This window comes from Panthera tigris, chromosome C1 (genome assembly GCF_018350195.1).
Source record: "Panthera tigris isolate Pti1 chromosome C1, P.tigris_Pti1_mat1.1, whole genome shotgun sequence".
NCBI lineage: Eukaryota > Metazoa > Chordata > Mammalia > Carnivora > Felidae > Panthera > Panthera tigris.
The window spans coordinates 14482105-14552459 of record NC_056667.1 but is presented as its reverse complement, the minus strand read 5'-3'; the positions used below and the strand labels follow the sequence as shown (position 1 = coordinate 14552459).

Here is a 70355-nt window from a genome sequence, read left to right as displayed (position 1 = left end):
AGAGGAACCCCATCAGACATCAGGGGCGATCACACATGGAGGGTGACGGTTCCTGGCTGAGCTGGCTCAGCAAGGTTCTTGCAGAGAACAGGACAGCGAAGAGATAGACGAGGAGTCCGAAAGCCCACGCCTCTTGAAAAAGAGCTCAAGTGAAGCCCGAGCAGGGTTTGGTCAAAGAGAAAGTCTTTGTCGGGAGCTCTCTGTGTGGATATGCCCAGGGCCTCCCAGAGCTGGAAGGACCATTGTCCAGAGTCTGCAGAGAACTCTCTACCCACATCTGCAAGCACGTCAGTGTCCACACCTGGCTAAGACTGGAGGAGGCGCCCAGCTCACATCTGAAAGGGCGAGCTCATCTGACCCGGGAGCAGGACCTCTCTGCCACAGCGCCACTGTGGCGTGCAGCCCGGCACCTCTCTGTGGCGGGGGTCGGGGTCCCCTCCCCACACTCCTCTCCCCTAACCTTGCCAAGGTGGAACAACCAGAAATGTCTCCAGACATTTCTAGACGTAACCTTGGGGCGCGTAGCCGTCTCTGGTTGAAAGTCTGGTGGCCTGCGAGTCGCTGCCATGTTCCTCTTGTGGGGGTGGCATTGGAGGGGGGTGGAGATGGACAGGAGAGAAGCGGATAGGGGCTGAGGCCCCTGAGCCCCTGGAGGTTTGGGCAGTTGTACCAATAGGGGGTCCCACCCCAGCACCCCTGCTTCTTGGCTCTGAGATCCCGGCTGGAGAGAGCCCTCGCCTGGCCTCAGAGTTCTCAGCTGTAGAATGGATACAACCAGGCTTCACGGAGCAAGGATCTTGCTAACAGATGACCCTGTTGAGTCATCTGGGCCCGTGGCAAGTGCCCAGTTAAAGATCTGACTGCTGCAGAGCAGAAGCCTGTTCTCTAGCCCTGAGGAGAAACAGGGAAGGGGAGAGAAGAGCACTCTTGGACATTAACCCCAAACAACACCCCACCTTCACATCTGCCCGGTGTCCCCAGACTTGCTGACAAGGGACAGAAGTAATCCCCTGAGGTTTCTCTTCCTACCCTGGACCCATCCAACTTCCTCTTCCCGCTCTACCAAACCAAGTGCCCGTCATTCCGCCTTCTCCCAGCCTCCACCTTTCCTGTCCCAACTTCCTCTCTATGGAACCAGGGCCTCCTCTTTCCCAAGAAGTTACCCTACAACCACCCCACCCCATCCCTGCACAGGAGGCACGAAGGGACACTTGCTTCTCCATTCCTTTGTAGGTATCTGCTTTTGTCAATCTTGATACTTCACTCAGACTGGGAATCCCAGAGAAAAAAAAACCCTATAATTTTATCCCAAAACCTGGGGGTTCCCTGTGGAGTGGAGGCTGTATCCACCCCAGCAGACAGGGAGCTCCTTGAGGACCAAGAGAGAAAGGAGGATGAGGCTGGTCTCTGTCTTCACACGTCTGCACAAAGCATGGCTTCAGTTGTTGCTTTGATTTGTGCCAACACCTCTTAATGATATCACTCAGTCCAAAAGAGGAAGAACCAAAAAGTAAGGTATAGTCCACACACGGAAGATACAGCCTCCACCCTGCCAATCTATGCCAAGAGGCCACAGCCAGGGTGGGGGACCCCTGAGACCCCCTGAACTGCCTTTTTGCCATTTTCTCATCTCATGCCCCACCGGCTGTGCTGGTCAGGCTGTTCTCCAGAGACTAGAGAACGGGGGGGGGGGGGGGGGGGAGGAGACAGGCTCTTCCCTCCCCCACCTCCCCTCCAGCACAGGTTGTTCAACACGAGAAGTCAATAATAAACTGGCAGACCCAGTAATTCCACTTCTAAGCCTGTAAACCAAGATGCACACCTGAGTTGTTCTCAGCGACAGATGCGAAAGGTGCTGACTACGGCATTCTCTGCGATGCTCCCTCCACAATCAGAGGCCACATAAGTTAGGGGATGAGTTAAGCAAATTATTAAGCATCCATCCATAATCATGTCTTCAAAGATCTGATGATATAAAAAACAAAACCCCTGGACATTAAGGGTAATAGCAATTTTGTAAAATATGGCAGTGGGGGACAGGGGGAAGTAAGGAAATTGGTGTGCACATGTATAAAAATCATCCGGAAAAGTAAATAGCAAAACAGGAGTAATGGCTAATTTTAGACAGTAGGGTCACTGGTAGTTATATTTTCTTGCATTTTTTTTATTAAGATGAATGTAAGACAATATATTCAATAACCAAGATGGAACAGCCAATTTCCTTGAAAGTCACAAGCTCATACAACTGGAAATAGTCCTATATCTATTAAAGAAAGTGAGTATGTAGATTAAAAACATTTTCATAAATAAACTCCAGATTCCGATGACTTCACTGGTAAATTTGACCAAATACTTAAGGAAATGATACCAGTTGTATTAGACTGATAGAGCTACCATAGCAAACTACTATGGGCTGAGTGGCTTAAATTTCTGAGAAACAGAAATTTACCTTCTCATAGCTCTGGAGGTTGAAATCCAAAATCAAGGCATTGGGAGGACTGGTTTCTTTCTGAGGGTCTCTCTCCTTGACTTACAGATAGCCATCTTCTTTCTGGGCCCTCACAAGGTCTTTCCTCTCTACATGTACATCCCTCTGGTCTCTTTGTGTGTCCAAATTTCCTCTTCTTACAAAGATGCCAGTCCAGTTGGATTAGGGACCACCCTAATGATCTCATCTTAACTTAATCACCCCTTCAAAGTCGTATCTCCAAATACAGCCCCTTTCTAAGATACTGGGGGTTAGCTTCAACATATGAATGGGAGGACACAATTCAGCTCATAACACCAATTATTAATAAATTCTTCCAGAAAATTAGAGTGGAGGAAATGCTTCTACTTAACTCACCATTATTCTGATATCAGAACCAGATAAAGACATTACAAGAAAATAAAACTACAGATTAATATCCTTCATAAACATAGATGCAGAAACTCTTAACAAAATGTTACATAAGATTGTAAACAACCGAGGCTCCCAAGAATGTGACGCAGTATTTCTTTACATTTATTTGAAAGAGATACTCTAAAATGTGTGAGATCCTCCAAATATTGAGGAAACTATGGGCAAGAAGATGGAGGTAACAGAAAAGGGTGTCTACAGCGGTCAATAACTGTTATGGGGACTCAGTAGCAACAATGAGAAAAAAATTTTTTTAAGTTTATTTATTTATTTTTGGAAGAGACAGAGAGAATGTGAGCAGGGGAAGGGCAGGGAGAGAGAGAGAGAGAGGGGGAGGGAGAATCCCAAACAGGCTCTGCAGTCAATGCATAGAGCCCAATGCAGGGCTTGAACTCACAAAACCATGAGATCATGACCTGAGCCAGAATTAAGAGTTGGATGCTCAACCTACTGAGCCACCCAGGTGCCTCAACAGTGAGAAATTTCTTGATGTAAAGGGAAGAATATAGCAGGAACAAAACTACACATTAATACCAGTTGTAATCAAGTTTAAACATGCTAATGAAAGGGCACCTGGATGACTCAGTTGGCTCAGTAAGTTAAGCGGTTAAGCATCCAACTTCAGCTCAGGCCATGATCTCCCAGTTCATGGGTTCAAGCCCCGTGTCGGGCTCTGTGCTGACAGCTCAGAGCCTGGAGCCTGCTTCAGATTCTTTGTCTCCCTCTCTTTCTGCCCCACTCACACTCTGTCTCTCTCTCTCAAAAATGAATAAACATTAAAAAAAATTTTTAACATGCTAATGAAAAAGAAAAAAATGTTAGCTAAGAGCCTAACATTATAAAAAAGGAAAATATAGCATGAGCAAGTGGGGTTTATCCCAGAAATGAAATGTTGATTTTACATTAAAAATCAACATAGTAGACCATATTAACAGACTAAAGAAGAAAAACTATATGATCTTTTTTTTTCAATTTTTTAAAATGTTTTTTTATTTATTATTTTTGAAGGAGAGAGAGACAGAGCATGAGTCGGGGAGGAGCAGAGAGAGAAGGAGACACAGAATTTGAAGCAGGCTCCAGGCTCTATGCTGGCAGCACAGAGCCTGACACAGGGCTCGAACCCATGAACCTCAAGATCATGACCTGAGCCAAAGTCAGACACTCAACCAACTGAGCCACCCAGGTGCCCCTATGATCTTCTTAATAAATGCAAAGAAATTGCCATTTGACAAAATCTGACATCCATTCCTGATTTAAAAAAAAAAAAAAAGCTGTCAACAAACTGAAATAGAAGAGAAATTTGTTAATTTGAAAGAGAACATCTACAAAAACCTTGCAGCTAACATCATAGTTAATAGTGAATAACTGCTTTTCCCCCTAAGATTAGGAACAAAGCAAGGATATCTACTGTCACCACTTCTACTCAACCATGTACTGGTGATTTTAGCCAGGCAAGAAAACAAATAAAAGGCATTCATATTGGAAAGGAAGAAGTAAGATTGTCTCTACTGGCATAAACATCGTCATCCACGTAAAAAATACCATAGAATTTTCAAAAAGGTACTAAAACTAATAAATGAGTTCAGCAGGTTACATAATAGAAGATGAAAATATAAGAAAATTAATTGTACTTCTATATATTAACAATGAATAACTGGAAATTAAAAAACATTTATGATAATATCCCCAAATATGAAATATTTAGGAATCATTTTGACAAAATGTATGGAAGACATGTATACAGAAAATGGTAAAACAATGTTCAGGGAAATCAAGGAAGACCAAAGTAAATGCAGGGATATACCATGTTCATGAACCAGAGGATTGCATGTTATTAAAGATGTCGGTTCTCCCCAGTTGCTCTATAGAGTCAATACACTCCCGATTAAAATCCTATAGACTTTTCTTATAGAAATTGACATGCTGTGGGGCACCTGGATAGCTCAGTCAGTTAAGCCTCTGACTTTGGCTCACATCATGATCTCACGTTGGTTTGAGCCCTGCATCAGGCTTTGTGCCAACAGCTCAGAGCCTGTAGCCTACTTCAGATTCTGTGTCTTCTCTCTCTCTGCCCATCCCCCTCTCATACTCTATCTCAAAATAAATAAACATTTAAAAAAATTTTTTTTAAAAAGCAATTGGTAGGCTGATCCTAAAATTCATATGGAAATGAAAAAAAAACTAGAATATCAAATCAACTTCAAAAAGAAGAACAAATTTGCTGGACTTACATTATCTGATTTTAAGGCTTATAGCATTACTATAATCAAGACAGTGTGCAGTGGTATAAAGATAGACAAAGAGACCAATGGAACAAAACAGATGATCCAGAATTAGACCTACATATTTATGGAAATTTTATTTTGACAAAGATGAAAAGGTAATTCCATGGAGGAAGAATAGACTTTCAACAATGATGCTAGAACAATTGACTATCAATGAGAGAAAGAAAGAAGAAAGGAAGGAAGGAAAAGAGGGAGAGTGGGAGGAAGAGAGGGAGGGAGAAGTAAAGAGAAAGGAAAAAAAAAGACCTTCCATCCATACCTCTCATCATATACAAAAACTTATTGGAATGGATCATAGTCCAATGAGGTGCCAAGACAATTCAATAAGGAAACTCTTCTGCAGATGGTGCTGAGACAACTGGATATTCACATGCAAAAGAATGGAGTTGGGTCCTTTCCTCACACCATACACAGAAGTTAACTCCAAATGGATAGATCTAAAAAGAATGGTTAAAACTATAAAACTCCTTAGAAGAAAACATAGGATTAAACCTTTGTGACTTCGGGTTATGTGGTGTTGTTTTAGATATTACAGCAAAAGCACAAGTGAAAAAAAAAAAAGATAAACTGAACTTAATTAACATTTAAAACTTTTTCCTGCAAACCATACCACAAAGAAGTAAAAGGACAACCCAAAGAATGGGAGAAAATATGTGCACATCATATGTCTAATAAGGGACTTGTGTCCAGAATATATAAAGAACTCTTACAACTCAACAATAAAAAGATAACAGCCAAATTTGAAAATAGGCAAAGGATTTGAATAGACATTTCTCCAGGGAAGATTAATAAACGGCCAATTATCCCATGAAAAGATGCTCAACATCATTAGTCAGTAGGGAAATGCAAATAAAAACCAGAATGTGACACTATTTCATGTCCACTAAGATGGCTATAATTAAAAAGACAAAGGGGCACCTGGGTGGCTCAGTTCTGCTCTTGATTTCAGCTCAGGTCGTGATCTCACAGGTTCATGGACGGAGGAGCCCTTAGAGCAGGGAGCCTGCTTGGGATTCTCTCTCTCCCTCCCTTTCTCTCTGCTCCTCCCCCACTCACTCATTCACTCTCACTCGCTCTCAAAATAAATAGACAAACTTAAAAAAAAAGACAAATAAAATGCATTGTTGAGGGTGTAGAGAAATTGGAACCCACGTACATTGCTTGTGGGAATGTGAAACCGTGCAGCCACTTTGGGAAATTCTTTGGTAGTTCCTCAGAGTACTAAACATGGAGTTCCCATGTGACCAAGCAGTCCCATTCCTTGGTATATACCCAGGAGAGATGACAACATACACCCACACACACAAAATGCACACAGATGTTCACAGCAGCATTATCTGTAATAACCAAAAAGTAGAAAAAAACCCCAAATGTCCGTCAGCTGATGAACAGACACATAAAATGTGGCATGTCTATATTATGGAATATTATTCAGCAATTAAAAGGAGTAAAATATTGATCCATGTTATAACATGGATGAACCTTGAAAACATTATGTGAAATTAAAGAAGCCAGTTACAAAAGGCCACATATGATATGATTCCAGTTACATGAAATGCCCAGAATAGGCCAATCTATAGAGACAGAAAGTAGATTAGTGTCTGCCTAGGGCTGGGGGGAGGGAGTGTGTGACAGGGTGGGTTGGGGAGTGACTGCAAAGGAGTAGAATTTCTTTGGAGGGTGTGGAAAATTAGGTAGCAGTGATGGCTGCATAACTGTGAATATACACACACAAAAAAAACCCACATTGAATTATACACTTGAAATAAATGAATGGTATGGTATGCAAATTATATTTCAATAAAGCTATTTTTTTTAGTGAATCATATTATTCAGCTTTTAAAAAGGGAAGGAAATTCTGATACATGCCATCTGAATAAACCTTGAGGACATGATGTTAGGTAAAATGAGGCAGTCCTAAAAACGACAAATACTGTATGATTCTACTTATACGGGGTACCTAGAGTAGTCAGATTCATAGAGACAGAGAGCAGGATGTTAGAGGCCAGGGACTGGGAAGAGGAAGGGACAGGGAGTTCAAAAATGGTATGAGGATAGTAAATGTCAGTTTTGTATATTTTACCAAAATTTAAAAAATAAATATTAAAAAAAATGCATCATAGACCTAGTTGTAAAACTTAAGCTTCTAAAATTGTTAGAAGAACATACAGGAGAAAATCTTTGTGTCAGATAAGTCAGAGTTCTTTGTACAGCACAAAAAAAAGCACAATAGATAGGAGAAAAACACAATAAATTGAACTTCATGAAAATTAAATTTCTGCTTTTTTTTTTTAAATTTTTTAACGTTTATTTATTTTTGAGACAGAGAGAGACAGAGCATGAACGGGGGAGGGTCAGAGAGAGGGAGATACAGAATCTGAAACAGGCTCCAGGCTCTGAGCTGTCAGCACAGAGCCTGACGCGGGGCTCGAACTCACGGACCGTGAAATCATGACCTGAGCCGAAGTCGGCCGCTTAACCGACTGAGCCACCCAGGCGCCCCTAAATTTCTGCTTTTTAAAAGAGTCTGTTAAGATAATGCAAAGACAAATCACAGACCAGAAGTAAATATTTGCAAATATCTGATAAGGGACTTGTATCCAAAATATGTAAAGAGCTCTCAAAACTCAATAATACAATTTTTTTTAACGAGTAGAAGATTTGTACAGACTTCACCAAGGAAGATATTGGTTGACAAATTAGCATATTGAAAAGGTGCTCAGTGGGGGGCCTGGGTGGCTCAGTCGGTTGAGCCTCTGACTTTGGCTCAGGTCATGATCTCATGCTTAGTGAGTTCAAGCCCCATATGGGCTCTGTGCTAACAGCTTGGAGCCTGGAGCCTGCTTCCGATTCAGTGTGTGTGTGTCTCTTTCTCTCTGCCTCTACCCCGCTCATACTTTGTGTTTCTCTGTCTCTTTCAAAAATATAGAAACATTAAGAAAAATTTTTTAAAAGCTCGCTGAACTTGAAACATTTTATTAGTACATTTTGTTTTATGTAAATCATACCTCGGTAAAGTTGATTTGAAGAGAAACAAAAGACGTTTATGAGAAAAACATATTGCTTCTACTTTTAGAACAAAAATGTTTATATATACATATCTGTAATGATTGGTTTGCCAAATCATTCCTAATCATTAAGCAGTTGACTGTGGAGTGAGGTGTCGAAGGGCATTGTTCCCATTTTATGGAGGCGGAAACGGAGGCCGGGAGCTGCATGCAAAGCCTTGTGTCTCAGCCTGGTGAGTCACGGAAGGCCCGTCTACAGACTGCGTCCCCCAGGACCAGGCCAGTCCCTCACATCGGATCCCTGTACTGCAAGCATGGTGTGTGTGAACACTGGGGGAGGCAAGCAGAAGAAAGAGGGCAGCTGCTCACCTCCTCCAGGGAGCCTGCCTGTGTACCTATTACTTTCTCTGGGCTCTCTCTCTCTCTCTCTCTCTTTTTTAAATTTATTTATTTATTTTGAGAGAGAGAGAGAAAGTGCGAGTCAGAGAGGGTCAAAGAGAGAGAATTCTAGAGAATTCCAAGCAGGCTCCGCACAGAGCCTGACCCAGGGCTTGAACCCACGAGCTGTGAGATCATGACCCGAGCGGAAGTCAGATGCTTAACCGACTGAGCCACCCAGGCGGCCCTCTCTGGGCCCTCCTAACACCTGTGTTATTTTGCTCAGGCTGCCGTAGCAAAGTACCACAGGTTGGGTGGCTTAAACAACACACATTTATTGTCTCACACTTCTGGAGGCTGGACATTGCAGATCAAGAGGTCAGCAGGGTGGTTTCCTTCTGGGGCCCTTCCTCTCGGCTTGCGGATGGCTGTCTTCTCCTTATGTCCTCATGTGGTTGTCCCTCTCTACCTGTCTATGTCCCAAGCTTCTCTTGTAAGGACGCAAGTCATACTGGATTAGGACCCACCCGAATGATTTCGTGTTAAGTGAATTACACCTTTAAAGACTCTCTCTCCAAATATGAGGACATTCTGAGGTACTGGGGGCTAGGGTTTCAACATATAAGTTGGAGGAGGGGGTACATAATTCAGCCCGTAACAACACCCATCGTCCACATGGCCCACGGCTACAGCCCATCAGGAAAAACCAGCCTTGGGGGTGACACCGGGTCTGGTCAGTCCTCTGCTTGAGAAGTGGTTTGACCTTTTGAAGCCCCACTAACTCCCTCTGTAAGCGGGGCAAATATTACCAGCTTATAAATTGTGCTTTGAGGAGGGAGTGAGAGCAGAGACTTTGCGCAAGGCAGAGTGGTGTTATTTCCCACGGAGTGAATGGTGTATCCCTTTCACCAGGTCTCACGGAGGCTGTGGGCCTGGCGGGTCATCTTAACGGTAAGAAATGGCTCTGGCTTGTTATCCGGCCTGTGTAAGTCAGAACATCCGTGAGCCCCCACTTCCCAAATAAGGCCTTGCTGTTAATTCTGGGAGTCTCTGTAGGAGCCTTGGGAGCCCCGGCATTTTCCTAGTCTCCTCTGCTCCCCCATGTGACCGCCACGGCTGTTCGTGGAGGCCTCAGCACCCCAAAGCTGCAGGCTCTCGGTTGCCCTGAGGGGCCGCCCTGCCTTCCAGCCTCAGGGCCACACTGTGCCCTGTGCAGAGCAGGGGCCATGCCTCCAGCCCCAAACTGTACCGTGTTTCTCCCCTGTGTCCCCTGTGCCCTGCCTGGGGACCATAACCTATGCCTGGAGCTTCCACATGGTCCTCTCCACGGGGCTTTGGCAAAATCCACCCTACATATATCTTGGTGTCCACGGTCATCTCCCCGTTCCAACTCTTCAGGCGGATCAACCCACCTCCCTGCAAATCAACTCATGCAGATTCATGCGAGGCCCCCACGCCCACCCGCCAGATGGGGGCCGCCCGCCAGGGGTCTATACAGCCTGGGTTCCAACCAGCTCAAAAGTGGCTGGTTGCTCTAGGCACATCATAAGTCCCTAGCGGGGACCTGCCTCACTCCTTCCTGTCTGCACACTACACAGTGCGCTGGGCCTGCTGGTGGCTGGCACATAGTAGGTGCTCAGCAAATGCCTGTTGTGTGGAATCATTTGCTGGCTTCCTGTGGGATTTCTTGGAAGTGTGGCATTTGCCTCCCATAAGCTAATGTTAATAACAACACTAACTACCACTATTGAGTGCTTAGAGTGTGCGAGCCAAGCACTGCATATATGCCCCGTGTCTGGGAATCCTCACTAAAACCCCGATGAGGGGCATTCTCATTTTCCTCATTCTCATTAACAGATGAGGAAGCAGACGGGATGTCCGGATCCACAGCAGGCCTGACTGACCCCGGTTCTTTCTGAACACCCAGACTCTGCCGCCTCCCAGCCTGATTGTGGCCCTTGAGGAAGTCAGCAGGTGCTGGGCCCAGTCTGAGAATGGAGGAACCTTCCAGCAATGACCACCACAAAGCTTCCTGGCTGTGGGGATTTTGAGTGATTCTGAAAGTACATTCTGCGGCCACTAGTCCAAGTGTAGGTCACTCTGAATGAACTGAGAGGCCAAAGTGGAAATCCCCCTCCCGTGTGTCACCAACTCTACATCATTTAGAGACAAGAGACTCTGGGCCTGAGTCTTGTGGGGAGGTCAGTTTGCCTAACCCCTCGCTTTGGTCAGAAGTTTAGACTCTTTCCTCCTGGGAGGAGGGGGCACTTGGTGCCATACATTTACTGATCACCAACTGTATGCCTGTGACCCCCATCATTCCATTTGTACTCATGACAGCAAGCCGGCAGGGGATGCGTCATTGGCCCCATTTTTCAGATTTGAAACCTGAGGCTCAGAGAGGTAAAGTAGTGGAATCAAGGTAATGCCATTGCTGAGACAGAATTTGAAGCCACGTCTGGCTGATACAAAACTGGGTTTTTTTTTATACTGCACAACCTCAGCCCATAATCTGGACGATACCTGATAATCTAGAAGATATTGGATAATCTAGAAGAATATCAGATAATCCAGAAGATAGCTGATACTCTAGAAGATACCTGATGATCTGGAAGATATCAAACAATCTAGAAGAATATTGGATAATCTAGAAGGTAGCTGATAATATAGGAGGTAGCTGATAATCTAGAAGGTATCTGATAATCTAAAGATACCTGATAATCTAGAGGACACCTGATAATCCAGAATATCAGATAATCTAGAAGAATACTGGATAATCTAGGAGATACCGGATTATCTAGAAGATACCTGATGTACTCCCTGCTGAAGTTTGAGGCCATTTAATTTTATCACCATCATCATCATCGTCTCTCAAATATATTGAAGCATAACATATATACAGGGAAATACACACATCGAAAGTGGATTGCTGTTGAATGAATGTTCACAATGTGAGCATACCAATATAACCCACACCCAGCCAAAGGAACAGCATAAGCACGACCCTCAGCCCTCTTGGGAATGGCTCCCAGTCTCCACGCCCCTCAGTCCTGGCTGGTGAAAGTGGTCACTCTCCCATGAAGGAAGCTCAGTCTCTCCCTCCCTTCTCACCCCCTGCCTGCGCAGAGTATCAGAGCCTCTGGGGAAGCCACCTTTGCTACTTCAGCCTCTGCCTGCAAACCTTCGGGGACTCTGAGCTTCCTAATATCCTGTGCAGGTCCCCATGCGTGGGATCCAGGCCACAGGACCGTCCCAGTGAATGGGGCTTTGCAGGGAGGGACGGGTAGGGGAGGACTCTATCACTGGCTGGAAGGACACGCTCTACCCCATGGGGATACCTCTTAGGAGATGGGGGTCCACTTTCTTCTCTTCTGCAGGGAGGTTGAGGCATCAGGTTTCCAGGCTCTGCTAGCTCTCCTCATTTCCACCTCCATCTGTATTCGGAGGGCAAGAAAGTATGGCCGAGCCCCTCGGCGCAATGACTCATCTGTACCATGGGGGTCAGGGCAGGACCTGCCTTACGTTACCATGTGTGAACCACTTAGAGCAGTGCCCGGCACAGAGTAAACGTGGCTCTGGCAGATCCGTGTTCAAACCCAAATTCTACCGCGTACCTGCTATGCGACCCTGGGCAAGTTTCTATCCTCTCTGAGCCCCCACTTTCTGCACCTGTAAAATGGGAATAGCAGGGCGGCACCTGGGTGGCTCAGTCGGTTAAGTGTCTGACTCTTGATTTTGGCTCAGGTCCTGATCTCGTGGTTTATGGGATTGAGACCCGAGCTGGGCTCTGCGCTAGCAGTAAGGAGCCTGCTTGGGATTCTCTGTTTCTCCCTCCCTCTCTCTCTCTCTCTGTCCCTCCCTGCCTCAAAATAAACATTTTAAAAAATAAATAAAATGGAAATAAAAGTATCTTCTTCATAGTGTGGTTGTGAAAATTAAGGGAGACAACAACTCAGTGTCTAGGTTGGTACAGGCTTAGCCAGGGGTAACTATTCCTAACAGAAACTGCCCTCCAGCATCTAAGCCCCTCGTGCTCCTTTGCACCCTCCACCTGGAGACCTCGATGGATTGTGGCCTAACATCAAATGTTTTTCTTGCCATTTCCAGGCAAGTAAAAAAGCACACAGGCTCGCTGACGAGTCCCAAAGAGTGACCAGGCCTAACGGGAACTCATATGTGCTGCTGGAAGCAGAGACCAGAGAGGTTCTAAATTCCTACAGACCTCACAGAGTGGAAGAGGCTTGAAACCTTTCTCTGTTCCAACCCAGCAATTTCACCTCTGGACATCTATTTTCAAGAAACCGCTCTTTAAACATAGACGAGGCTTTATCATCCCAGTGTTATCTATAATAATGAGCAGGAATGACCCAGAAGTCACCATCAGCAAAAAAGCAATCGATAGAAACAGCTCCAGAAATGACCCAAGTGATAGAATTAGTAGAGAAAGCCATTAAAACACGATAACTATATTCTGTGTGTTTAAGATAGAAGAAAGCTTGGGGCGTCTGGGTGGCTCAGTCGGTTAAGCATCCGGCTTCAGCTCAGGTCATGATCCCATGGTCTGTGAGTTTGAGCCCCGCGTCGGGGTCTGTGCTGACAGCTCAGAGCCTGGAGCCTGCTATGGATTCTGTGTCTCCCTCTCTCTCTGCTCCTCCCTGCTCATGCTCTGTCTCTCTCTGTCTCAAAAATAAATAAAAACATTAAAAAAAAAAGATAGAAGAAAGCTTGAGCAGGGTGAAGAGAAACATAGGAGATATTTTTTTAAAAACCAAAATTTCTAGAGAAAGAAAAAACCACTCCTATGGAAGGAACAGTAGATAGGACTACAGCAGGTTTGACAATACAGATGGAAAGTCTAGATATTTTCTTGTCCTCCTAAGCAGGGATCATGCCAGTGAAGACGATGATGGTGGGAATAACCATACCTACCGTCTGTTAATCTCTAGCTACAGACCAAGTCCTGTTCGCCCGCCATGTTGTTTAAAAATCCCCGCGACAGGCCTACGAAGTGGGGACTGTCATCGCCCCATTTACACATGAGGAAGTTGAAGACACGATGTTGAGCAACTTGCTCTAAGCGAAGAAGCAGCGGGAACACCAGGGAGGCCAGCCTTAGCCCGGGAGGTCTGGGTATGGACACCACCTCCCACCCTCTCCTCCTCCACGGAATGCAACACGGCCCTCACTGGGGTCGCTGTGGTGGCTTTCTTTCCATGGGTGGGACTTGGTACAGTGTGCTGAATGCATGCAGCCTCGAAACCCCACAACAGTCAGAGGGGGGAGGGACTCTCATCCCCATATTGTCCTTATCTGCAAATGAGGAAAGCAAGGCCCATGGAAGGGGAGTGATTGGCCCAGGGTCCCACAGCTAGTAAGAGAAGGGGCCAGAGTTTGAAGCAGGTCCTCTGGCCCCACACGTAGCCTTTCAGGTGTGCCCTGGGGCCTCAGGAGGCGTCTGGGACAGCCGGTTCTGAGGCCTTTTCATGGCATCAATAGTGTCTCTTCTCTCCTGTTAGGGAAAAAACCTTCTGGAATCAACAAAGGGCCTGTGGTCCTGGCTACTTTTGCTCCTGCCCAAATGATAACCAGATCAGGGGAAGCTGGGGCTCAGGGAGGTACCCACATGCCCCATCAGGAGCCCAGATCTGGAAGCCTGTACAGTGAGATCCCACATTGGGAAGAGCGTAAGGGAATGACCATTGCAACATGCACAAGGGAGGCATGTCAACGAATATGCCAGAGACGTACATAGCTTGCTTGCTGGCTAATTATTTTGCGTACAGATTGTTTTCTCCCAGACGAGGTGGTCAGTTGGTGACTGAGTCAAGGAACAAAGGAAAAAGTAGAGTTGAGAGAAAGAACTCTCAGCAGTGACTCTTGCTGGCACACTTTTTTGGGTGAACTGGTAGCAAAGAAGTCCATCTGTGCTCTGTGTCCTCAGACAGCCACCCAACGGGCATGGGAGAAGACCAATTTTTGCCACCATTGGACCCTCCCTTAAATCTTGAAAGGTTACCAGTGGAGCGTTTGTGGGAGATCGTCTCTATAATGCCTGTGTGTCCTGTCACCAAAACCTCCACCCTACTTAGGCTGGGTCCACACCATCTGCCTCAGTAGGATACTCATACACCAACTGGGGCAGACGTGCACAGTGAGTTGTCAACACACATCAGTTGCCTTCAAATCGTGCATGTGCTTTGGCTCTAGAGTTCACTTAAGGAATAGGTCGTACAGAAAGAATTCTGAACACAAACTGAGATTTAGCGTCAAGGATTTCTTTCACTGTACCACTACTGTATGGACTAGAATAATAAAAAATTGATTGGAAGCAACCTATATGCCCATCAAAAGGGGATTCGTTAAGTAAGCAGCATAAATGTATAAAAGAATGCGAAGTCGCCTTGCAAATTGTTACTGCAGAAAAATACTTAATGACATAGAAATATGTTCAAGTTATAGGGGTAAGTGAAAAGACAGACTACAAAGCATTACTTGTAACATTTTTCTAATTTGGTCAGTGAAAAGTGTGGAAAAGTGCATGCAGCAATAGAACCAGAAGAGGATACGCCAGAATGTTAAGGGTGGAAACAACCCAAGTCCCTCTCTGTGGATGAACAGATAAGGAAGATGTGGCGTATATGTTAAAATGGAATATTATTTAGCCACGAACAGGACATGCCTCTATTTATGACAACACAGATGGACATTATGCTAAGTGAGAGAAGTCAAAGACAAATACTGTATAATCTCACTTATATGGGGAGTTTAAAAAAGCCAAACTCGTAAAAACAGTAAAATGGTGGTCACCAGGGGACAGAGAAGAGTGGAAATAGGACAGATATCGTTTACAGGTCCTGGGGATTTAATGCACAGCCTAGCGAACACAGACAACAATATTGCATTGTAAGTATCAAACTTGTTAAGACATTAGACCTTCATTCCAGCCACTAAAAAGAAATCACAATTGTGTGATGTGCTCGATAGAGGTACTAATTGTGGCCACACTGGCAGTCATAGCATAATATATAAGTGTATCAACTCAACATGTTGCACACCTTCAATTTACACGATGATTTACGTCAAATGTATTTCAATCAAAAAAAGTGAATGGTGCTTAATGGATTCATAAATGATTTAAAAATTTTTTATTGTCTTTGATTTTCAAACCTCCTACACTGAATGTGTTCCTTTTGCAATCCAGATTTAAAAAAAAAAAAAAGAACAGATCTTAAAAATAAAAATAATATTCCCCATGGCCAGAAAGAGGAAACAGAAAGAGCATACACCAGAGCCAGAGCTGGGAGGGCCGCGGGTGGGCTCGGCTGGGGGGCGGGGGCAGGTACCCTGATTTGACTTCCAGTAGCTGCTTCCACTGCTCTGTGCGGGGACCATGAAACTTGCCCTGCTGTGCACGCTGCTGGTGTTTGCTGGTGAGTAGGGCAGGACCCACAGCTGGGAAGGGAAGGTGGGGTATGACTAGGTGATATCTCTTTCCTAGACTGGTCCTCTGCTCTGATCCCCACTGCCCTGGTCCCCCCCACAGTCCCCAACCCTTCCATCCCTGCCAGGAGCCAGCAGCAGCGGCTGGTCCCCTAGAATGCTGGCTTCGGCCAGGGAGCTCTGGGCTATCACGCTGTGCAGCGTGACTCTGGTCTGCTGTGAGGACAAGCAGCTGGGGACTCAGACACTGGGGCCAGGTGAGCGGACACCTGGGGCCCTTTGGACACAAATTATAGAAAGGGATCTCCCCAGGCCACCCTGCTTCCCTCTGTCTCTTTGACCAGATAATAGCAATGTTTCGCTTACGCACAGCACTCTGTGCCTGTCTTTCACGTTCATCGTCTCCCCTGAACCTGGGAAGAGGGCTCTGTTGACTGTGGTGGCAGATGGGGGGAGGTTTCCATTCGATCTTCAGCAGAGCAAATGTAAAAATGTGGCTGCCAGCAAATTGGGTGTATTTGTTTCTCGAACCATCTCAACGTATGTAGCGTTGGAGAGGATTTGTGCTTTAAAATGTGGATTTCTGTTATCCTGGGACTCCCAAAGTTTTTAGAGGAACACATCTCCAGGGTTACAGCGAAAACCGTTAGGAAAATTGCAATCAAGCTACAGAAACTCATCTGTCCGACATAAAGAAACAATGCACTGTAGAGGCAAAATGTACAGATGAACCCGCATTCAACTGTTGGCCCACTGTCTCCTGGCAGTCTGACCTTGGCCACGTCGCCTTACCTCTCTATGTCCTCACCTGCAAAATGGACATAACGGCACCCTCTTTGTAAGGTTGTTGGGTCTCTAATGAGAAAATGTATCCAAAATGTTTAGCAGGTGTAAGTAACAGCAAGCAAGCAACAGCTTAACACGCAGAGCGTGCATGATGAGGCGTTAGCCATGCTCACTCCTGGGGGAAAAGGGGCCAGCCCTCTTGGTGGCAGCTAAGGATAGAAAGAGCTACCAGGACAGGAATTCCTGACAAGCTAAGCCAGTTCGCCAAAGATCTCGTAACCGCAAATTGGGTCCCGCCATGTCTCCGGGCTGGGCCCGCCTCACTTACAGAAGCAATGAGACTACCATCCAAAAGCTTTCTGAATCAAAGCTAAATGTACTCCTGGCCCGGCTTGGGAGAAATGCAGCATTCCGGCATGAGTTTATTTGTGTATTCCTAAGCTGACGTGGAAAGGGCCAGGCTTAGGGCAGAAAGAGGGACGAGGGACACCAGAAAGGCAAGATTCTGAAGCCAGGTCCCTGCTGGCCCACAAGGTGGGTGGTCACTCACCTTGCAACGGTTTGCCTCCAGGTTCCTTAGCACGGCATCCGGGATTCCAGCGGGCCCGAGATCAGTCATTGGCTCCGCCAAAGCTTAACACGGTTTCTCTTAAACATTTGTACAGCCAGAGCCACCATGTCAGACAGGAGTGGCAACGTGGATTCCTGCGCATTGAGGGACACGCTGGGGACACAGCAGGCCTGCATGGACCAGATACCCACCAGTCACTTTGGCTGCAACCCAAGGCAGCTGGTTTGGGATCTCGCCCTTGGCCCACCGCGCCAGCCCCTCCCAAACCCCCTCTTCCCACCTCTACCTCCCCCAACTTAGGGTTTGCCCCCCCACTTTATTATTTACTTCATTTACACGCACAGCTTTCATTATAACACCATTTAGCAGGGAATGGAGGGGAGGTCCATAATGAGGTCGTTCGAAGGGGTGCACTGGGCCCGGTCCCCCTGAGACCCGGCCCCATCTGTCTTCTTGAATCGTCTCTCGAGGTTGCACACATGTATACCTCAGTCTCCTTAGCTCGTCTGTTCCCCAACCCCCCAGGCTCTCCCCTGAATCCTTTGACTTAATGTATTTCATTCCTCCTGTCTCAACATAATGCATTTGTCTCCCCCAGTAAAATAAAATCCCCTTGTGGTCAATTCTAACCAGCAGCAATTAGAACTAAAATGAAAAATATCCGTGAAAATCATTGATCTCTAAATCATACTGCCTTCCCAGGTGAGCCTTGAGAGGGCGTTAGTGTGCGGCTTTCTGGAAGGGACGTGCGGGGCAGGGGCGGGTGCGGAGAGGAGGGTGTCTTCCTGTTACAGAATGGGGAACTCAGGGCAGAGGCAGTGACTGGAACCAAACTGCCCTGGGTTTCAGTGCTGGCTCCTCCATGTACCGGCCACTGTGACCTGGGCAAGGTACTAAGCCTCAATCTGCTCATCTGTAAAATGGGCATTAAAGGTAGTTCTCATTGTACCAACGCCACTTTCTCAGTTCCTTATGTAAATCCACCATTATTATATAAGCTGATAATAACATCAGAGGAAACTGGGTGCTGGGTGAGGTGTGTGTACGAACGCTCTGTAGCTCTTTGCAACTTTTCTGTGCATCTAGAATATACCAAAATTATTTATTGAAAAAAACCAGTATTTATCTCATGGGTTGAACAGAGTCAATAAATTACTACATGAAAAGACCCATAATAAGCCCTCGTTATCACTATATTTTATATATATGTATATATATATATATATACATTATAAGTTTATTTGTTTATTTTGAGAGAGAGAGAGAGAGCACGAGCAGGGGAGGGGCAGAGAGAGGGGGAGAGAGAATCCCAAGCAGGCTTTGCACTGTTAGCGCAGAGCCCAACTCGGGGCTCAAACCCACAAACTGCGAGATCATGACCTGAGCCGAAACCGAGATTCGGACGCTAAACAGACTGAGCCACCCAGGCACCCCACCATCACCATATTTTTAATAAACCTAGTGGTTGTTGTCATTTTCTTTTTTCTTTTTCTTATTTTCTTTATTTTTTTTTTAAAGTTTCATTTATTTTTGAGACAGGGAGAGACAGAGCATGAACAGGGGAGGGTCAGAGAGAGGGAGACACAGAATCTGAAACAGGCTCCAGGCTCTGAGCCGTCAGCACAGAGCCCGACGGGGGGCTTGAATTCATGGACCGAGAGATCATGACCTGAGCCGAAGTCGGCCGCTTAACCGACTGAGCCGCCCAGGCGCCCCTGTCATTTTCTCATTCAACGTCACTGGTTCGGTCCAGCAGGGCAGAAGGGCCAGGCGTGTGTCCCACCGGCCTCCTCTGACGTTCATATCCTCTCCTTGTTACCGGGCTCTTTGGCAGGTGTGATTCCAACCCAGGGCGGGATCTTGAACCTGAACAAGATGATCAAACAAGTGACCAGAAAAACACCCATCTTCTCCTATTGGCCCTATGGCTGCCACTGCGGACCTGGTGGCAAAGGCCAACCCAAAGATGCCTCGGACTGGTAATCCCTTCCCAGACAGGACTGCGGGTGGCAATCCTGTCCTGCCCCCACCCCGGGACTCTCCCCTTTCCTGCTCCCTCACGCATTCATTCCGCGACTTCGTTTTATGCCGTGTGCTGGGAGCCCTGCTGAGGCCGGGTACGGCTCCAGCCTTCCTGGACCTTGCCGTCTAGCTGGTTCTGCAGAGTCTCTGAAGGCCCCCCTTGCACTTCTAAGCCCTGATCTAGTGATAACACCCATGCACACTCCCTGCTGGTTTTTTTTTTTTTTTTTTTTTTTTAATGCCTACCTCTTTTTGCCATTATCTCCTTCAAGCTTCACTACAACCCCAGGAATCAATTAGGAGAGACCAGAGCCATCCAGGCCGGGGGTCACTTCCCTGACCCACCACTTACAGACTGTGTGACCTTGGGCATGTGGCTTGACCTCCCTGAGTCTGATTCCTCATCTGTGAAATGGGCATTGTACCAGTGCCTCTGTCGTAGGGTGGTGGCGGAGATTAAGAGAATATTCATGGATAAAACAAATGCCTGGTGCCTAGAAAGCACCCACTAAGTGTCAGCTTGTGTGGTCATAAAGACTGGAGCCCTGCAGGCCTTGACTCTTCCCCGGTGGGCACTCGGTTTCTACTCTTGGGGCAGCTGTGTTCCCTGCCTGTCCCGTTCCCTGTCCTCTCCCTCCAGGTGCTGTCAGAACCATGACTGTTGCTACGCTCACCTGAGGCAGCACCGATGCCGTATCCACACAGACAACTATGACTACACCTTTTCCCAGGGGGACATCCAGTGCTGTGAGTGCCCGGGGCCTCGGGGCTGGAGTCAGAGGCTGAGGAAGGGAGTTCTGGCACTTAACTGCCTTCGTGTGCTGTGTGACAAGGCATAAGCTGCTCGCCCTCTCTGTTTTTCTCATGTGTCCAGTGATAGTAGCTGGGCTGTGGGGGAACGGGGGTGGGAGTATGGAGAGGTCCAATGAGGGCTTTGACCCCTTTAGGATTTGGAAGGCTGGCAGGTCTCAGCTGGGATCCCAGAGCCTCTATCAACCAGCTGTGTGACCTTGAACACATTGCGTGACCTCTCTGAACGTCAGTATTCGCCTCTGTAAACTCCGGATAACAGTGTGCTATCCCCTAAACTTAACTCAAGAACTAAAATGAGAGCAGACAGAATGAGCCTCGCACATGCCTGCTTCCCAGCACGTGCGCGATAAATCACGCGGACTACTGATGTCATTGTTACAAATGATGTTGTTATCGCGAGTTGACAGAGCGACCCGGCCAGGAGCTGCGCCACCCTGATGATCTCCATTTACACACAAGGAAAGTGAGACCAGAGCGAAGAGGTGCTGGCCCAGGGTCACCCTGCTGCAGGTGACAGAGCCTGGGCTAGGCCTCAGGTCCCCCCACCCCCACCCCTGGGTCCACGCCTGGAGGGAGGCGGCCGCTCTGAGCTGGGAATCACGTGGGCTCATCACACCAGAGTCCCCGCTCATTAAAGTCTTAATAATAACAACAACAATCATAGCCAACATTTATTGAGCACCTACTGTGTCCTGAGTGCTCTGCCTTCTCTAATACTCCCAGCAGCCCCAAGGCAGCTCCTACCCTCACCCCCACGCACAGATAATGACACTGGTGCGCCAAGGTCCCTTTGGCCTCTGTCTCGGCGGGTACAGTTCCATCGGCCTGGGACACGCCCCACCCCCCCACTCTCCGCCACCTTCCACCCTGGCTTTCCACAGGGAGCAGACCCTTCCGATCTCAGCTCAAATGGTTCCTGACACTGAGTCCGATCCCCCTACTTTGCCATCTTGGAGCCCCTGCAGCATTTCTTACTTCCGAGAGGAACAGTATGTATTATTCCTTTCTGTGGTCCTCTAATACCTGCTGCCGCCCCCTCCCCCAGGAGTGTGAACCCCTTGTGTCCATTCTGGTCAGTCCTGTCCCTCCAGGGCCCTGCCAGCCGGCTGGGCGCTCAATCGCTTATGAAAGGGATGAATGAATAACTAATGGAGTGACGGAGCTCAGGGAGGTCACGGTTTGTGCCCAAGGTCACGCGCCTAGGAAGCGGCTGGGAATGGGACTCTAAAGCTGAGCGACCCCTGCGCGGCCTCCTGAAACTCCCCGCAGGGACCCTAGACCCACGCCCGCCTCTGCCTCGGGAAGGGACGGACACTGAGCTCCCGTCTCCTCCACCCCACAGCCGACAAGGGCAGCTGGTGTGAGCAGCAGCTGTGTGCCTGCGACAAGGAGGTTGCCTTCTGCCTGAAGCGGAACCTGGAGACTTACAAGAGACACCTGCGTCACTACTGGCGGCCCCACTGCAGAGGCCAGACCCCTACGTGCTAGGAGGAGCCCGCCCGGCCGTCCCTCGCCCCCTGCCCCGTTCCTCGGCATCTTGAGCGCTGCAAGTCCCGTGGGACTGCTGACATCCCTCAGTATCTAACCCCCTGCACCAGCCTGGGAGGGTCTCAACCTAGCCCCACCCACCACCTTGCTCCTGGACCCTCGAAACCTTCCCGACCAAGTTGGCAGCTGTCTCTTCCAAGGATGGATTGAGATCGGAGGAAAAGCCTCGTCCAGGAGGCGTCTGGGGGATGGTGTTGGGGCCGAAGCGGCGGGTGTCAGGGGTGGGGGTTTGGGGAACGTGGTGTGGCAGGTTCCCCCTGCCATTGCCACCCACCGGGCCTCCTGCCTGAGTCCCACCCGCTCTGACACACTGTCCGTGCTGCAGCCGGGTGGCCTAAAGGGTAGTGTTGATCCTTCTGTCCACATGGCTCTACGTCTTAAAACGCCAGAGCCCTCCACCACCCCGGGAGAGGGCCTGTCGAGGAGTTTGGGACCTGTGCTCTCTGGCATACGTCACCCTCCCCAACTAGGCTGGGAGGTCCTCGTGGGCAGGACGCATGACTATCTTGGATTCAGTTGCATCCCTGTGCCCAAAGCAGTGCCCGGGACCAAGAAGGGGCTCCCCGGATCCCTCTCGAGCAAAGGGCCAGCTGAAGCCACCCGGTCCTCTTGTTCCAGGCCTAGGTCTGCACGCACATGTCCTTTCCTGTTTCCAGGTGCTTGCGCAGGCTGGGACCTCTGCGGAATGCTCCACCTGCTGTCCCCAGGTGGCTGATCCCCATCTAGGCTCCTCGGGGTCCAAGGGCTACTGGGGACGGAAGTGTCCCCTGGCTGACTCCTCCCCGGCTCCAAGGGCTCGCTCCCTCCTCCAAACCCGCATAGCACTTTACGGGGCTGCAATTTACCAAGCTTTACCTTGAGTGATATATAATATCTGGGTTTTTCTGAACCCCTCCAACCAGACTGGAGCTCCTGGAAGACGGAGGCTATGTCTGTCATCTTTGTTTCCTCTGCTCCCCGACATAATAGGTGCTCAATTAATGCTTATGGACCAATGAGCCCATCACGGATGGATGGAGGTCATGGTAGGTGTTATTGGTGCCTCACCCACATGCCCTCCCGGCCCAGGCTCCCAACCCCCAGCTAAGCCAGATGTTTGGCTGCTCTGTGCTCACATCTGTCTCCTTCTCCTACCTGTCTGCTGGGAGCTACCACCCCTCACGCCCTTCCCACCTCTAACCAGTGACTAGAGAGCGTGATGCCAGGTGGGTGTCATTGCCCGACCCCGCCTCTGTGCAGGACCACCTGGGTGACACGCTGCATGCCCCAGAGCTCCTCGTGGGATCCGGCTGAGGCCAGATGTCTGGAACACCTCTTTGCTTAGCTTTGTACCCTGGCCTGGCCTGTTCCCCTTGTTGCCTTACAGGTTTCTCTTGAGAACACGCCTTCAGTAAATCACTCACTTGCACAAGAATCCTGTCTCAGGCTCGGCTTTCTGGGGAAACTGACTTGGGACAGACGGATGGATGGATGGATGGATGGATGGCCTTCTTCATATAAGGATCCACGATCTGTCATTTGTATGTGATTAGCTGTGTTTCCAGCAACAGGGCTGGAGCCACCCACATTCTCCAGCTGTGACACACATAAGTGAAACAGCTGACCGATCACTTTTCCTTCGACATGAAGCTCAGTGTCTCATGTGAGGCTGGGTAATAGGAATTAGGAACCATGGGCACTGGGTTCAAATTCCAGTTATAACCACTGACTCGCCTCCGGAATCCCGGTTTCCTCACATGCAAAGTAGAGCTAAATTAAGGAGGAAATAAGATGAGGTCAGAGGTCAGCATATTAAACTAGATTAATGCATATGAATGGTGAGCACGGTCCCTGGCACACGGTAACGCCTCTTTAAATGTTAGCCGACGTCCCCCTTCTTTCCACCCAGCTCCCCTCTCCACCGTCTACACGACTGTGCAGCCCTTTCCATTAGATCCTGACTCGCAATGTTCTTTTGTTCAAGAGCTGGCGACCCCCTTGTCGATCCGAGCCCCTGTGATAGTGACAGCGTCAGTGTTGGCAAAGGATGGGCGTTATTTTCCATTATTATCCCCATTTTACAACCTGAGGTTCAGAATACAGACAGCAACCTCTGAGGTCCCACAGCCGGATTCCAGCCCAGACTCCCCCCACCCCGCTCCCTGGTTCCCCATCCCATTTGTACTGATCAGGAAGCTTCCTATGCCTCGATGAACTTCAACAATGAGGGCATTTACGACCTCACATGACAAGAAGTCCAGGGGCAAGGTGGCTCTTTAGTGGCTTGGTAATGTCTTCAGTACCTGGTTTCTTTCTTGCTCTGGCCACTCTCACTGTGCTTTGCCCCCTGGGTGGCTCAGAACAGCAGCGGTGGTCCAGACCTCATGCCTGGACACAAGGACATCCAGCAGAGAATACGCTGTCCCTTTTGTGTCTGTTGTCAATGAGCCTTACCGCCACCATCCGGCAGACTTTCCCAGCAGGACTGGCCACCCTAAGCCATAGTGGCTCAAGGTGATGGGATTAGTCTGGTCGGTTTAGATTCCTCAGGATTTATGTACCCTCGAGAGGAGACAGGGTTAACGTCCCCTGAGTGTCACGTAGCCACTAGAATGGGAGCTGTTAGGGTTGTCAATAGCATAGTGTTGGGTGGGCAAGTCTAGGGCTGGGTCAGGAATGGGGCTGTCCCTGTGTGAGCTCAGCACCTAGCACAGGGCCTGGTGGTCCCAGAGCAGATGATCAACAGTCATTTGTTATGAATGAATGAGTGAATGAATGAATGAATGAATGAATCCCAGGTTGGTAAAGACCTGGGACCTTGAACCAAGAGGTGGGATGGACAGATGGGGTCTCAGGGCAGCAGGACTGAGTCCCCAGAGTAAGGCAAGACTCCCCACCCCCCACCCTGTGGGTTCTCATTCTGGGCCAATTTCCAATCCCCGGAATTGGGTAAGAGGCACAAAGGAAGGATAGACTCACAAGCAGCTTCTGTTCTCCACCCGCATCTGTCCAGCAGCCCTGGGTGTAGGAGGCAGACAGGAGGACACAGTCACTGTGCTTCCTGTTCCCTCCAGGGTCAGAATCACAGAGGGACAACCCGGAGGGGGGCGGAGGGGGAGCCAACATCGAGACCTGACATTGAACACATGTGGTGCCCACTCACCCTCTACTCCCTGGGGCATGGGCATTGTCACCTGCATTTTCCAGGTGCAGAAACTGAAACTGAAGGGTGAGTCACTGGCTGATAAGTGGCAGGGCCGGGACTCGAACCCAGTCCTCTCTGGCTCCAGGGCCGCGTCTCACCCTACCTCCCACACTCTTTACTGGGACACTTGGTGACTCAGCCCTGGGTGCCCTAGGTGGGGAGGAGCCACACCCCGGGATGAGGAGGTGAGGGTGATGGTGGCAAGGCAGGAAGCCTGGGGAGAGGGCTGGTGAGTGATAATTGTACCAACAGTAACAGTGACACTCAGATACTGCCCTCCCATTGGGAGCACTTAATCCCACCACCCGCTGATCTGACCCCCAGGCCACCCAGACCCAGGGTGCCACCTCCAGTGGGTGGGGGCTCAGCCCAGGGGCACGATGGGCAGCTGGTTTCTCCACGACTCTGCCTGTTTTTCCAGCAGGAGCCTCTATCCAAATACCCAAGCTCCTCCCTGTCTCTGGGATGTGCAGGTGGGGCCGGGGCTCCTGTCTCACCTCTGCACCCTGCTTCCTGTGCCAGTGCCCCCTGGAGGGGGGTTGGGGGTTGTTGGCTTGGGGTGCACAGCATCCTTGCTCACTACTGAAGTCAGATCTAGAGCCTACCTCACCCAGGCAGCCCAGACACATGGGAGTGAGGGCCTGGCTGGCTCTAGAGCTTGGGGGGCGGGGGGCTCCTCTATTTTTTTCCCAGGTGAAATAAAGAAGAAGATTTTAGGGGTCCCTGGGTGGCTCAGTCAGTTAAACATCCCACTTCGGTTCAGGTCATGATCTCACGGTTTGTGGGTTCGAGCCCCGCGTCGGGCTCTGTGCTGACAGTGCAGAACCTGCTTGGGATTCTCTCTCCCTTTCCCTCCCCCACTTGTACTCTCTCAAAATAAATAAACTTAGAGGAAAAAAAAAGAGAAGAGATTTTAAAATAGTTTGTGAAAACGCGAAGCATGTCAGAGAAAGATTCCTTTCTCTGTCTCTGCTTTAGGTTCCTGGCCAAGCCTCATTCGCTTTGGGGGTCTCTCCTGGAAGGACTGCCTTCTTCCCCAGCTCTTAGCAAGACTGGCTCCTTCTGTCATCCAGAGCTCAGCTGGCAGTCACTCCCTCAGAGAAAGGTCCCTGCCCTCCCAACCTAAAGCAACCACCTCCCACCCTGATAGTCTCCCTGCCTTGTTTTCGTTCTCTGCTCCCCTTTTCTGCTGGTTTTCTTAATCACTTACTCATCCAGCCATTTGTTGACCTTAGATTGGAAAGCAGGAGTGTTATCGCCTCCCGGCCCCTCCCTCAGAATTATCAGAAATCATTCCCCCTCCCTCTGCCAAGAACACTCCCCCACTCCCAGGAGACCCTGGGGTCAAAGATCCTTCTGGAGGTGGGCTGCCTCTTCCGGAGACCCTTCCCCGGTTGGCTTGGAGTTCCTAAGAACCTGCTAATACATTCTCTCATTTACACCTCATTACAGGTGCCCCTGCCAGGTGGAGCTTCTGGCCTTCTTTTCCAGGGGAGGAAAACAGGCTCTGAGAAGTAAAATATCTTGCCCACAGTAACTGACTCTGCGAGAGGCGGCAGAGGCCGGGCACCCATGAATCGCCGGGTGCCACCCTCTCCAGCCCAGATGGTGTGCTCCCTAAGGCAGTGGTTCTGAAACTTCACAGAGGACGAGAATCCCCTGGCAGAGAGTGTTCAGAATGCAGGTTCTTGGGCCCCACCCCCAGAAGGTCTGATTCTGCAAGTCTAGGATGGGGCCCAGGAACCTGTATTTTTTTTAATTTTTTTTTAACGTTTATTTATTTTTGAGGCAGAGAGAGACAGAGCATGAACGGGGGAGGGTCAGAGAGAGGGAGACACAGAATCTGAAACTGGCTCCAGGCTCTGAGCTGTCAGCACAGAGCCCGACAAGGGGCTCGAACTCACGGACTGTGAGATCATGACCCAAGCCGAAGTCGGACGCTTAACCGACTGAGCCACCCAGGCGCCCCACGGAACCTGTATTTTTAACCAGGGCTGCTGGAGATTCTGATGTCTCTGGCTCAGGATCATACTCCAAAAAGGATGCAGGCCGTCTGTCCCCATGGCCCACCGTAGGGCTGACCAGCCTGATAAACCAACGATCCTGGGCCAGCGCAACTCACTGGGCTGAAAGATTGGAGACCCACCTTCTATTTTTTTTTTTAAGTTTTTATTTTTATTTATTTTGAGAGAGGGTGAGCGAGCAGGGGTGGGGCAGAGAGAGAGGGAAAGAGAGAGAATCCCAAGCAGGCTTTGGGCTGTCAGTGCAGAGCCTGGTGTGGGGCTCGAACTCACAAACCAGTCGTGAGATCATGACCTGAGCCGAGATCAAGAGTGGGACGCTCACCCGACTAGGCCACCCAGGCGCCCCTGAAGTCCCACCTGCTAGATCAGACTCCTTGCAAGCACCGTTGTTTCCGCTGAGTCTACTCCAAACTGCCAGATAGGATAATGGCGAGGCTTATGCTTCCCAAACCCAGCCTTTGACACACCTCCTTCCAGACACTTGGTTTAATATTTCAATTTACTTTGTTTTTTAACCTTTCCTAACCTAAGTAAATTTATCTGAGAAGGAAATTAATTCCACTCTGGTATAAGGAAAGCCAGTATTACTTGTCATCAACAGACGGTGACCATAAAAATAAACGCAATGAAAATAAAACTCTTATTGGAAGGGTGCCTGGGTGGCTCAGTCGGGTAAACATCCGATTCTCGATTTCGGTTCAGGTCATGTTCTCATGGTCGTGAGATCGAGCCCGGGGTGGGGCTCTGCCGTGAGGGCACAGAGCCTGCTTGGGATCCTGTGTCTCCCTCTCTCTCTGCCCCTCCCTTGCTCTCTCTCTCTCTCTCAAAATAAATAAATTAATTAAAAAACAATTTTAAACTCTTATTGGAGAGAAAAAGTGCACAGTCAATAGTTGGGTGAACTAGGCACGCACGGGAGAGGTGCTGAGGACGCCCAGCCTCCACACAGAGACCACCTTCGCCTTGATGCATTCTGAAGAACTGGCAGGAACTGGAGAGAGAACAAGTCAGGCAGTCTGTGAGCAGCACAGTTTGTCCTCTTTGGGGAGTCCCAAGCCAGGTGGGTGGGGGTGGGGCGGGAGACACCAGCTGGGCGATGCTGTAGAAGGTCCTGGAGACGAGGGAGGCAGAACACAGGGACTGCTCTGGGGGAGCACAGGCAGAGCCCAGGGGCAGGTGGTCATGGTGTGGCTGGACTGGCCTGGGAGACCCCCACACTAGGCCGGCTTCCATCGCTCTCTTGTCCTGGGGCCTCAAACGGGTTCAGAATATGCCCCTTTGCATAAGAATTATTTTGAGCTGAAGGCAATTAAGAATTGACAGATGCAGAAAGAGTTCTCTGCCAGTCCCTTATCTGCTTAAAAGCAGGACACAAATTTCCCTGTGAGGAAGGTGCCCCCAACCCTCCGACTTGGAGAGAAGAGCAGCTCTTATCATCAAAGCTGGGAAGTCACCACCAAGATTGATTTGCATAAACAGACTTTTCTAAAATAGCCTTTCTTCCATTAGTTCCTCCATATATCATCTGGTCATCTCCCCCCAACTTACTATTACGTCCCGTGAAGTCCAAACCTTTTTTTCTTTGCTAAAAAGGAATCCTCTGAGTCTAACTTCTTTGAGTTTTCTTTTCTGGGAACTCCTATGCATGTCAATATTAATAAATATCATGCACCTTTTCTCCTGTTAACCTGTCTTTTGTTGGTTTAATTTGCAGGCCCCCATGAGCAAAACCTAAAAGGGTAGGGGAAAAGTTTTCTTCACCAACATTGGCCGGCAAGTCCCCATTGACACCAGAGTGGTCAGGGTGAAAAAGCTCATGTTAAATGGAAAAAGGTAGCAGGAGAAATGCTCTAACATAGTTAAGTAGTCAAGAGTATGGACTCAGGGTCCCACACACAAGGTCTGCCAGCTCTAGGGTCTCCTCACTCCGAGATGTAGGATCTTGGGCACAAGTCACCGAACCTCTTGGAGCCTGTTTCTTTACCTATAAAATGGGAATTATCATACTGTCCACATGAGGTGTTGTGGGGTAAATGACAGACCCCCGGAAGCCACTTTGCACCCTGTCCAGCATGTAGAGACCAGCCCATGGAACACATAGCAGTTGTTGTCCTGCTCATTGTTGAAGGAATGTTAGCAACATTGGTAGGTTGTGGACATTTCTTTCCTTCTCCCCAGGGCTTGTCCTCAGCTAGGCCTGCTGGTTGGAGCTCTATATAGGGCATTAGCCAGTGGGCCGTGGGGAAGCGACCCCTCCTCAGCCACCTCACCAATGACTGTCGTTGGGGCTTGCGGGGCCCCGGCAGCCTATGGGTGCCAGTGACTGGCAACTCTCCCCTCCTGGGACAGCAGGCAGGCTGGCCAAGGTCTGAACTGAAACCTTGCCTGGGCATCATCTTGAGCAGGGACCAGCCATATTGATTCAGCACACCTTTCCTGGGCAAAGAGGGTGGGGTTCATCCCTTTGTCCTCTGCTTACCAGCTGTGGTTCCTGGGCAAGCTCCTTGGCCTCTTTGTGCCTCAGTATCTCCACGCACAGGATGGGGTGTTCATAGTACTTCCTTTGTGCGTTTACGAGGATTCAGTGGAACCTGAATGAAGAGGTGAAGCACGCTTAGGACACCGTCCACACTGGGATCTGCTCTATCACATCAGGCGTCAGGTGAGGCAGTGGGGCTCATAAAGAAGTTCAATCCCAGCCCTCAAGAGGTCCCCGTTGCCATGGGGTGGGGGGGCCTCGCCCAAACTTCAGGATCCGAGAAGCTGGTTCAGGTCGCGGCACCACTAACTTGGGTGGGGCCTCCAACAGGACACCTTTCTCTCTGTCTCTGTTTCCCACTCTGTAAAATGGGATGTTTTGAGCCTATTCTGGATCGTGGATTTGGCAACACTTTGAAAAGCATAGAATATTAAAAAGTCTAGAATATTCTACATATAAAGGAAGTCTGGGGGTGCCTGGGTGGCTCAGTCGGTTGAGTGTCCAAATCTCAATTTCAGCTCAGGTCACGATCTCACGGCTTGCGAGTTCGAGCCCCACGTTGGGCTCTGCGCTGACAGCACAAAGCCTGCTTGGGATTCTCTCTCCCTCTCTCTCTCTGCCCCTCCCCCGCTCACACTCCCCCGTCTCTCTCAAAATAAATAAATAAAACTACAAAACAAGAAAGGAAGTCTGTAAGCTAAAACTTTGTTGATTGGAAGCTCAGTATGATAACACAACTGTCTCTAGATAAAGAGATCCTTGGAGAAGATAATAAGAGGTTTAAGGTTTACAACCAACAAGTTTATTTGAAACCTGAGTAATCTCAGCGTCTGACAGCTGGCTCACTATGATTTATAGGAAACCGATCGTGCAACATTCCAGATTTATTAAATCAGCTGTTTAGAATCGATGACTCAAAGAGATTTTGGGCATGGCAACCAAACAATTTCCTGATTCTCTACCTCAGGGGTTCTCCGACTTGATAAATGAGTTCTTTGCCAATTCCCAGAATCTATCATTTTGGTATTGACAGATGGATGAGTTTGAGATGTGACTTTTCTTTCTAGAAGATCCGTCTCCCATTCTCCCCAGCTCCTTGCTGGAAAAGGGATGGGGCACCGAAGTTGAGTGGGAGAGTCAGTGCAGAGGAATTCACACAATAACCAGGAATCTTCCAGAAAAGGGTAAAGTCAAAGGAAAGCCAGAGCTGGGCAGTGTTTAGAGGGGTAAAGGCAGATTCTAACCAGGAATGGTTCCAATGGGAGACAAGATCTGGGCTGGGCTCAGTTCAGAATACAGTACGGACATGTGGGGATGTACAGTCAAGGAGCAGGTGGGGGTGGAATCGCTAAGAGGGTCCATCAGGAGGCGAGGGGGGATTCTGGCTAAACTGACCCCATAGGATTCTTGCTGAGGGCAGGCCCGGGTGATCAGACATCACCTGCAGGATGATGGGGGGGGGGGGGTGAGAAATTTGATAAGATATCAAGGCGATCAGATATTGAGGGTGAGGGTTCTGGCTAAACTTACTTAACAAGATTCTTGCTCCTGAGAATGAGAGCGAGGCAAAAAAGGTCTCAGAGGAGCCTGACTAAATTTGGTCAAGGAGTGAAGTTATCTGGCCCCTCTTCCTGTTCAAGAAGAGATTCTTTCCTCTGAACCGCATGAGTCACTTTGTTGTTTGGTCTCCTTTTGTTCGTGAAGGATCGGTGAACCCATCGGCTAGAACTTGGTCATAGAGGCTATTTGCTGGATAGTGTGAGCAGTCTGGTATTAAATGGGAGCAATTTCTATGAAAATTATAAGAAGAGAAAGCTTAGTAGTTGAGAACCCAGTTTCTGAGATCAGAAGGCAGCCAGCTGGAAGATTTCTAGATGTTGGGCTGCAAGTGTGTTCATGATGGAGTGAGGACAGCAACGTCAACCCAACAAACTTCCCGGCTCTCACTTCCAGTGTCGTTGGTGATGGCCTCGGGGGCTCCAGTAAACTCTCAGAGCAGCTGGCACAACAGCAGGCGTGAAAGTTGCCCAGACACCATCTATTGTGACTTCTCTGAAGTTTATATCAATTCACCCAGCTTCTGTTGACGGGACATCAGGGAAAATGGCAGTTTGAGTTCTCCGTGATGCTGGGGCAGGAAGGTGGGAGAACAATGGGAAACTTGAATCTGGGGAATTAGAGTCACATAGTGGAGAACCCCCAAGGGTGGGCTGTAGTTTTCCATTGAAACACGAAATTTCTTTCTATGGTTACACCTCGTTTTGACCAAAGATAATCAAAGCATGATTGTTCTTGTTTACAAAATTATTCTGGCCTCATTAGATTTGGCATGATTATTTACATAAAAGCAGCAAAAAATGGTGATTGACCACATGGGCCTTTCTGAGTTTGCTGTCCTGGAACCTTTCATGAGGAACATCAGTTTAGACACATAGAAGCCTCTGGAAGCTAGGAAGCCAAGCCAGGAGCTCACCACCAGACTTTGCCTTCAGTATCCATAGTTTTGGGCGAATCCCTCTCTTCTCAAAGTCCCCAAGATACCCTAAGATCCCTGGGGCTGACAGGAAGTGATCTTCCTTACCTGTAAGGCTAGGAGCCCAGTAAATCCAGGTACCAAACCAGTTTTTTTCAAGACAGCTTTATGAGCATTGGCTCCATAAATTCAACCTTAGGTTCTTAAAACTGTCTTGTCATATCTGATTCTATGCACATCATTCTCAAATACGACATGCCCATCAGAGTCCTGGTTATATAGCCAACATTTCCACCGATGATCTGTTACAAGGAGGACTGATGCTTATGAAACTCAGGCAAATCATTATATTGCCATGGAATAAGAATACTCAAGAAGAGTTTCTGAATTTTGAAGGGAGCAGGTAAGGAGAAAATATAAATATGTCATTTCTGTTTACGAAAGTATAGTCTACCAAATTGTCATGAGCACAGACAACTTTCAAGACAAGAAAAAGCAGCTTGTGATATCTGGAAAGTAGAACACTAAAGACCTAGCCATGTTCTAATGATCATCCCTAAACTGATTCTTGCTCTTGGGGACAAGAGTCAGGGACAGGGCCCAGTCAAACCGAGGCTTAGAGGATCCTGGGTAAAGTTTGGTTAAGGAGAGCCTATATTGGTAACAAAGTTACAGGGGTTGTACTGGGTTTAAATGGTGGAGAGGTAACACATTGTAAGAAAATGTTCTATCGTAAAAAATGACAAATGTTTCAAACAAATGTTTTCATTAAAAGGGAAAGTTATAAAATGTACATGGGTTTTGTGAAGAGGATGGAAATATATAAATCCGTGTTTATTAGGAGGGCATACCCCCTACACCTTTACCGCGGAGGCACCGTCCCAAATTTAGAGATGTATAAAATTAGGGCCAGGAACACAGGTCGTCTGAGTCTGTGGATGTTGACAAGCTATACCCAAGGGTATATGTGAGTATATCAAGTAAGCTCTGCTCATCTTTTGTGACCAATGCAGCCTCCTGGTGTCCCCACACCTTACTGCTTTCTGCCTCACCCCGAGAGCTTGTTTACAAATCTAGTTTTCTGGGGGCGCCTGGATGGCTTGGTCGGTTAAGCGCCTGACTTTGGCTCAGGTCATGATCTTATGGTTCATGAGTTCAAGCCTCGTGTCGGGCTCTGTGCTGACAGCTCAGAGCCTGGAACCTGCTTGAGATTCTGTGTCTCCCTCTTTCTCTGCCCCTCCCCTACTCGTGTGTGTATGTGGGTGTGTGTGTGTGCACGCGTGCCCATGCGCGCCCACGCGGTCTTTCTCTCTCTCTCTCTCTCTCTCTCTCTCTCTCTCTCTCTCTCAAAAATAAATAAAACATTTAAATAAATACATAAATAAATAAATAAATAAAGCAAATACAGCTTTCTGGTCCCCGGACCGGAAGTTATGATCCAGCAAAGGCTGGAAGTGCAGAAACTCGAGGTCTCTGACTGGTAGCAGGTCCTGCTTGCTCCAGGCCCAGCGTGGAGCTCCCTACAGGCGCTGCCTCACCTACAACCGCAGCTACTCCCGCCTGAGAGCTCGACTGGCGGTGCTCCCCACGGGGTCACTACAACCACAGTGTCACCGACAGCCATGTCCAATGTGGTAAGGGGCAGCCTGGGGCCACCTTCTGCCCTGGTCGCCAACCTTAACCCATAGGGTTTGTGCTTAGAGCCAACCGGTTGGAGTCAAACTCTTGGGCTTGGGTTTGGGGGTCCTCTCCCATAATAGGTGCCATTATTGTGTGCCTACTGTTTGTCAGGCACCACACCGGCTAATTTATGTGCATCATGTCATCAAATATTCCCAACAGCCTATGCAGGAAGGTGTTATTAGCCTGTTTGGCAGCTGAGGAAACTGAGGCTTAGAGAATTGGAGTCACAGGCCTGAGGTCACATGGTGAGGAAATACACAGAGATACCTGCTGAGCCACCGTCTGGGCCAAAGCCCTTAAACACTGGCTCCCCAAGATTTATTTAAACTCATGGCTTGGCTCTCTGTTTCCCAGTGAGGAGCCAAACACCTGTGTTTATGACCAGTTCCTCCGCTGGGTGGTTCCAGAATGTTCAGGGACTGATGCCATCACAGGCTTGGACGTCCATGACCAGAAGAAGCCCAGTTCTGATCTAATGCCTGAGGAGAAGGATGAGGGGGTCCAGGGCAGTGGGCCCCAGGGGCGCCTTTAGGGGTTTGTGCAATTAAGGCCAAGACAGATGCCGGCAGCTTCAGTCCCAGGCAGGCCCTGAGAGGTCATGTGCACAAGGGTTTCTTGAATCCTTTTAATGGCAACTCACAGAATGTAATAACATTTACACCTGTACCCAGTCAATCCCCCCCCCCCCCGCCACGCACACACACACCACAACAGAGGACAATTGGCTGAAGCAGCACTTTACCACTTGTGATATAGTCACACATGCATCAAGAAGCACACACACACGCACACACACACGCACAAGCACACACGCACACATGCACACACGCACACGCACCAGATGCAACCCTCCGGACTGATTTCATCATCCACTAATGGACCAGGGCTACGGTTTAAATTATCTGTCAGGCCTGCTCTTATAGGGGCGCCTGGGTGGCTCAGTCGGTTGGGAAGCTGACTTTGGCTTAGGTGGTGATCTCACCATCGTGAGTTCGAGCCCCACATCAGTCTGCCGGCTATCAGCACAGAGCCTGCTTCAGATCCTCTGTCTCCCTCTGTATCTGCCCCTCCCCTGCTCACTTGCTCTCTCTCTCACTCTCAAACATAAACATAAACAAACAAACAAAAAAACCCACCTGCTCTTATAAAATGGGAAAGCTGAGGTCAAGAAGGGGAAGGGGTCTGCCCGAGACCACCCAAGACTCATCCAAAGTCAGAACTAGAACCCAGTGTCCGGTTCCCGATTCTTCTCGTTACCCCAAATTAAATTCAGATTAATAGAACGTTAACCCCACTGAGTGTGGAGGAGGTATTTGGACGGTTTGAGGTTCAAAATCCCACCAGCTAGACAGGGTCTAATCCTGTGCTTCTCAGAGCGTTCGGGACACATGCAAAGCACAAAATGCCTCTAGGTCACGGCTGTGGCTGTTGGCTCTCACTGAGCCCGTGGGAATCTCCGTGGCCAGCCTCCCCCAAAACCAGGTTTCTGTATTGCGTTCCTAACTCCAACTTCTCGGTGGGGTTCCTGAGATGCAGATGTGAGCCCTACCTTCTGGGTGTCTCTGGGTGCAGGGGGTCTGACCCGGTCGGTGGACGTCTACTGAGCACCCCCTCTGTGCCAGACCCCGTGTGCCAAGCAAGGTACGGGGTACTGGCCGCAGTGAGGCACAGACCCTGCCCCCGGTGAGGTCAGGCCCCGGATCTGCACGTCCCAGGCTCCAATCCCCACTCTGCCTCTCTCTGGTTGTGTGGCCCAGGTTATACACTCAGCCTCAGGTTACTCACCCGTTAAGCGGGATAATTACATCTGCCCATCAGGTTGTTGGGAGGATGAAGTGACATAACCCGTATGAAAGTCCCCGGCACGTGGCAGGCAATCGGCAAGGGGTAGCTTTTACGATTATTATTACCAATAAGAGAAAAAAAGCAACTCACAGGTAGGAGAGGGGGCCACAGCCCAGAAGGGAAGAAACAGAGAGAACGGAGGCAGCGTGGAACACACAGGGTGAAATGGGAGGAGTGGAGCGTTGGGGAAGAAGAGAATGATTGGGAGATCCAAATGGAAGGGCCGTGCAGCCAGCAGTGGAAAGACCTTAAACGTCAGGCTGAAGAGGCAATGGGGAGCCACTGAAGGCCTTAGAGGAACGGAGTGGTGCAAGAAAAGATGATTGGGGAGCCCTGACTGATAGCAGCAAACCTCCGTGGGGGATTTACTTATGCTGTAGTCGTGGGCTTTCCGAATTCAGCGGGAAAGGGGATTCTGTCACCATCCTGAGAGACCTCCAAGAGGTGGCAGGATTTCTGAGGCTCCCAAGGAAGGCTTTTGCCACCTGAGTGGGACGCACCGGAGGCGAGCACTCCAGTTACCTTCCCCAGCTGGCACGGGTCCCGGGAGCAAGTCCAGAAGCAGGTGTGCAAGTGGGGTCAGGAGTTGACCTGCGTCTGAGCAGGCTCTTGACACACAGGACAGGCTGGGACCTCATTTCAGGAGCAGCTGCAGGAAGTCCACACCCACTGCTAGGGCACTGAGTTCTCTCCAATGGCCCCCTGAGGACACCGCCCCAGCGTGGAGGAACGGCCTGTCCCCTCGCTCAGCACAAGCCCCGACCGGGGAGGCATCAGGGACTGAGTGACCAGGAGGTGAGCCACACCTGTCCAGGCTGTGCCACCAGAGAGGTCAAAATGCTCCCACCACTGGACCGCCTGCCCAGGTCCTCAGTTCTCTCTGTCTCCACCCTGGTCCGTGAACACCTTAAGGGCAGGGACCGCGTCTCGTTCATTCCCCTGTTCGTCCAGTGGTTCATTCATTCAACAGACACTTGCGAAGCACCTGCTACGTGCCAAGCATGTTGTTAGGCACCAGGAAGCCTGCTGTATCCACCAGGGCTTCATCGGAGGCTCAGAACTGCCAGGAGGCACCAACAGATAAAATAAAGGACTTTTCACAGGGGGTTGACTCCCATGATCGTGAGAGCCAGTAAAACAGTCTGTAAAAGGCGGTTTCTTTTTCTGCTGCTGCCGCCGCCTGAAGTTCTGCGGCCCAAGTGACAGGGCAAACTGGACCAGCAAGGATGAACCCATGAGGACAGCCCAGAACACCCTTCGCCATCTCGCCACCTCCAAGGACAGAAGCTGAAGCTGGTGACCCGGCAGGGCCGGGAGTTGCTGCCACCCCAGAGTCTCCCGACCCCGACGCGGTGAGCCAACAGATAGGGGACAACATGTGTCAGCCGTGACAGCGTCTCACGCTCCGATTCCGACTCCGCTCATAAAAACCCTACCACCTCTGTGCCACGGCTGCCTCCACATCTCACGCAGAACGTCCCCGGGGACCCACACGCACCCGGAATTCTGTGAGGATAGCGTTTCTGGGCAACGTAGGTTCAGCAAAGCTAAGGGACACGGTACAGTTCTAGGACGGTCCACCCCTCAGGGGACGATGGCAACTTTGAGAGATGACCTCCTTGAAGGTTTGCTTGTCATGCAAGAGATAGTCAAATAAGAGTCAAAGCCTCCTCCTAGGTTTCAGCGACCCCTGGATTTCATCTTTTCCCCAGAGCTGCCCATGTAGTGAGAGTGGGTCCAGGGCCATCACGATGGAGGACCTCATGGGGTCCCCCTCTACAGAGGATGAAGCCAGAGCCCCAACCAGACTAACAAGTCAGGGATGGCCTCTGTTATTCAAGGCCCTCGTGGGGCGCCTGGGTCGTTCCATCGGTTGAGCGTCCGACTTCGGCTCAGGTCGTGATCTCACAGCTCATGGGTTTGAGCCCCGCATGGGGCTCTGTGCCGACAGCTCAGAGCCTGGAGCCTGCTTCGGATTCTGTGTCTCCCTCTCTGCCCCTCCCTTACTCGATCTCTCTCTCTCTCTCAAAAATAAGCAAACATTAAAAAAAAAAAACTTAAAAACAAACAAACAAAAAAAGAAGATTCTCCCAAGAACTCCTAATGTGGATGAGTCCTTGAATTGCCCCAGATTCCGTTTTCTCTCTCTCTGGGCTGGAGCTGAAGACAGCAGGATAGTGATCAGAGCCCAGGGTTTAGAACCAGGATCTGAGGTCTAACTCTAAGTTCTGCTGTTGATGTGCTGTGTGACTTTGGGAAAGTCTCCTAACCTCTCTGGACCTCCATTTCCTGGTAGATAAATAAAAGTCCCCCCCTCCCCCCGAGAGGCCCTTCCAGCTCAAGCCCATCTCAGCCCGTGGTGCTGCTTTCGTAACCTCACAGCAGCCCTTGTCCACAAATGCCTGCCTCGCCTGTCTGAAGCCGGTACTCTGAGCAAGGATGCCCAGTGATAACAGCCTGTGCACAGCCCGTCTTGCAGAACTTAGTGGCAAGACAAGTCCTTCCTGTCACCTGACCCTGATGGGAGACGGGAGAAGCCGGGGCTGGGGTCCCTTCTCCATCATCCAGGATACCGCAGTTGGAGAGAAACGGCATTAAAGCGAAGTTCCAAATATCCTACACACCCATTTAAAATTGGATTTGGGAAACAGTTTCGATCAAAAAAGTCTGATGAGCAAATTGGTCATTTGAGCCCCATTCTGTATAACGCTGTCAACTACAGACCCGGGTCCGTGTCAAACGTCTCTAAGACACTGGGACATTCAGAGTCATCTCATAAAATTAAATTTTGTCTTGAAAATGTTCAGCACTGGAGCTTTTAAAATACAGATCCCATTATATCATGCGGTTATTTTGGGGTTTGTCCACATAAGGAAGCCAAAAGTCCTTTCTTGGAAAGGACTGTCTTTTGCTTTGGAACGTGTCCTGTCTTCCCTCAGTCTCGGTATCAGATGCCCTTTCTTTTATGAACTGATAGATGAGGTGGGTTTTTTAGAATCCTCACTTGGTAAAAATAAGCCCTTCCGCTGAACTCTATTTTTTTAAATGCCCTGCTCTGTGAAATCCCAGAACCTCAGCATTCCCGCTGAGGCTCAAAGTGGCCTTGGGATTCCCACTTTACGTCGCAAGAAATGTGATAGTTGTTTTGGTTGTTGTTGTTGTTGTTGTTTTGTTTTTTTAAGAGAAGCTAGAAATCAGAGAGTTTCGGTAACAAGCCTGAGACCACACAGCTGGAGAAGCCAATGCTGCGATTTGCATGTGGCCCTCTCTGGCCTGGCATGATCACCAGTTATCTTTTCCCCACCTCCTCAAGGAAAACAGACACCCAGTGCTTGGCCAGGGAGGAGCCCCAAGGTTTAACGAGATGAACCCCAAAAAAGGCTTGGATCTTATCCCAGAAAACCTTCTGTTCCTGAGAGTCTGTGGTGAACTTTGAGTTGAGTGTCCCAGCGGCAGAGAGTTTCCAGGGCAGAGGAAAATGCCCATGTGGTTTAATTTGTCTTAAGAATAAATTTTATTTAGGGGTGCCTGCGTGGCTCAGTTGGTTAAGCATCCGACTTTGGCTTAGGTCATGATCTCGTGGTTTGTGAGTTCGAGCCCTGCATTGGGCTTTGTGCTGAGAGCTCGGAGCCTGGAGCCTGCTTTGGATTCTGTGTCTCCCTCTTTTTCTCTCTCTCCCCCTCTCCCGCTCATTCTCTCTCTCTCTCTCCCGACCCCCCCAAATAAACAAACATTAAAAAATCTTTGTAAAGAATAATGTTTTCAAACATCTCTATGGCAGAATTAGGGGGTCAATTTTGCTTCTACCTTGAGTAAAAATTCTCTAGAGGGTGGTAGTCATAGTCCGACTACAGAAACTGCAAAGTAAATGTATCTTCCTGGAGAAGGGGCGCTGTCTTCAGGGCAAGCGGGAAGACAGCCGGCCTGGAGCTTGGGGCGAGCCCACCTCACAAGTGGACCTTGCGGGGTCCTGGGACCAGAGTCATTCTCCTGGGACTCTCTGGAGTGTGGAGTGTGGCCGTGGGGCTCCACCAAGCCCCGTGGACCATGGAGAGAGAAGGAAGTCCAGGACTGCGAGCCTCTCTCGGGAACCCAGGGGAGTCGGTGAGCTCCGTGTGGGAGGAGAAGGGAGCAAGGAGCTCACTGAGGGCCACTAGAAGCAGAGGATGTTGGGAAAGTATCGGTAACGAGGATTATAGCTCCTCAGATTCCTCTTCAGGCAGTAGACGAGCTTCTGGTCACAGGCACAGAGCTGCACTTGGCAGAGGGGCCCGAGCTCTGCAAACAGGACGCCAAACGCAGAATGAGGAAGGGAAGATGTGGGCCCTACCTACGCTGCCTCCTGGGCTTGCTTCCAACCTGAGCTGCCCCCCCAGTCTGCTTCCTGCCCCAGCAAGCTCTCAGTCTGATGAGGGAGGCACAGCGTCTACACTGGGGAACGTGTGATCTGATGGAAGAGGCATAGCTGATGCCTAGGGTGAGGTTTCAGCCCAGGGAGACACAGCCCCTGCCCTCTGGGAGTTCCCAGTCTGACGGTAGAGACACGGTCTCTCCCCTTAAGAGTTCCCATTCTGACGGTGGAGGCAGCCCCTGCTCTGGAGGAGACACCACCCTCAGACTTAGCTTTGAACTCAGATGGACCTGAGCTTGAATCCCAACTCCAGCTGCGTGCCCTGGCAAGCCTTTTGAGTTTCAGTTTCCTCACGTGTAAAATGGGACTGAAGACTGAACGCACTCCAAAAGGCATTTGGGGGTGCAAGAAAAAGGAAGCATGCAAAGCATTCGGCACCTAGTGAATGCTCAGTCTGAGATGTTTCAGCTCTTACCCAGAGGTCGTCACTGCAGCAATCCTACCCTTCTTGTCTCCAGCTCCGCCCTCCAAGCTACAGGCTGGCTGGCCTCTAGGGGCAGCTGAACGCAGAGCCAGAAAAGACCCAGGCTCTGTCAGTGGCCTGAAGGGGAAGCCCCAGCCTTACCGCAGGTGACCAGTCCCCGTGCAAATCTGTATTTGTATGACTGTGTCCGGATGTGGCAGCCTTTCTCCTCCAGCCGCCCGTAGCAGTGATCATGCACCCAGCAGCACCTGTCAATGCAAGGGACCTAGAACCTGAGCGGACCGAGCACAGCACTGCTGGGTGGGTGTGGTCTGGCAAAGAAAGAATCTAGGGATGAGGCCGAGTACTTCTCTGCTCTTTCCTCTGGGGCTGCCTGCCACCAGCTAGCGGTTCACTGGCCCGCTGTTTCCTCCAAGGCTCACGGTGAGACTACATCTCCCAGCCTCCCCTGCAAGTAGGTGTGGCCACACAGTTAGATTCCGGCCAGGGGATCGCGGGCAGAAGCCATGGACACCACCTCCCGGCCTACCCGTGAAACTCTCCCACACTGTCCTCCTCTTTCTCTCTCTCTCTCCCATCTCTCAGCTGGATGGAGATGACCCCGCAGAGGACTCTGAGGCCACAGGGGAAGGCAGAGCCACAAGATGGAAGGAGCCGGGGTCCCGGAAGTAACATGTGATTCACATGGAACTCTTACATGAGCAAACAATAAACTTCCGGTGTGTTGGGTGTGGCGGATTGCGGTTTTTTAAAATTGACTTACGGAAAAATAGAGAAGGTCGTACAGTGTTCCCTTTTGCCCCACATCCAACGTCCCCTATCATTAACATCTTATATTATTAGTACAATACGCTTGTTACGGTTAACAAACCAGTATGGACGTCGTTGACTCAAAGGCTAATTCGCTAAATCATAATACATCCTTATCGATTCATTAATTGTAAAAACTCCATCGTTTATTTAGATTTCCTTACTTTTTACCTAATTTACCTAACGTCCTATTTCCATTCCTGCCTATTTACCTGATGCCCACGTTACGTTTCCTCTTGGCTGGGACAGCTTCTCACACTTCCCTTGCTTTTGGTGACCTTGACAGTTTTGAGGCATACTGGGCAGGTGTTTTGTAGGATGCCCCTGTATGGGATTTGTCTGATGTTCTTATGATAAGACTGGGGCTATGGTCTAATTATTCCAGCTTTGGCCGTTGGGAGCCCTTTCAGTCAGCTCCTGTGCTCCCTGACATATATCCCTAGCATTGTGGGAGGTAGCTCTCTTTAAACACTTCCTTAACTTTCGCCCTTACACGAGACTCCAGGCTCATCCTGTATATTTCCTGCCCTTGTCTTACAATCAGCCATGTCTCCAAGGAGTCTTGTTGGGTTGTTTTTTTTTTTTTTTTTTACATTTATTTTTGAGAGACAGAGCACAAGAGGGGGAGGGACAGAGAGAGAGAGAGAGACACAGAATCTGAAACAGGCTCCAGGCCCTGAGCTGTCAGCACAGAGCCCGACATGGGGCTCAAACTCACGAACTTCGAGATCATGACCTGAGCCGAAGTTGGACGCTTAACCGATGGAAACACCCAGGCGCCCCAGTTCTTTTTTTTTTTTTTTTTTGAAGAATGGTATTAGAGACCAAGTCTGGGCATAGGAATTTGCTTATTGGGGTGCCTGGGTGGCTCAGTCAATTAAGCATCCAACTCTTGGTTTTGGCTCAGGTCATGATCTCACGGTTCGTGAGTTCAAGCCCCACATCGGGCTCTGTGCTGACAGCATGGAGCCTGCTTGGGATTCTCTACCTTTCTCTCTGATTTCCTGCACTCTTTGTCTCTCTCAAAATAAATAAACTTTTTTAAAAAGTTGCCTATTGCCAGTGGGATGTTTCTTTTGGGTCCTCCCAGCTGACAGAGCAAAAAATACGTGTCTACATTAACCCACGTTTGTACACACATCAGTACATATTTCTGTGCGGAACCACCTGCATCTGTATTAAGCCAAACAGGAGTTTGTCCTGACATCTCCACCTCTAATCTGTCACCACAGGGAGGGAACTCCCCCTCCAGCAGTGGGAAACTTGGCTCCAACCATCTGCCATCCATTTGCCTCATGGCCTCCTTCCATGATCCAGGTCCAAGTGTCTTGGAATTTTCCAAAGAACAATCTCTCTATCTCACGTTCAAAGTTCTAGAACTTTGACACTTCCCAATCGAGAAGTGGAATCCAGTTCTCCTCCCTCTGAGAGTCTTTGAGATTGCCTCCACCAACTGATACCACAGAATTTCTGAGGCTAGACCCTATTGTCTTGCAGTCTTGGGACACTCACTCTTGGAACCCAACAGTCACTGTGCTGTGTGGGGAAGTCCAAACAGCCTTGGAGAGGCCTAAGTGAGAGGAGCGTAGGCCCCCGGCCCACAGCCTCAGCTGAGCTCCCAGCCAGCAGCCAGCCACAGCATGCCAGCCATGGGAGGGAGCCATCCAGAAACTGGATCGTCCTGCCTCATCTGAGCTGCCCAAGCTGAGGCCGGGTGGAGCTGAAACAAGCCATCCTGCCAAGCCCAGCCCAAATGGCAGATTCTTAGCAAAATAAATCGTCATGGTCACTTTAAGCCACTACATTTTAGGGTGATACGTTATGTAGCAATAGACCAACTGACTAGGTCTCCAAGATGTGTGACACATTACTAGATGTATCTCGAGCAAGTCCGTTAACCTCTCTGAGATGGAGCTTTCTCACCTATAAAATGGTGTTTCAACTGCTGGAGGGAATGCAAACTGGTGCAGCTGCTCTGGAAGACAGTATGGAGGTTCCTCAAAAAATTAAAAATAGAGCTACCTAGCGACCCAGCAATTGCACTACTAGGCATTTATCCACGGGATGCAAGTGTGCTGTTTCGAAGGGATACATGCACCCCCATGTTTATAGCAGCACTATCAACAATAGCCAAAGTATGGAAGGAGCCCAAACGTCCATCGATGGATGAATGGATAAAGAAGATGTGGGATATATATACAATGGAGTATTACTCGGCAATCAAAAAGAATGAAATCTTGCCATTTGCAACTACGTGGATGAAAATGGAGGGTATTATGCTAAGCGAAATTAGTCAGAGAAACAAAAATCATATGACTTCACTCATATGAGGACTTTAAGAGACAAAACGGATGAACATAAGGGAAGGGAAACAAAAATAATATAAAAACAGGGAGGGGACAAAACATAAGAGACTCTTAAATAGAACAAACAGAGGGTTACTGGAGGGGTTGAGGGAGGGGGGATGGGCTAAGTGGGTAAGGGACATTAGGAATCTACTCCTGAAATCATCATTGCACTGTATGCTAACTAACCTGGATGTAAATTAAAAAATAAATAGATCATTTAAAAAAATGTAATCATTAAAGTTAAAAAAGAAAAACAAAATGGTGCTTCAATACTCATCTTCCAGAACTGACGTGGAATTAAGTGAGATACTTGGGGTGTAGAGCTTAAGTGTAGAGGAGAATTATGAGAACCAGCTCACCAATCGGTGCCATCCTTGGGGGTCCCCCGACCGCCCCAACCACAGTAACAGCCGTAGAAGCCGTAGTTCGTAAGGGCGTTCTTTCCGATCACCTTCTCAATCATGGACTTGAGGTCCAGCAAGCCCCCTGGCACAGCAGGCACACCTGGAAGGCAGCCCCCAGCCCCAGGTGAACACATCACGCTTGCCCCAGGCCCGTTCGCCCTGCAGGCTCCCGCCCCTTGTCCTGCCCTAGGACTGGGGGGGGACCCAGGCATCTCCTTCTCCTTCTCCCTGTTAGTGAGACAGGAACAGGAAAGGGGAGGTCAAGTACTAGAGCTAAAAGTCTGGACTTGGAGAATGGGAAACGTGAGTTCCAATCCTGCCTCTGCCGCTCGCAGCGTGATGTTGAGTGTGTCACTTAATCTCTCCGAGCCTCAGCTTCCATGTGTGCAAATTTGCGGGGGGGAGGGGGGACACTAAAGCAAATGCCTACCTTTTGGAGTCATCCTGAGGATTCAAATGAGAGAAAGGATGTAAGTTATGAGCACAGTGGCAGACACACAGTGAGTGACTAAGAGATATCCGGTGTAATTAATATGGTATCTGTACGAAGCGGGAAGACAGGTGCTTCCCGTGTCTCCTGCCGATGCACACCTCCCTCCCCGCAAAGAACACCATTTGGAACGTAAGGCACAGAACCTTAGAGCAGGGTGGGATCCTCCGAGATCATTGAAGCCAGCTCCCTCGCCTTATGGATTGGGAAACAGTAGTTTGGAGGGAAAGGTTCGGGTTTCACAGTGAACCAGAGGCCTCCCCTCTCTGCTTTAGGCCTCCCGCCCTCCCTCGGTCTCCAGGGATCTGGCAAGATGTCAAAGATTAGGACAGCCTGGCAGGGGCTGTGGACATGGTTATGGGACTCCCCTGTGCTGTGCGGTCACCTCCAGCTGGGAGGGGACAGCAGGTGGGGCGTGCATAAAACCCAGGCCGGCGTCAGCAGAGAATGACCCAGAAACCACGGGATGGAGTTGTTATATAAGGGTCTTGTTTTCATTTGGGCTTTATTTTCTTTTGTTTTGGACCAACGTTAAAAAAAAAAATACGCCTCCCACATTTGCAAGCCACGTATTGTCCACATAGCACAACCTTTACCCATCACCACCTAGAATCATGCTACAGTAGCCCCACCAGTCGGCTGAATATCATCCCATGTCACAGAGGAAGAAACAGAGGCTTGGAGAGGAAAAGGCTCTTGCAGACGAGTATACAGTAAGTGCAGAGCTGATGTTCAAACTCGAGTCTCTATGACCTCAAAAACTGGCCTCCTCTCCACTACCCTATTATTCCTAAGGGTGGAAGGTCACAGGTTCAGAGGTCATGGGGCCAGCACTTACTACAAGCCAGGAACCAAGCCAGCGTGAGAAGGCCTTTCATCTCTGGGGTTCTGGAAAAGAAAACACATGCAATGGCACACGTCTCAGGAGATGCCCCCACGATGCATTCAGACCTCCCTCCTCGGTCCCCACCAGGCCCCACCTCTCCTGTTGGGCAGCACACGGGGCCGCCTCAGCCAGAAAAGAGACAAAGACCTCAAGGAGTTGATCCCAGAGGCTCCTGGGGGCAGAAGAGCATTTGTGGGGTGTGGCCCCAAAGGAGGCAGGAGAGGGCTTTCCCACCACAAATGCCCCAATGCAATTGCCCCCTCTGCAGAAAATGGCTAAAAGCAACGGAAGAAATAGGCGGCAGATTTCTTAAATGGAGATTTGGTGGCACGAGGAAGGAGCAGGAATTGACACAGGCTGGACATGGCCCTTGGTGAAGGACACAAGGACCGGGCAGGGAGAAAAAAAAAACCCCAAAACTTGGACAAGGGCAGTGATGATGCAGGGGTGGGAGACAGAAGGGAGCGGATGGTGTTAAGTCCCCTCATGGTGCTTGGTTGCCGGTGTTCAAGGATGTCTTCCCTGCTGGTGTCTGAGGGCAGAAGCGGGGTGGCTTTGCCCTCTTTCCCGACACTGAGAATAATGTGTGGCCCTGAGTGAGTGCTCAGGGAGGAAGCATGGGCTGGTCCCGTGTGACCAGCTTTCAGGGCCTCGTGATGGCTTTGTGAGTCCCCCGCACTTTTGCCTTCATGGGGCCCTTCCTCCAAAAAAAAAAAAAAATTCTTTTAAGTTATATTTTCCAACTACGTTGGTATGGAAGCAAATACAATCCAGGCTGGATGCGTGATTGTATATTCGTTATTATTATATCCAGTGTTTCTTTTCCTCCTGATTCTAAAAGAATTAAACTGAAGACCTTTCCATGGACCTCAGGCACTGTGCCTACCTCAAGAATAAGTGGACCCTGGGTACCCGTGAGAGCTCCGAAGGGTAGGTATCACTGTTTCCATTTTGCCAGTGGAGAAATCGAGGCTCGGGGAGCTCATGGAACTTGCCAGAAGTCACACAGGTGGTAGGAAGTGGAAGAAGGGCTCAAACCCACGCCTGTGCACCTCTCACGGCATCGCACAGCCTCCCTTCCTAGAGGGACAAGCTCCACTTTGAGCCATGGAGCTGGAGGCCCCAGCTTCCCTCCCCACGCCTGTCTCCAGCAAACACATGAATCACTGGCCTTGAGTCCCAAAAAGTCACACCCAGAAGGCAGAGGAAATTCCATGTGTCTTGGGCCAGTGCCTGATTCTAACTTGGCCTCAAAGGTTTCTTACCGGCGGCTGGCTGTTTCCCTTCCTACTCCGGATCCCAAAGTCCTTGTTTATCCACAGCTGTTCAGCTGGGCTGTGGTCCGTCAGGACTTCCCCTTCGGTGCCTCTGACCCCTGAGCTCAGTGGTCCCTTGTGCAGTGCTCTGCCCCAAGCCCCTGACACCTGTCAAGGCCTGGTTCTGTACACACAAGCTGTGGCTCCCCAGGGCTCCTGGCTACTGGGCTGGCCTCTCCATGCTATCCTTTGTCTGGTAGCTCCTCTGAGTTCCAAGAACATTCCTGAGGGTTCTGTCCACCCATGACCTCCACCCTGAGGGCTCTGACCAGCCAAGGAAAATGGCCCTGGACCCTACATTTCCACACCAGTCTTCCTCAGCTGCTTCCCAGAGCCACAACAGGAGAAAGGTGCCAGTCTCCGTGCACAGGCACCCACAGTGTGCCAGGTTCTGTCCGCTGCTCTTTAAAAGCCTGGTGAGCTCCCCGGCAGGTGGCTATTGTGAAACCTACAGGCTCAATGTCTGTCCCATCAGCAGTCATTTGTTGGACGAGGGGATAGCAGCTGTTGGTTTTACAGGTGGGGAAACCGAGGCTCTGGAAGGCGATGTGCCCAGTACTCCAGCCCAGGAATCTACTCTGCTTCGCTGCCTCCAAGCAGCAACTCTGTACCCTTCCCTGTGTTCCTTTTCCATACTGGATGATGCTTTGAAGTCCTGGGGACCTTGCTGGGCTGGGAACGGACAGCCCCTCCCAGGACCAGCTAATTCCTAGAGGTAACATAAAACTCCTCTTGAGCATGGCTGTCATAGGCAAACCAGCCAGTCTGAAACTCACACCCCAACCTCTCCGTCTAACTCTCCCGCTCCCAGCCAGCGTTTCCTCTGCCCTTTTTCACCCCAGGGCCAGAAGCAGATAGCTAGGGACCAACCCTGCACCCCTGCAGCCCAGAGTCTGCTGAAACCATTCGGGCTGGCCAATCTCACAGCGTTTACCCTGCCCTCCTTTGCCTTTCCCGTGGAAAACACAAGAAAGGCTCTGGGCTGAGCTTTCTCTCATTTCTTCTGCCTCCTGATCAACCCTGATGCTTCCCCATGTGGCCCCGCATGGTGTGGTATGTCTCCTGCTCTCAGAAACTGTAAATAACAGAACTTTTTTTTTTTTTTTGAGAGAGAGGGGGTGGGGGGAGAAAGAGCACAAGTAAGGGAGAGGGACAGAAGGGGGAGAGAGAGAATCTTAAGCAGACTCCACGCTCAGCTCAGAGCCCTACGTGAGGCTCGATCCCACACCCCTGGGATCATGACCTGCGCCAAAATCAAAGTCATTCAACAGACTGAGCCACCCAGGTGCCCCCAGACTAGCTTTTAAATGGCAACCAGCTCTTGATCTGTCGGCCTCACCATATACCTGAATCAGATCAAAATCCCAGGCACATTTTAGAGCAGCTGGGCCCAGGGCTGTTGGTGCCATGGAACAGCACGAGACCCCATGGAAAGGGGCCTGAAAGAATACAACAAAGAGGCAGCAGAAGCTTCGAAATAGCTGCCCCAGGGGCCGGGAAAGTGGCCCATCGGTAGAGCCCAGAGCCGCCCCCCAGGAGAAGGATGTGGGCTCGGCTATTTCCATCCAGCGACCACAGAGGAAAATGAGCACAGCCACAAGATAATTTAGGAGGAAAGTGGTAGCTGAGGTCATGAGAAGTGGAGGAAGTGGAAACAGACAGCCTAACGGCGGCATGAAAATGTGGGGGCCGAGGAGTGGCCGGGTCACCGGAGGGACGGACCCTCAAGTCCACACGTAGCAGCCCCCCCCCGCCACCATTCTCCTGGACCCCCCAGTCGGGTCTCAAACTAGAAAGGACAGACAGCACCAAGCCCCATGGCACAGCAGGCACGTGAGAGACCTCCCCCGGGTCTGTGGGGGAGGCACCGGGGGATCAGGGGCCTCCTCTCGCAGCCCCTCTCCCTCCCTATGCCCTGCCCACCCCACCCCAAGCGAGGCAGCCCTCAGAATGAGATTCCTCACCAGGGAGACCTTCTCTCTGTGTCAGGCCTGCAGCAGGGGCAGGGGCTGGGCCTGCGGGTTTTAAAGGCCTCTCTGCCAGCCTCCCACGCTCCTGACCGGGCGGCTCCGGGACCTGACGGCTCACCTAGAAGGGCCTGCCTCTCCCCTCATGACCCCCGGGGGCTTGGTCCATCTCTGTTCAGAAGCAGCTATTTTCTGAAGGGTTCACAGTGCCTTGGTGGCTTTCAGGAGAGACGCTGGAGAGGGTCTGGCTTGGGCCGCCCACGGTCCAGGCTTCTCCACGGGGGGCGGGGAGGCTGGAATCCCCCTCCTGGGACAGCCTCCCCTCCGCCCTCCACGCTGCGTCTGTATGGAGTCCTCCAGCCCACAGCCCCTGTTCACATTTCATCCCGTCTCGCTGGGCCTCAACTCAGGGACGGCCGTGGCAGCCAGGAGGCACCCCTCCCGGACTCTGCCCTCGTCCTCTTCTTGTTGTTGCTGACTTGCCAACCCTCGCCCTGTTCCTGAGCCGAGGAGACCCAGGAGCCTGTGAAAGCCACACTCTGGAGATGCTGGAAAATGTCCCTCGAGCCCAGCTGGCACCTCCCTGTTGGCACCTGACTCCGACTGGCACGGGATTCCCACATTCCTTCTCCCTGGGAAGGAGAACCCTCCAGGCTTGCAGTTAGAGACGGGCAAGCTGGCATCCCCGCTTGGCCGCTCAGTAGCTGTGTGGCTCCAGCCAGGTCACCACACCTCTCTGTTTGTTGCTGTGAACTATGAGAATAATGCCGCCCCGCCGCCCCAGAGGCTCGTGGCGAAACAGCTACATAAAACAAGGCCGGGTAGGGAGGTGTGCGGCTCACGGGTTGGCATCACAGACTCTAGAGCAACTTCGAGTCCTGGGTTCAAATCCTGGCTTCCCCACTACGAGCCACAGCTGCTTCGGGCCGACTGTAATTGGCCTGCCTCAGTGTCCTTGTTAGGATGACAAAGTGAATGGATGCATTTATAACAGAGCAGTGGCCAAATAATGCTGGTAAGCAAATGATGAGTAGCCTTCTAGAGTGTTCTGGACGAACATGGGTAGCTGTTACTATGCTCTGTTCACTTCTGTTAATCCGTGCCCCCGCCCGGTCTCTGACCCATGTGCGCACACTTTTCTGAGAAGACGTGAGTGTGAGTTCCTTTGTCTCGTCGCTCTTGCCTTCTTTGCTCTTCTTCCTCCGCTCACGGCTCCGTCAGAGAGAAGCCCCTCCTTCCAGGCCTCAGGGCCCTTGTCTTCCCGAGACCTAACCGCTGGGCACCCCGCGGAACCCTATGAATCCAGTTCAATGCAAGAAAGTGCTTACTGACCATCTGCCACGTGCAAGGCCCTGGGCGGGGGGGTGGGGGGGTCACGGTGAACAAGACCGAGGCCCAGCCCCCACAAGCTTCCCTTCGGCTTGAGGGAACAGATAGCAAAGGCATCAAATAAATACGGGCCAGTATGTCAAGGGGGTGACAGCTCCCCTGTTCCCTCCTCCTCCTACCGACACTCCCGGGCCTCACCATCCCAAACCAAACACAATGAAGCAAGAGAGAGGAAAACATCCCTTGCCTCTGCAGACCTGTCTCTCCAGTTTTGTTTTCCATTCTAAAAGCCAGACGTCCAGGGGCGCCTGGTGGCTCAGTAGGTTGAGCCTCTGACTTCGGCTCAGGTCATGATCTCTGGTTCGCGGGTTCGAGCCCCGTGTCGGGCTCTGTGCTGACAGCTCGGAGCCTGGAGCCTGCTTCGGATTCTGTGTCTCCCTCACTCTCTGCCCCACCCCTGCTCGTGCTCTGTCTTTCTCTCTCTCTGTCTCAAAAATCACTATTTTTTTAAAAAAGCCAAATTTCTGGACTGAGAAGCCTCCACCGGTTCAACACCCACTTCTGTCTGAACGCTTTGCTGCCTGAACCCTCTGCTGTGTCCCTGAGCCGGCTCCCAGGGATCCCCCCAAAGCCTGGTGTTGCCCAAGCTTGGGCTTCACCCCCCAGCCCTCCCTCTCTCTCTGGCCTTAAGAGGGCCACTCTCAGCCATCTGCCCTCCGCTGCTCAGCCCCCCAAATGCAGGTGTTTTCAAGGGATCTGCCCTCGGAGTCTGCTCCGCTCTGTCTGCACCTCTCCTGGGGTGAGCTCATCCATGTTCAGGGATTTAGGTCTTATTTCTCCGCAGATGTCCAGGAGCTAGCCCAGCCGAGCAGTGTCTGGCTCTAGCTGTGACCCAGTGACACTCCCTGAACAAATGATTAAGTATGGGGATGAGGAGAAAGCACAACGTCAGCTGGAAGGATCTGAGCTTCGAGTCAGACAGAACTGGGTTCAAATCCGGATGTCTCCATCCCAACCATTTCCACTCCCTGTCGAGTGGAAGACTCTTGAGGGCAGGATCCTTCTCTGATTCATTTCTGACCCCAGCACCTCGAGCAACATCTGACGCCTGGTAGGTTCTCAAGAATTATCTGTGGGATACGGGCACATGCACCCCGATGTTTATAGCGGTGCCATCAACAATGGCCAAAGTATGCAAGAGGCCCGAATGTCCATCAACTGATAAATGGATAAAGAAGATGTGGTTTATATACACAATGGAATACTGCTCAGCAATGAAAAAGACTGGAATCTTTCCATTTGCAGCAACGTGGATGGAACTGGAGGGTATTATGCTGAGTAAAATAAGTCAGTCGGAGACTGGAACTTGAGAAACTTAACGGAAGACCACGGGGGAAGGGAAAGGAAAAAAATAGTTACAAACAGAGAGGAAGGGAGGCAAACCATAAGAGACGGTTAAATACAGAGAACAAACTGAGGGTAGATGGGGGTCTAGGGGGAGGGGGAAATGGGTGGTGGACATTGAGGAGGGCACCTGCTGGGATGAGCACTGGGTGTTGTATGTAAGGGATGAATCGCGGGAATCTACTTCCGAAACCAAAAGCACACTGCATACACTGTATGTTAGCTAACTTGACAATAAATTACAGTAAAAAAAAAAAAAAAAAGAAAAAAGAAAAAAGAAAATAAATACCTGTGGGATAAATTAAACATCTCATAAACATGCCTGTTCTCTGGCACCTGCTCTGTCGATCTTGTGCGGACTCGTCCCAGGGCTGAAGCCCCACTGAGGGCAGCCAGAGACACTTGGACACGGTCTCATCCTGAGACCAGAGCTGCCGAGATGCCCTCGGCCTCATCAGAGGGCTTGCTGCCTCCCAGGAGGCTGGCATATAGAGCAGGATGGCCCGGAGCTCACTGGCAGACGGTCCACACTGAGTCCTCCTCCTCCTCCAGGGAGTCATACCTGATTGCTCCTTCCGTAGGAGGGCTGCCTGTCTCTGGAGTGTTGCAGAACTCATCACACACGTTGCCTACTTCGGCACTTCCAATCGGAAGGAGGGGGTTTCGAGGCTGATCACTCAGGAAGGGAGGAGGGGGTGCCTGGGTGGCTTGGTCATGAAGCATCTCACCTTGGCTCAGCTTATGATCTCACGGTTCATGAGTTTGAGCCCTGCATTGGTGAGCACAAGCCCCACTCTCTCTCTCTCTCTGCCCTTTGCTCACTTGTGCCCTCTCTCTCTAAATAGAAGAGAAGAGAAGAGGATAAAATGAAATGAAATGAAATGAAATGAAATGAAATGAAATGAAATGAAAGGAAAGAATGAGAGAGGAACTCAATCCTCAGTGGACATCCACCGTGCCACGAGCAGAAGACAGGTTCAGCATTCGGGATCTTGAATCCCCACAATATCTCATGGGGCATTAGGACCCCTTTCTGTAAGGAAGGAAACTGGGGGGCAGATGTTAGGTCGCTTACAAAAGCCTGACCCAAAAATCTAAAGCCTGGCCTATCATCCCAGTCCACGTGCTTGCCACTACACAAAGGGGTAGACCCCCCAATAAAGACTTAATGGTCATGATTTTCACAGGACATCTGACCGGTGTCACGTGATTTCCTTATACACAAGGTGGAGAAGTAAAAGCTTGAGTAATAGAGCTCATAATTCCTGATAATTGCTTGATGGGAGGAACCCAGTCTGTGGTTATAAACTTCCAGCCCAGGGCTACAGGCAGTGCTAGGAAGTGCTACATGGCCTTTCAAAACGTTAGAATTAGTTGCTAATTTGTAAGTGTTAAGAGATCTCGGACAGAAATCCAGATTTCCAGCTTCTCTTTAAAAGTCCTGGCAATCCTGGGGCGCCTGGGTGGCTCAGTTAAGCGTCCGACTTCGACTCAGGTCATGATCTCACGGTCTGTGGGTTCAAGCCCCACATTGGGCTCAGTGCTGACAGCTCAGAGCCTGGAGCCTGCTTCTGATGCTGTGTCTCCCTCTCTCTCTGCCTCTCCCCCACTCTCACTTTGTCTCGCTCTGTCTCTCAAAAATAAATGTTAAAAAAAAATTAAAAAAAAAAAAAAGTCCTGGCAATCTTGGCTCTGGATCCCCACACACCCACAATGGCCAGACCCCATCAACTGGACACGTGTTTAGCTTTGCCCTGGTCTCCGTCATTCCTTACTGTCCCATCCCCACCTGTCACACTGCTACTCCCTGCCTGGAGGGCTCTCTAGTGGCCTGTGATAGAACTGGGCTTGAGTCCTACCCTCTCAGCCTGCCCCTCAGTAATGGGACAGTGACAGCCTTAAGAGCAGAGATCATCTCTAGTATAAACTTGTGTTTTGAGTGCTGAGCTCAAAGCAAAGCACCTGGTTGTTGCTCAGTACTGGGGGCACCGATCCCAGGACATGGAGATCACTGAGGGCTTCCTAGCAGAAAAGTCACCTGTACTGAATCTTTTAAAGTAGGTTGGAGAAATCGGAACCCTCGTGCACTGTCAGTGGGAACGTAAAATGGTACAGTTGCTGTGGAAGACACTATGGCAGTTCCTTAAAACATTCCAAGTCGTGGGGGTGCCTGGGTGGCTCAGTCGCTTAAGCGACCGACTCTTGATTTCGGCTCAGATCATGAGGTCATGGTTCATGAATTCAAGCCCTGCATCAGGCCCCGCGCTCTGACAATGGGATTCTCTCTCTCCCTCTCTCTGCCCCTCCTGTGCACATACTCTCTCTCTCCCTCTCTCTCTCTGCCCCTCCCATGCTCGCTCACTTGCTCTCCTCTCTCTCTCTCTCTCAAAATAAATACATAAACTTTAAAAAAATTCAGTGTAGAATTACCATATGACCCAGCAATCCCACCTTTGGGTATGTGCCCAAAAGAATTGAAACAGGGCCCCAAAGAGGTCCCTGCACACCCATGTTGATAACAGCATTATTCACAATAGCCTGAACATGGGAGCAACTCAAGGATCTACCAATAGACGAACGGATAAAGCAAATGCAGGCTATACATTCAGTGGAATACTATTCGGCCTTAAAAAGGAAAGAAATTCTGCAAAACGCTACAACAGGGTTGAACCTTGAGGACGTTACGTAAAGTGACATAAGCTAGTCACAAGAGCACAAACACGTGCGATCCCACTTGTAGGACACACTTAGAGTAGTCATCGTCATAGAAACAGCCAGTCGGATTGGGAGTTGCCAGGGGAGAGGAGGGAGGATAGGGAGTTAGCGTTTAGTGGGAACAGACTCTCAGTTTTACAAGATGAGAAGAGTTCTGGAGACGGATGATAGTGGTGGTTCCACAACATTATAAATGTATTTCACACCGATGAACTGTACATTTAATGCGGTTAAGGTGGTAAATTTTAGGTTGTGTGTATTTTACCACAATAAAAAAATCGGGGAAGAAACAGGGGAGTGGATCAGAGTTCACCAGGCTAGGATGCGAGGAAGGGCATCCCGAGGGGAAGGAACAGCCTATGTAGGGCTCACAGGCATGTGTCACGATGGCTCGTTCGGGGAACTACAAAGAGATGAGGTGTCTGAGGGCATTAGGCAGCGGGATTCGAGTAAATATGTAATCACCGGCTCTCCGGGGGGGGGGGAGGGGGGGGAGAAAAGCCCCGATTTTTAACATCTGCCAGTTGCTGTGCAGAAAAAAGCATGTCACTGACTGTGGCACGTGCCCACATTCTGGACCCACCGCTTGTTAGCCGTGTGACCTTGGGTGAGTTTCTCAGCTGCTCTGTGCCTCGGTTTACCAACCTCAGTAATGGGGACAACCATGTTACCTGCCTCGTCTCTCTGTTCTAGGCTGATCTGTGGCAGACGTTCGGAATTGAGTTGCCACATGGTAGGGGCTCAGCGAATGTTTGCGATTTTTCCCAGGAGAGTGGGGCGGGCCTCCCGCGTCATTTCTCAGAAAAGGAACTCTCTCTACGTGTTTAGCAGGCGCGGAGGAATGGTGGAGGGGCTGGATGAAGAGACACAGCGGAGTAGGTCACCAATAAGACATGAAGAAGTCCTACCCCGACATCCCCCGGAACAGAAACCCGCAAGGACCTGTGACCCCAAGCCCGCTATCACTCAGATCACAGAGGCAGCGGCCGTCTTGGCAGTGATGGCAGGAGCGTGATGCCCACGAGAAAGGCTCCTGGCCAGACTCATTGGGAGGGGTCTGTCTGGTCCTGACCCCCATTCTGAGAGCCTTTCTGGAAGACTAGGGGGTGTCTGGGTCACAGGATGCCTGTCTGATGGAGGGATCAGGGGCTGACTGGTGTTTGGAAGGGGGCTGGGGGCACCCAGTCTCTGTCTCCAAATTTCTGAAGGGCTGCCGAGGGTGAAAAGCACCCTACTTGTCCCGTGTGGCTCCCGATTGTGGAGGCAGGACCAGACGAGGATGCCCCACGGAGGCAGATTTGGGTTCAAGCCCAGGATGTCTTTTCTAGCAGCCCAAGTGTCCCAGGAATAGAATGAGCAGTCTTGAGGGAGGCGAGCTTCCTGTCCCCGGACGCACTTTTTATTTACTGCATTTTAGGAACAAATATAGTTCAGAAGGTGGTGACTGAAGAGGTAGGGCATGCCCCGCTCCCCCCTCAACCTCTCTGGAAAAGGAACACGAGGGACCTGTCAACAGCACATGAAGTGAGCTTAAGTCAATTTTGGAGTGGAAGTTCTAGCCTGTAAAAGGGTAAAAAAAAAAATGACAATTTAGCAAAATTGCAAAAAAAAAAAAAAAAAACACGCAGAGAAAAGCCAGGAGCCCTTCAGCATTCTACGACATGGGGAGAGCTGTCAAATATTCCATGCCCTCTGCCTCGTGGGTCTCCCCACCCCCAACCTTGACTCACTCCACTGTTGTGTTCAGGGCTGTGGCAAAAAGCAACATCAGTTGAGTGGGGTGTTGACTGGATGGGCTCCAGGGTACCCGCCGCTCTGACATTCTGCGACAGTGCGTGCTGTCACATTCACAGTAAAAGCACGCCAAGCTTTGCTACCTAGGGCTTTGGGACTTGCTGCTTCCCCGGCCTAGAATACTAATACTTCACATTAGCATTAGCTCCAGGTCTCAGCACAAATGCCACCTCTTCCGGGAAGCCTTCCCTGACCACCTCCCTAGGGTAGTTCCTCCTCCTCCACTTAAGCTCCTATCATTGCTTTTCCCCTCGGTGACACCATCATCTTGGACTCTCTTTCATGTATTTCTTGACTTGTTTAGGACTTCTGTCTCCTGCCCCTTCCACTACAGGCCGGGAAACTCATCAGTCTTGTTCCCCATATTTTCAGCAGCTAACACATAGCCTAATACATATTTGGTGTTTGATATTTATCTGTGGAATAAAGAATAATTGGGGGTGGGGAGGATGTGAATGAGCCAAGACTTAAGGGAGTAGCCAGCCTCACCAGATCTCAGCTATTCTAGAAGTCAGCAGCCTGCTCTACTGATATACACGGGGGGTGCCCGGCTGGCTCAGTCGCAAGAGCGTGCGACTCTTGATCTCGGGGTCGTGAGTTCAAGCCCCACGTGGGATGGTGAGATTACTTAAGTAAAACTAAAATGAAGGTATGTTAACTAACTTGAATTTAAACAAACAAGTGTTGGGGCGCCTGGGTGGCGCAGTCGGTTAAGCGTCCGACTTCAGCCAGGTCACGATCTCGCGGTCCGTGAGTTCGAGCCCCGCGTCAGGCTCTGGGCTGATGGCTCGGAGCCTGGAGCCTGTTTCCGATTCTGTGTCTCCCTCTCTCTCTGCCCCTCCCCCGTTCATGCTCTGTCTCTCTCTGTCCCAAAAATAAATAAAAAACGTTGAAAAAAAAATTTTTTAAAAAATAAATAAAATAAAATAAAAATAAACAAACAAGTGTTTAAAAATAACTTTTAAAAAGTCATAAAATTGAAAAAAATAAAAATAAATGAAATAAAGGGACACACAGGTCATCTTATCGTGGGCTCAGTCTGTTCCTGCACGTGTAACAGCTACTCTTCAGTAAGACTCATCTGTCTTCCACCAAAAACCTTTGCTGGAAATGCAGATTCAAACACTCACCTGGGAGCGAATGCCTGCTTTGTTTTATCTTTGAAAAACCAATCAAACTGTTCATTCTCAAGAAACATTCTTTGAGCTAGCCTTCCCTTCTGTCTCTGTTTCTCACTGTCTTTTTTGTTTTTTTGCATTGCGAAAACCTGCTTGTTTTTCCACGGTGTAAGGTCACTTCTTTTTTTTTTTTTTTTGGAGAAACCCTAGAGCAGGCTCTGATTGGGAAGATCCAACATGGCGCCCAAGGCTCTAGGCTCATGGTCCCGACACTCACGATTCCAGGCGCTTCTACTTCTCACCAATCCCAGTCCAACCCAGCAGCTATTGCTGGAGAAATTCCTGTGGGCAGAGCTCCAGCTGGGACTACAGAAAACAAGTGCAAAGCTTAGCCCATCGTCCTCTGCACCCCAGAGTTGAGAATCCAGCGCCTGTCTGTTAGGATGGGGGAAGATGAGAACAGGCCTTTGGAATGCCCATAACCCTCGGGTAACATTTGAACTCCTTCCCCGGGCCTAAGAGGAAGCGTGCCCTCCTTGCACAGCCAGACTTGCTGGCTTCCTCCTCTGCTCCTGGTTCAATCTGCTTAACCTCTAGGTCAGCACGTATCACCTGCTGCCAGAGTCACAGGTGCCTGTCTCCCCCCACAGGCCTGTGGCCCTTCATGATCTGGCCCCACCACCACCCTTTCCAGCCTTGCCTTATCTATGCCTCCTGCTCCCCAGTGCATTCCTGGAAAGAACGCTTTTTGTTCGCCAAATATACCGCACAGAATATACAGTTTGGCAGGTGGTGATAAACACTCCAGAGGACAATAAAGCGGGGAAGGGGCTGGGAGTGCTGTGTGTGTGTATGGGAGAGGGAGCTTGATGGTGAGGGTGGCCAGGGGGGCGCCTGGGTGGCTCAGTCGGTTAAGCGCCCAACTTCCACTCAGGTCATGATCTCACAGTCCGCGAGTTCGAGTCTCATGTCAGGCTCTGTGCTGACAGCTTGGAGCCTGGAGCCTGCTTCCGATTCTGTGTCTCCCTCCCTCTCTCTTTCTCTCTCTCTCTCTCTCTCTCTCTCTGCCCCTCCCCCGGTCATGCTCTATTTCTCTGTCTCAAAAATAAATAAACATTAAAAATTATAATAATAAAACAAACAAACAGCATGGCCAGGAAAGGCCCCCCCTGCAGAGGTGACATCGGAGCAAAGCGATGGAGGAGGTGAGGGAGTAGGCCACGGGGACATCCTGGAGAGGAGCATCGCAGACAGAGAGGAGAACGTATACAAAGGTCCTGGGGTAGAAGCATGGCTGTGAGTTGGAGAAACAATAAGGAAATTAAGTCTTCCTTTGCCAAAAAGCCTTCTTGTGAACCCACCACCCCACTCGGACCGATAGGTTCCCCCCTCTGTCCCCAGAACCCCAGTGTGCTCACTCATCACTGGACAATCAGATTCTATCTCAGTGTCTCCCCCTCAAGACTGCGAGCAGCTTGGGGACAGGGACTGTGTCTTTTATTTTGCCATGCCCGGTGCCCAGCATAGGGTTTAATACACATCTATTGACTCAAGTGAACCCTTGGATGAATGAACAAAGTAGACCGGGAATCCGTGAGGATGCATTATTCACATCTACACTTGCAGGACGTATAGCACACTGGCACAGGCTGGGTCTGCGAAAAGGAAGTTTGCGGAATGACTGATACAAACGGCCAAGGCTTACCAAGTGCAGTTACCCCGCTAAGCTCTTCATGCGGCTTATCCCATTTCACCCTTAAAGCGATCCTACGAGGTGGGCACTGCCATCATAGGCCACTTGCGGATTAGGACACCGAGGCCCGAAGGGAAAGAAAAATCACACAGCTGCTAGGCAGGAAAGCCCTGAGTTGAACCTGACAGGTCTGACCTCCCAAGGCTACAGAAATCCAGCCCACAGGTCAGCTGCCTTCCAGAGAGAGGGGGCCGGGCGCGGGGGAGGGGGGGGGACGACAAGGAGGGCTACGGAGGGACCGAGGAAGAGGCCAGAGAGGTCTCCCTGTAAGGGCCTGGACGGCACCTTCCCAGCTCTGTTTTTCCTCCCGTGGGGACCAAAGTGTCCACATACGGCGGATGCTCAGAAAAGGTTAAGGAACCGTTGATGATTCTTTTTCCCAAAGAGGAACATTTTCTTGTGGTCTAAGTTAAAAAAGAAATTGAGGCAAAGCCTCAGACGGACATAAACACAGAGTCCTCTTCATACCCGTGCCCGGCTTTGCCTCCATTTTCAGGGACCACTTTCCAGGGTCACCTTTGGCCCCCTTTGATTGGGGAAAGGGTTAACATTAGGCAGGGAGAGATAAGGGACCCTCGGGGAGTCAGGACACAGCTGTGAGGGGGAGGCTGAAGAAGTGGAGGGGTTTGGGGGGGGGGGAAGATAAACATGTTCCAGACCTGCCTGGGCTAGGTGCCATGAAGGGAGTCTCACAAACTTTCTGATAAGATCCCAATAAAAAGTCAGGGACAAAAGTCCTTGGCGGCTACCCCGTCAGGACCCCTCTCCCTCTTGAGAGGTTTATACTTTGTCTCAATAAACTCTATCACTTTGCTTATTCTCTGTTGTCTGCGAGATTCACTCTTGGACCCCGCGAGACAAGAGCCAGCCTCTCCCCGCCCCCTCCTGAAACACCTGCAGGGGCGGCCTTGCCTCCTTAAGAACCGCACGGCTCACCAGGTTTGCCACCTTAAGGGAAAGGGACTCCAGAGCCCCAGGGAGACTCCTCCAGCAGGGCCTGTGCCTGGCCCATACTCCCCAGAGACCCCCCCTCCCCCGCCACCCAGACCCGGGCTCTCCAAACCCCACCTTCTCCCGTCTCTCCCACTACCTGGCCTGCCCCTCCCAGGATAGGCAGCCTCACGCCTGTCACTGACCTTCCCAGCCCGGCCTCCGCTCCTGCTCCTGTGGCCGGGCCTGCTCTCATCGGGCTCCCGGCTCTGCTGGCTCCCTGCCCCCAGCCACAACATTGAGGCCCACAGGCTGACTCTTCAACTCTTCTCTTGGACTCTTCCTCTCCAGAATCTTGAAGGCATGAGTGGGAGCAAACGAAGACAGGCCTGGGGGTGTTGAGAGAAACTCACACCTGCACCCAGCGGGACATTCCCCTGCTCACCCCCAACTGCCTCCACAGATGCAGGAAGTCCAGCAAAAACCCGGAGCCTGAGGCTGGCGGTCCTACCAGAGGGGCCTGGGCGGTCACCCGGAGAATTCCAGCGGGGGTGGCTTAGAGTCCGGAATGATCCAGGTCACAGCCTTATCCGGCTTGACAGGGCCTTTGCTAATCCCACACACACACCCCACCCCCAGCCTGGAGGAATTGCCTCCACCTTGGCCCTGAGCTCAGAACTCTCTTAGGGATCTGACAGTCTGCTAAGTAACGTGGCTATCGGAGCATCTGGGGTCCTCGGTCTTGGCTGAGACAGGGGCACGAACACAGAGCCGGGGGATGGGATGTCCAGGAACACAGATGGGGGTGGGGGGAGCAGGGTAGAGTGGAAGGTGCTAGAGCCACCGGGAAAGCAAACGTACTGGAAGTGAGCTCTCAGAGAGGGGACCGGTGGCCAGAAATGCGGTGGTGTTGGCACTTCAAAATAATCTCCCGAGTTCCTACTCTGTGCCGGCCACCAGGTTCAGAGACGAACGTGGGCAGGGGACTCCTTGCTCGGAGTTTAATGCTGGAGACAGCGCAGGAACGAGCAGGCCACCAAAAGCAAGGGCGGGAGTGTAGGGATGGACAAGCCCAGAGCAGCGGTGTGGACAGGGACACCCTGCCCTGGCCAGTGGGGGCCGGGGAATGACAGTAAAAGCAACCACTGCAGTCACAGCGGTGGTGTTAATGCTTACGGGGTGCTTACTGTGTGCCAGGCACTGTGCTGAGCGCAGCCCGTGATTTCCCCCATTTATACAGACATCAACTCCATGGGGAAAAGTGCTACTCAGACAGGGGGTCCAGGAAGGTGGCCAAGGTCACAGCTAACCAACCAGAGGCTCCCGCGAGCCTAGAAGGTCTCTGTTCGTTCAGACTGGCAACTCCCAGCTTGACTGCTCTAGTCCCTGACACAACGCAGACATTAAATCTTTGTTCCCTCACGTTCAGAGAGGAGGGAAAAAATCATTAGAAAAACAATCTAGAAACGCGTAAAGTCAAAAGTGAAACTTCCCCATATTCACCCAAGCTAATCACTAGTAAGAATAATGTTTCTTTTTCTTTCTGTTTGTTTTTGTCTACATTGGCTTTTCTGGTGGTTTCAGGTCTTTGTTGTTTGTTTGTTTTTAGTTTGCTTAGTTATTTGTTTGTTTGTTTAAGAATTAAAGCCTTATGGATTAAGTGGAAATTCCTCATTGCCCCTTCTCTGGTCCTGTCTCCATCCTTCCTCCCCTGCTCCTTCTCTGCCGACAGGTAACCAGATTCTGAAATTGATGTGTATCCAGTCCAGAGTTTATGCTCCTGCTGCATACATGTATCCAAAACAATGTGTTTTTCTTTCTTTCTTTCTTCCTTTTCTTCCTTCCTTCCCTCCCTCCTTTCCTTTTCTTCCTTTCCCTTTATTTCTTTTTTCTTTCTTTTTCTTTCTTTCTTTTCTTCCTTCCTACCTTCCTTCCTTCCCTCCTTCCTTTCTTTTGCTTCTTTCTTTCTTTCTTTCTTTCTTTCTTTCTTAATTTCTTTCTTTTTTTCTCTTTCTTTCTTTCTTTCTTTCTTTCTTTCTTTCCCTCCACAAATGGAATGATACTTCACATTCCACAATTTGCTTGATCCCTGGATCCATATTGGTCCTTCCAGAACTGATATTTTTCCTTAGGTATGTACTGAAATGGCAATGTTGGGTCATAGAGTATTCACCTTTTTTCCTAAAATTCTACTTTGAAAAATTTGAAATCCACAGGATAGTTGAAAAACCTATCCAGTAAACACCCCATAAACCCCTTGATTCGCCAACTGTTCACATTTTGCTACAATTGCTCTACTTCTGTTTCACACACACGAAGGCATTTGAGGATAAGTTACAGATACTTTACCCTGAAGAATTCAGCATCTACCCTCTAAGGACAAGGCATTCTCTTACATAACCCAATACAATTATGGCACTCAAGAAATTCAGCATTGATACAATAATACTTTATCTAGTGGACATTATAAATATCTAATGTTACATTTTCCCCTATTGCCAAAATAATGTCCTTTATATCCATTTTTTTTTTTTTGCTTTTTTCCATCCAGAACCCAAACAAGAATCAAGCATTGCATTTAGTTGTAATCTGCTGTGTTTTTTTAAATCTCTTTTAATAATCTCCCAAGTTCCTCAATCTGTTTTTTTAACATGATTTATTGTCAAGTTGGCTAAAATACAGTGTAGACAGTGTGCTCTTGGTTTTGGGGGTAGATTCCCGTGATTCATCGCTTCCATACAACACCCAGTGCTCATCCCAGCAAGTGCCCTCCTCAATGCCCATCACCCATTTTCCCCTCTCCCCCACCCCTCCATCAACCCTCAGTTTGTTCTCTGTATTTAAGAATCTCTTACGGTTTGCCTCCCTCTTTGTTTGAAACTATTTTTCCCCTTCCCCTCCCCCATGGTCTTCTGTTAAGTTCCTCAAGTTCCACATATGAGTGAAAACATACGGTATCTGTCTTTCTCTGACTGACTTATTTCACTTAGCATAATACCCTCCAGTTCCAGCCACGTTGCTGCAAATGGCAAGATTTTATTCTTTCTCATTGCCAAGTAGGATTCCATTGTATACTCAATCATTTTTTTTTTAGTCTTTTAATGATTGACATTTTCTAATCTAGGCCATTTGAAAGCAAAACTTGATTTTGGTTTGATCGGTCTGGTTGTTTCCTCATGGTTATCAGGTTAAACATGTTTAGTGATGATGGAGGGCATTTTCAACTTTCCTAGTTATCCCAAAACACTGTCCTTAATGGTTGTACCAGTTTACCAGCCAGAGCAGCGCCATGGCCAACGCTTGATAATGTCACCTTATTAATGATGAATATCATTAATCCCCATCTGATGAATATGAAATGGTACATCATTGTCCTTGTAACATGTTTTGACTCCCCAGCCGTTAGAGCAGTTTCCATGTCCTTGGCGGCCATTTGGACTTCCTCTTTCATGCATGGTCTGCCTGTATCTGTGTCACTTCTGACCCCATCTGCCCCCAGCTCCACCCCTGTCCTTCCTCTGCTCAGCTTTATTTGGGGGCAGTGGGGCGGTGGGAGGGGTACGTATCAGCTGCCTCCAGGAAGCAGAAGACTGGCAAGCCATCAATCTTTTGCGACGTATGTTGCAAATACATGCTCTCAGCGTGCCAACTGTCTTTCAACTTTATTTACGGCATCTTGTGTAGTAGAAAAACGTTTGACTCTCATGGAATAAGTTATTGGTCTGCTTTGGTATCTCATTCACAAAGTCCTTCATGACTCTGAGGCCAAAAGAATCGTTCTCTGCATTTTCTTCTGTCGGGGGTTTGCTTGTGAGTATGACATGAGGCGGGAATTTAATTTCTTATCTCCATAAAGGTCAATTATTTCAACACCTTTGGTTGAATGATCCAACCTTTCCCCTCTGATTTTTTTTAATGTTTATTCATTTTTGAGAGAGACAGACAGACAGAGCATGAGTGGGGGAGGAGCAGACAGAGAGGGAGACACAGAATCCAAAGCAGGTTTCAGGCTCTGAGCTGTCAGCAGAGAGCCCAACGTGGGGCTTGAACCCACAGATGCGAGATCATGACCCGAGCCGAAGTCAGAGGCTTAACCAACTGAGCCACCCAGTTGCTCCCCAATTTTAATATTTCCTCTAGGACTTAAGCTTCCACCTAGGCTTTGGTCTAGATGTTCATCTACCTGTGCACACATGCCCTAGTATCACTCTGCCTGATGAGTAGGACCATTTACGTCTTCACACATCCTAAAGAAAATCTCTCCTCTTCCTTCTTCTTCAGAAATGTTTTCAGGGCACTTGGCTGGCTCAGTCCGTGGAGCATGTGACTCTTGATCTCAGGGTCATGGGTTCGAGCCCCACGTTGGGTATGAAGCCTACTTAATTAAAAAAAGAAGAAGAAGAAAGGTTTTGGTTATTCCCAAAGGGTTTGGTTGAACCCTTACTCCTCCACATGAATTTTAGGAGCAGTTTTTTTCAAGCTCCATGGCAACTTCCATTGGGGTTTTATTGGAATTACGTTGAATTTTGTAGATAGTTCAATGATATTTACTCTTGCCAACTCTGAACGTGACATGGTCTTATTATTTAGGTCTTCTTAAATGTCCTTCAATAAAGTTTTATTATTTTCCTTCAAAAAGGCTTTTGCGTATATTTAATTTTTTTCCTACAAATCCTATATATTTTGTTCTTACTGTGAATGGAATTTTTTCCTTACAATTTCTAACTGATTTTTGGTGGTGTGTGAGTATGACTTTGTTTTGTGTTTTTTTTTTTTTTTGTATGTTGTGCTTATATTTAGTAACTTTGTCAAATTTTCTTGGTTTATAATGCTAATTGTCTCCTGGATTTTCTGCAAAGAAAATCTGAAGTGTCTGCAAGTGATAATTTTGTCTTCTTTCCCTAAATTTTATACCTATTTATTTTTACTGTCTTATTCCATTGACTAAGACGTCTAGTAAAATAATGAATTCCAGGTGTGAGAGCGAGTGTCTGTGTCTTACTCCTGACTTTCATTGTTATTTTCACATATATCTGTTGAACGCCTACTATGAGACAGGCACTTCGCCCAGCTTGCAGCAAAGCAACATAGGTTTGTCATGTCAAACTGCTCTTAGTTCTGTAAATCCTGAAAAGTTCGCAAGTATGATCGTTACTTACACTTTGAATGACTTTAGATATGTTCAAAAAATCAGTTATCTGAAGTTATAAAAGCTCCTCGTCTCCTTTATTGAATCAGTTTCACTAAATTATTTGGGATTATTCATTTCAGATCCAAACTTGTTTCTCAAAGAATTATTTGTGATGACACTGCATCAGCAGTCAGAACTTGGTCTAATGATTAATATCAGAGTCATTTATGGGGTACCTGGGGGGCCTAGTCAGTTAAGCATCCGACTCTTGATTTCGACTCAGGTGATGATCCCAGGGTCATGGGATTGAGTCCCACAGCAGGCTCTGCGCTGAGTGTGGATCCTGCTTAAGATTCTCCCCCACCCTCTCTCTCTACCTCTCTCTCCCTCCCTCCCTCCCTCTGTCCCTCTCCCCCACTCGCTCTCTCTCTCACTCTAAAATAAAAAATATATGTATCAAAATCATCTATAAATAAATAGCACAGTAAAAATTGAGGCTAAAAATCAATTTGTATTATTTAGCATGAAAATATCCCAGGTAAGAAATGACTATAACCATTGCTCCTGTGTTAGTGGGGAACAGATGAGAATTAAGAGCAGTTAAACAAAAAGAAAAAAAAAGAAAGAGAAAATACCAATATTTTACCTATGTACACAAAATAAAAACACTTGTACATATAAACAAATCATTAGGAAAGTAACAGCAGCTGGGACGATCTGGTAGACGGCAGGAGGCTGTGGTCTGTCGGCAAACGTTCTACAACCAACTCTCGTGTGCAGGGAAAAAGCAAAGCAAAACTTCCTTTGTAGGGTTTGCCAGTTCCCAAGTGTAAGTGTTCCCACTACAACTGATTTCAAGCTACCGACATGACAGCACCGGATGTGGAAATGGGAAGGAGTTGTTAAGCTGGACTTTATTAAAATGGAAAACTTCTGCTCTGTGAAAGACGCAAGCCACAGCCCGGAAGACAATACTTAGAAGACATGTATCTGGTAAAGGGCTTGTATCCAAAATATACAAAGAACCCCTGAAACTCAACGGTAAGGAAACCAACAGCTCAGTTACAAAATGGGCAAAAGATCTGAGCAGACAGCTCACCAGAGAAGATATACAGATGGCCAATAAGCAGGTGAAAAGATGCCCCACACCGTGTGTCACCAGGGAAACACAGAGTAAAACAACAACAATGCGACGCACCTATTAAAATGCTAAAATCCAAAACACTGACAGCACCAAATGCTGGTGAGGATGGTGGAAATGCAAAACGGTAAAACCACTTTGGGAGATAGTTTGGCTTCCAAAATTCCTTACGAAGCTAAATATCGTCTTACTATATGATCCGACAATTGCACCCAATATTTACTCAATTGAGTTGAAAACTTACGCCCACATAAAAACCTGCACATAAATGTTGACAGCAGCTTGATTCATAATTGCTAACAACTGGAAGCCACCAAGATGTCCTTCTGTAGTAATTGGGTAAACAGACTGTGGTACATCCATACAGTGGGATATTACTCAGCGACAAAAGACATGAATCGTCAAACCACAAAAAGACATATGGCAGAATCTTAAAGGCAGATTACTAAATGAAAGAAACCAGTCTGAAAAGTCGCCATGCCATATGATATCAACGATCTGACGTTCTGGAACAAGCGAAAACAATGGGCACAGTAAAAAGATCAGCGGTTGGCAGGAGATGGCGATGGGGAGAACGGATGGTGAAACATGGGGTGCGGGGTGGTTTTAGGGCCATGAGACTATTTTGTAAGACATGGTGATGGTAGAGACAGGACATAATGCATTTGTCAAAACCCATAGAATATACAACACAAGGAGTCGCTCCTAACATAAACTATGGGCTCTGATAATAATGTATCAGTATTGATTCATTGACTGTAACAAGCATACAACACTGATAAGAGATGTTAATAACAGGCAAAGCTCTGTGCGCGCCCGCCTTGGGAGGAGGCATATGGAACTTCTGTCCAAATCCAAAACTGGTTCTTTGAAAGAACCATTGTTGCAGTAAGTGCGTTTACATGATGACGTATATTCCTGACGACAACACGTGCATGGTAAAGATTTTATTTTCTTTCTTCGTTCAGAGCCTGTTTTGTGTTTCACCGGCTTTCGTGCTCTAAGGCAGTGCTTCTCAAATCTTTCCGTGCGTACAAATGACCCGGGGACCTTGTTAAAGATACAGACTTTGATCCACAGGTCTGGGGTGAGCCCTGAGATTTTACATTTATAACAAGCTCCCGGGAGAGCCCGATGCTGCTGGTATGTGGTCAAGAGTAGCAGGACACGGCTGGAACCTGCTTCCGATTCTGTGTCTCCCTCTCTCTCTCTCGCTCCCTGCCCCTCCCCGCTCATGCACTCGCATGCACGTGTGTGCTCCCTCTCTCTCTCAAAAATAAATAAACATTAAAAAGAAAACAAATACTGTTTTCTGGGGACACCTGGGTGGCTCCATCAGTTGAGCGTCCGACTTCGGCTCAGGTTATGATCTCACAGTTTGTGAATTTGAGTCCTGCGTCGGGCTCTGTGCTGACAGCTCAGGGCCTGAAGCCTGCTTCGGATTCTGTGTCTCCCTCTCTTTCTCTCTCTCTGCCCCTCCCCCGCTCATGCTGTCTCTCTCTGTCTCAAAAATAAATCAACATTCGAAAAATTAAAAAAAAAAAAAGAGTAGTAGGACATGTAAACAGACAACCTAACAGGACCAGAAAACCCAGTCTCCACCCTCCATATTCTGTTTTCTAAATGAGGGGGAAGAAAAATCTAATTTCATGGAAATGCTAATCAGTGTTTACCAAGATAACTTCTAAATCTATCTTTTTTTTTAATTTGAGAGAGAGAGAGTGCACAAGTGGAGTAGAGGGGCAGAGAAGGAGAGGGAGAGGGAGAGGGAGAGGGAGAGGGAGAGGGAGAGGGAGAGAGAGAGAAAGAGAGAGAGAGAATCCACTTTGCTCCACGGAGCAAAGCAGCACAGAGACTGACTTGGGGCTCGATCCACATCCCTGGGATCATGACCTGAGCCCAAGTCAAGAGGCAGATGCTCAACCACCTGAACCACCCAGGTGCCCCCAAAGCCATCTTTGAAAGGCCATTTTCCTTGCCCTTTTCTTTCTGAATCACATCTATTTTCTGTTTCCAAAGGCATTGGAACTTTTTGTTTCGACTAAATGAGGCAGCTGAGATCAGAAGTTCATATGTCTCAGTGAAACTCAACAAAAGGTCAATAACACTCTAATGGCAGCCCATAGGGCCACCAGATATGTGTGTGTGTGCAAGGGAAGTGCGTACAGCATTCTAGAGGCTTTGACCGTCACTACTGGGGCTGCCCAGACAATGGCTACTTTGAGGTTAGTAAGCACACCCTACTTACTGGAAGGAGCCTCTTGAGTCAGGTGGTAAGCCCCGTGAGAGGCAGGTGGTTGTACTGTGCAAAGTCCGTGTTCCCAGAGAGGCGTGGCACAACGCGACCACCGGGAGGGGACTGAGCCCCATCTGCAAAAGATGATGGAGCCCCATCCTCATTAAGGGCCCTTCCAGCCCTGCGTTCTTTACATTTATTCTGAGTGTGTTCATTCCAAACCAGGGCTTTGCCTCTTCTTTTCCCAGAGCAAGGGTTTCAAATTTCTGGCTGTATCCCTCCCACCCCCATGCCCATCTCTCCTTTGGTCCATCGAGCAGCAGTCACACGAGGCTAGAGCCATCTGGCTGCCTGACTTCACATCTCAAAGCTCAGGGAGAATCCTGTTCCGGGACGGCAGCCTCTCCTGGGCAGGCTGGAAACCCCAGGACACTGGGCACAGGTAGGACCCCTTCTTCCCCTGACTCTGGCTACAGGCTCCCCTGACCGCAGATGGCCTTGGGGACATCTGGCTGGAGAAGCTCCCAGCTCTGTCCTGGAGCCAAAGAAGATTTTGCTGCAGAAACTGAACAGATTCCGAAAGCCAACTAAGACAATGATTAGGCAGCCAACACGGACCAGAGCACCTACTTGTTGTGAGGAAACCAAACTCTTTTTCTTTTTTTAAAAAATTTTTTAAAATATATTTATTATTTTGAGAGAGAGAGAGAGAGAGCATGAGCAGGGGAGGGGCAGAGAGAGAGGGAGACACAGAATCCGAAGCAGGCTCCAGGCTCCGAGCCGTCAGCACAGAGCCCGACGCGGGGCTCGAACTCGCGAACCGTGAGATTATGACCTGAGCCGAAGTTGGATGCTCAACCGACTGAGCCACCCAGGCGCTCCCCAAATGTCCGTTTTTAAATACTATTCCCAGAGATAGAGAGAGGAAAAGAACCAGGACTCTCAGAAGAAATGGCTGATTCCGGAGCTTGGAAAGATACAATACAGGACAAGCTTAGGATACCTTGTGGTGTGAGAAACCAGGGAGGTGCTAAGAAAAAAAATAATGAAGGCACGTCAAACAGACATAGGTGTCGACTTGAATGTGCTCTCCGTGGCCAAGATGGCCTAATTTAAGAGAAAGAATAAATAATGACGGCATTAAACTATAACCCAGAGATGAAAATAACGAGCGCGTATAGTATAAATAATTAAATACGGAAATACAAGGAAAACCCTTTGCCTCTAGCAGAATTTGAATTCCTAATGTAGAAGGAATGAGAGGAGTAAAAAACACCAGCATTAATTGTTGCAGGCGAGAGCCATGGATTCATGCTAACATTAGTGAATGGATGTATAATGAGGAAAAGGATATTTGCATAGTCTCAAGGTATCTCCCCACAAGATACCCGCTAGTTACTAAGAGAAAAATCGTCACTTTCCAGTGGAGAAACCTGGTAGACACCACCTTAACCAGGCGATTGAGGTGACGAATGTCATGTGCCATTGATAACATTCCCCGAGAAAGGCACAATACCCCTTCTGTGATATTCAGGCCAAAAATGCATCATCTCAATGTGGTCGTGAGAAAGCATCAGACCAAACCCAAACTGAGGGACATCCTACCAAAACCTGAGCGGTATTCTTCAAAACCTGAAGGTCAAGAAAAGCAAAGAAAAATGCAGCTATCACAGATTTGAGAATGCTAAGTAAACGTGAAAACCACATGCATGGAACCTGGACCGGACCTTGGACCCCGAACAAGACATTAACAGGAAAATGGGTGGCATTCAAAAATGGTCTATAGATTAATGAATAATGTTCATTTCCTGGGTTCCCTATTGAACCACGGCTCCACGTAGGAGGTTCAGGTTCAGGGGAGCTGGGGGAGGAGTATACGGGACCTGTGCTTCTGTAACTTTTCTGGAAGTGCGAATGTATTTCAAAATCAAAGCCTTTCTTACCACTGAGAAAGAACGATGAGTAATCTTTCCTCATAAAGGAAACATCAGGAAACAGCAAAGGTTAGTAGAAAAATTTCAGCCATAAGGCTGATACTGAAAACAACCACGTCCAAGTAAGCTGACTCTTTTAATTCTTAATAATTTACGAAGACTTTCCTGAGTGCTGACCGTGCTCAAAGCGCGTCCCCTTGGAGCACATCCGTCCTACGTAAAATTGCCACCTACCCTTCACCTTGTGTTCCTGCTACCCCTTGACCATCCCTATGGCTTCTTGCCACACTGCATTATCACGACCCAACGTGCTATATAACCGACTTAGGGTATCTTGTGTTTATTGTCTGTCTCTCCCCTACAGTGGAACCCCCAC

At 49.3% G+C, this 70355-nt stretch overlaps 2 protein-coding genes across 3 annotated transcripts; one reads left to right on the top strand and one right to left on the bottom strand.

The window, feature by feature from the left end:
- Positions 1–15960: 15960 nt before the first annotated feature.
- PLA2G2D (phospholipase A2 group IID) lies at positions 15961–21710 on the top strand. Its single transcript, XM_007083829.2, has 4 exons — positions 15961–16000; positions 19202–19346; positions 20030–20136; positions 21545–21710. Exons 1-4 carry the CDS (start codon positions 15961–15963, stop codon positions 21688–21690), a joined length of 438 nt encoding a protein of 145 aa, XP_007083891.1. The 3' UTR covers positions 21691–21710.
- A 17445-nt stretch (positions 21711–39155) lies between these two features.
- Positions 39156–60099, bottom strand: PLA2G5 (phospholipase A2 group V). Of its 2 annotated transcripts, XM_042997123.1 has the most exons (6): positions 60049–60099; positions 59744–59926; positions 45164–45213; positions 43791–43935; positions 40415–40521; positions 39156–39716 (listed from the first exon to the last, which is right to left on the bottom strand). In XM_042997123.1, exons 2-6 carry the CDS (start codon positions 59791–59793, stop codon positions 39592–39594), a joined length of 477 nt encoding a protein of 158 aa, XP_042853057.1. In that variant the 5' UTR covers positions 59794–59926; positions 60049–60099; the 3' UTR covers positions 39156–39591. The 2 variants fall into 2 exon arrangements, with proteins under 2 accessions (XP_042853057.1, XP_042853058.1); XM_042997124.1 differs by lacking the exons at positions 59744–59926; positions 60049–60099 and adding an exon at positions 46477–46713.
- Between the last annotated feature and the right edge of the window lie 10256 nt (positions 60100–70355).

Coding starts and splice junctions, on each gene's coding strand:
- PLA2G2D (XM_007083829.2), top strand. CDS start 15,961: ATGAAACTTGCCCTGCTGTGCACGCTGCTGGTGTTTGCTG. Junction 19,347..20,029: donor CCCAAAGATGCCTCGGACTG/GTAATCCCTTCC, acceptor CTCTCCCTCCAG/GTGCTGTCAGAACCATGACT. Junction 20,137..21,544: donor CCAGGGGGACATCCAGTGCT/GTGAGTGCCCGG, acceptor TCCACCCCACAG/CCGACAAGGGCAGCTGGTGT.
- PLA2G5 (XM_042997123.1), bottom strand. CDS start 59,793: ATGAGAGCAGGCCCGGCCACAGGAGCAGGAGCGGAGGCCGGGCTGGGA. Junction 45,214..59,743: donor GCGGAGGCCGGGCTGGGAAG/GTCAGTGACAGG, acceptor TTTCTTTTCCAG/AACCCCAGAGATGAAAGGCC. Junction 39,717..40,414: donor ACGGGGACTGGTCACCTGCG/GTAAGGCTGGGG, acceptor TCCTGTTTGCAG/AGCTCGGGCCCCTCTGCCAA.